Raw genomic sequence first — 72,089 nt, 5'->3', positions numbered from 1 at the left:
GTTTGCGAGATACTGTTTTCCGGAAAAAAAAAAAAAAAAAGCTCTGTTTTTATGAGTTTACGAGATACTGTTTTCCGGAAAAAAAAAAAAAAAAAGCTCTGTTTTATGAGTTTACGAGATACTGTTTTCTGAAAAAAAATAAAATGTGTCTGTGTTTCTCTGTCAGTGGGACAGTGGTCCCTGGTCCAGGCAGGAGCTCCTTCTATCTGTGCTGCTGAAAGCCTCTCAGGGGAGCGTGAGGTTGTTTCCGTTCTCGTAACCGGTTCCGATTACGGATCATGGAACTAGTTTCGTTCACAGAAATCAGAACCAAGCCCCGCTTTGTGCACGGATCAAGCCCTTCAAGCACACCGGCGCTCCGAGCCTGTGTAGCCCTGCTTCCTGACAGGAGAGGACCGCGGTGATAGGAGTTGGCATTAATGAAGTCAAATAAAATGACATTCACCAGCATTAAAGAAAATATACACAGCAGAAGAGTGCAAATGTGGATTCATTTATTTGTCAGACCTGATGGAAAGCATTAGTCAAAACTAGATCCATGGAGGAGCGGCTTGGTGAACTGGTTCGTCCCCCCCCCTCCCCGATAACTTTCCATCAGGTCCAGGCGGACAGCTATCCGCTGCCCGGTGTGTAAGCCGGACTGGAGCGGGTGGACGGAGCAGCTGGACCTGATGGAAAGCTGTCCGGGGGTGGGGGGTGAACCGGGACACCAAGACGCATATTTTCTTTAATGCTGGTGAATGTCATTTTATTTGACTTCATTAATGCCAACTCCCATCACCGCGTCGTGGTGCCGGGCTACAGGCTCCAAGCGCTGCTGTTCTGTCGAGTTGAGCTGCTCCGTCCACCCGCTCCAGTCCGGCTTACACACCGGGGAACGGATAGCTGTCCGCCTGGACCTGATGGAAAGTTATCGGGGGGGACGAACCAGTTCACCAAGCCACTCCTCCATGGATCTAGTTCTGACTAATGCTTTCCATCAGGTCCGACAAATAAATGAATCCACATTTGCACTCTTCTGCTGTGTATATTTTCTTTAATGCTGGTGAATGTCATTTTATTTGACTTCATTAATGCCAGCTCCCATCACCGCGGTCCTCTCCTGTCAGGAAGCCGGGTTACAGGCTCCGAGCGCCGGTGTGCTTGAAGGGCTTGATCCGTGCACAAAGCGGGGCTTGGTTCTGATTTCTGTGAACGAAACTAGTTCCATGATCCGTAATCGGAACCGGTTACGAGAACGGAAACAACTTCACGCTCCCCCGAGAGGCTTTCAGCAGCACAGATAGAAGGAACTCCTGCCTGGACCAGGGACCACTGTCCCACTGACAGAGAAACACAGACACATTTTATTTTTTTTCAGAAAACAGAATCTCGTAAACTCAGAAAAACAGAGCTTTTTTTTTTTTTTTTTTTTTTTTTTGGAAAACAGTATCTTGTAAACTCAGAAAAACAGAGCTTTTTTTTTTTTTTTTTTTTCAGGAAACAGTATCTCATAAACTCAGAAAAACAGTGCCGATTTTTTTTTTTTTAACTTATTTTTTCTTGTAATTATGAGATAATTATCTCATTAATTCAGAAAAACAGAGCTGAAATTATTTTTTTTGTGAATGCAATACGCTTCCGTATGTATTGGATGTATGTGAAGATAAAAGATATGAAAAAACTAAAACTAAACTAAAACTAAGCATTTAGAAAAAAAAAAAAGAAAACTAATAAAAACTAGCAAACCTGCTCTAAAAACTAATTAAAACTAACAGAATTAGAGAAAAAAAGTCAAAACTATATAAAACTAAACTATAATGCAAATTTCAAAACTATTATAACCTTGATGTGTGTGTGTGTGTGTGTGTGTGTGTGTGTGTGTGTGTGTGGGGGGGGGGGGGTAGGGCTCTGCTATCACTTGTTATTAGTTTCCATTTTGTCTCAAATTGTTCTACTTTTGCTGTGATTTTTTTTCCATAATATACACCATCTTTACTATGTCCCACCATTGAATTATACTGGGGGGCTGTGACTTTAGAGGAAGTTTTTTAGGTGGTAGATGTTCCACTTTGTTCACCTCATGGGCTTTTTCTGAAAATAGCTACAAGCTGCGACCCAAAAAAGAAAAAACAAAAAAACCCACAAACCTGTGAGCCTTATGAGGAAACTACAAGAAAACAAGTCATGAAGTGATAAGTAGAAACCCTGTTTGACTTGGCATGTATGTGACAGGGTAATTCACAAAATTAAAATGAAGTAATACAATGATATGAACTTTATGAACAGGCAGATGTTGCCGTTGAACATTTTGCAATAGAAATATTCAGATGTAACTCATGATTCTAGTGCAAGGTGTTGCTTCAGTGATAAACCTGTATCATTTCAGGCTTCAGGAAAATTCTTAAAATAAACACATACATAAATGCATAAATAGATAATTATTTTATGCTGTGCAGAACGTGTAAAAGAAGTGATTGTCTTCATACTTGAAAGTCTAATGTCTAATTTTGAGTTTTCTGTCTGACAGTGTTTTGAGTTCATTTTCATTTGTTTATCACTGTTTATCATTTGTGTGGAACCTGATCATGCACAGACATTACTCCCTTCCAGCCTTTTCCAGATGACTCAAACACAAAAGCATTGTTGGGTTTCAGTGCATCCTCCTTCCATCCAATGGCAGCTTTTGTGCTCAAATATTTTCTTATCTGTTGATTGGACTGAACCCTTCAGCAAAAAGGTCACACCGATGACCTTCTCCACTTCCATGAATCCGACGTGGAGGAGGAGAGTCCAGCGTCACTCATGACATTTCTGTTTATCGTCACACTCTGACAAAAGAAACCAGTCTACTGCAGTGAAAGTTTACCTTCACCTGAGGAAAGCATGCATTTAACACTTAACTGATTCTGCTGAAAATGCAGCTGTTTAACTCCTCTTCCATATGTCAGACACTGTTTCCTCTGCCATAAAAGAAATATGCACCTGAATGTCACAAAAACCTTCAGTTCCCTTTCTATTATTAGAAAACTATATCATACTAGTATATAGATTCAGTGTTATTATTCCCACTAATCTGAGATGCTCTCTGCTCAACAGCTCCTGTAGTGTCTGTCAATACAAAGTTAAGCACGTATGCATAACACCACATGTGGACTTGCTTAGGAGACTCTCCAGTAAGCAAAGCAGAAAAACCCCTGTACTGCCTTTGTATGTTAGCAGCTCCATCAGTTGAGTTACCAACACAGTTTCTGATGTCAATGCTTACTTTGTTGAGGGTTCTTTTCAGTAGCTCCACAAAGTATGCACCAGACAATGCCTCACAATCAATGACAGCTAGCCTCTCATGGATAACATCCGTGACGTATCTCATGACTATAGCACACTGGTCCTTGGATGTAAGGTCTTGGGTTGTGTCCAGTTGGACAGAAAACATCTTTGCCTCCCTTACCTCATCTGCAATAGTGTGCTGGATTAGATGGCTCACCGTATCAATCACCTTATTAACTGTTTGCTTTGATAGCAGAGTTACAAGGGACCCCCTTCCTTTACCCCCTCCAGTCTCATGTGCTGCCTTGCTCCGCTTAATGCAGTCTTTGACATGCTCTTGTAGGCAAACATCATATCTGCTCAGCAGCAATATCATCTCTAAAAAATTTCCATGGTCCAAGGCCATGTTTTCCAAGCTGTAAGCGGCTTTGTGTTTGTCTCCTCTGTAGCTGAGGCCACGCTTACCAAGCACTTTGACTATAATGACCACACGCTCCATGACATGCCTTTTCTTCCTCACTTGCTCTCGGTGTACTGACATCTGCTTCTCACTCACTAGGCTACGGATGTCAGCCTTGTTAGCCCACAGGAAATACACCTCTGCACTCTCTCTGTGCAGCTTGCTCTTTTCATGTTCTTCAATTCTTTGGTGGACATGCTTCCATGCCTGCATGCCACCTTTCACAAAAGGGTTATCAGAGGCCTTCGCAAACATAAGACAAACTAGGGTTGCTCGATTATAGAAAAAAAAATAATCACGATTATTTTAGCAATAATTGAAATCACGATTATTAAAAACGATTATTTGTTAACCTTAAAGTTGTTTATTTTTTTCTTGCAAAACAATGTAAGATATACTCTTTAAATATAAATAAAGCTTTTAACCATTAAAACAAAGTATGTTCACTTTTGTACGAAACAAAAAAATCTTTGAATGCAAATAAGTATACTGTAAATTCAAGTATGTTTCCTTTTGTAAACAAATAGTGCACTGGAATTAAACTGCTCTAGACTTGCCATAGAACTGGAGCAATGAAAAAAAAAACTCACGTAAAGTGCAAATTATAAATTCAAGTATGTTCAATGTAGTATGAAACATAGTAAATTCAGTGGCGTGCCGTGAGGTTTCAGTTAGGTTAATACGGGAGTTGCAGCGTAAAGAGATTCGGAGACTGAAGATTGCATTGCGGACAAAGTTGTAGACGGAGTTTTTTTTATGTGTTTTAGTTTTTCATAAAATTATGATAAAGGTCACGGTGGTTAAACTTTAGATGGTTAAAAAGGTTTGCTGTGTTACCGGTCGGTGTGGACACAACTACGAAACACTTTTTGCACGTGATGTGTTTTTGCTCTTCATCAAACCCAAAGTGATTCCATACAATTGAATTTGACTTGCCTTTTTTGTTTACCAAGCACTTCTGCTGCGATTCTCCTGCTATTTTTCCCGACCGCTAGGTACAACTTTCCTCTTGGGGTGGACCTGCCGGTTAGCTGGCAGCTGTAGTTTAGAGGGGGGCGGGGCAGAGCAGCTCATGGTAGCTTGCGTGCGCGTGAATTAAACAACTCAAAATTAATGATCGTTTTTTCTCGATTACATAATTTTTGTAATTGTTGCGTGTAATAATCGAAATCGTAATTGAATTTCAATTAATTGCACAGCCCTAAGACAAACTGAACAATACAGTGAATGAGATGCCTCACAGTAAGTTAGCCATTGTCTATGTATCCCATCCTTTGTGTGAAACACTTTGGGAATGACTTTCTTGGGATTTTGTTGTGGGTGGTACCAGAAAAATAAATCAAAATCTCCAGAGTGAGGACAAGCAAAATAATCAAATGGTCTCTCTGAGTCTGAGTGTCTGTCTGTGTCCTCAGTTGGTCTTTCCCTAGCACTGCTCCCTGGACATGTGATTGTCTTGTCAGTATACTCCACATATACTGGGACTGGAAGAACAACCAACATAATTATTATATTATTGACAATAACCAATTTAATCAATACCTTTTCATGAAAGAATAGTATTGTCAAATATGTTTCTTGTTCAAATGCTTCATAGTAATAGGCTATTCAAACTCAAACCACTGACACGTGCATTGGTAGACAACTGTCTATTCTTTACCTGTCAGTTGCTCTGAGCTAGTACTGGGCTCAATGTTTGAAGCACCAGAACTGACAATTTCTCCATCTTTGCATAGGAGACATAGAAATATACTTTAATACTGATTTTGCAATGGCCAACTGCAAAGTTTACAAGAATGTGCATGGAAGAAAGCATAACAAATAACTCTTCAACGAGCAAAGCTAGGACCAAACTTAACAATTAATCCACAGAGGGACAGCCTTATTAAACATACAGTAGCATGTATGCACACAACACATGCAAACTGGTACGCATGTGTGGGCGCACACATGCATGAAAGCAAGTGAACTTATGCACATACACACCCACACCCACACAGTGCATTATAAATAGAAGTCCAAATATGGAACCTACTGTACAATTTAGAGTTGGAATATAGCCTACATTAAATTTTTTGTTTGGGCAGGTAAATACAGCGACACAACAATCCTCAGCAAAACCCATTATCACACAAAAAGTAGCATTATCACAAATTCTAATTCTTCGTTGGGCCAATAGGTCATGGGGCCGGTGGTGCAGCGTATCTGATGTCAACATCCTACAGAGCATGCTCATACCTGTTCAGGAGGTGGGGCTGAGCGCTGGGCTGGTTTGTCTCATAACAAAAAGAAATTCTGCGTTTGCTCAACACACACTACAGCTACATTTTGATTGTTTCTCACATAAACGTTTAGTTATGGCTCCCCTCAACCAATTTATTGCAAATTTCAGTTATTGCTGTATTTGCAATAGTACTACTTTAATAGAAGAGAATCAAGGTTCTACATAATAAGTAGTGTCAATAGAACAGCTACACAGAATAAGTCATGTCATGTAGAATATCAACTGCCTCATTGGCGTATAGCTTTTATTTGTAACTGACAATATAACCTAATAAACAAAGACAACTCAGTCCAAATCTAGCAATTAATCAGCTATGAGGGGACAGCCTTATTATATCTTCAATAAATTCAAATGTAGTAAACAACAATAAAAACGTGACTTGTAAATCAGTGATTTTAAAATCCCAATCTTTATTTTAATTTCCAGGCAAGGCCTAGTTGGCTACATATTTACACTTTATAAAAGTGGCTCAATGGTATTTTGAACCCTATATATCTCAATTTAAGGCAACACCGAACTAAATCCTGGTCATAGCCTTAACCTAAGTCACTGACAGGTGCCTGGCAGACAATGTAAGACTCAAAATACCAAAGATCATAAATGTGTGCAGCACCATTTCCCCTGACCCTCATGCTGACAACCAGTGTATTTTTTTAAGATAGCTAACTTACTTGCAGACGCATTAATGGCACCTTGACTGGGGGGAGGGCTGAATAAACTGGTGAGTTTTATGCATTTGGCCGTGTCATCCTCCAGCGCCTTTCTTTTTTTCTCCCTCTCCCTTTCGGCACCACCTTTTCTCTTTTTTTGTACAGTTTGGGGTCCATCTTCGACTAAGTTAACTTGTCTCCTCTCCCATATGCACACACTCCCATATGCACACACACAAACACTGCAGCAGGTCACAAACACACGTTGCACACCCCTTTCTCCACACACATTGCCTGTGGTTGATAGGTCCGCCTACGGGGCGGGTGTTAATCGAAACAAACCAATTGTCTTTTCCTCCTCACACACTACTGGCCTGAGTGGCCTCTCATTGGCCTGGCCTGCCTCTAAGATTTAGAGTGAAAGCTCAAGATAGCTGTGACGGTGGCAGCCTTGAAAAAAATAAAATAAAAAACAAAGGGGAGAGCGAGAGATGCAGGCCAGCAGGCCATTCCCAGACTGGTGCTTCAGGAAAACTCCCGGTCCTCCCTATGGCCAGTCCAGGCCTGCTGCAGAAGGTAGTGTGTTACTATAAAAATGGTGGGGAAAAGGCAATTAATGATAGAAGAGAGACAGACCATCATAACACTGAAAAATGTAGGTCTGTCCTACAGAGAAATTGCCAAGAAAGTCCAGGTGTCAGTAAGTCTAGTTTCCTTCACCATCCAAAGGCACTCAGAAACTGGGGGAAATGGTGACAGGAAGAGACAACAGAATCAGAAGACAAGTTTCTGAGAGTCAACAGCTTGCATGATGGGTGACTCACAGGACAACAGCTTCAAGCATAGCTCAATAGTGGTTGTAGTAAACAAGTCTCAGTTTCAACTGTGAAGAGAAGACTTCCAGTTGCAGGTTTGATAGGTGGAGTTGCAGCAAGAAAGCCATTGCTGAGACTTCAGAATAAGAAAAAGAGGCTTGCCTGGGCCATGAAACACCGCCAGTGGACTACTGAAGACTGGAAGAATATATATATACAGTGAACCCTCACAGTTCGCGGTCTCAGCAATCGCGGAGGTTTCAAAAATATTCCCACTCGTACTCCTGCTCGCTCATCTCCTCCTCCTGCAGCCTGTACGCCTCCGCCAGCCTCTCCTACTCTCTCGGAAGGGGAGTTGGTCGACGATCCGTCTCCTCTGCCCATGATGCCTCCTCTGACGAGGAGGCGTCCTCAGGAGAGCAATAAAGCTCTCCCTCAGCACCTGTGCAGGTATCACATTCCATACTTCACACCTGCACAGGCAATCCATCATCTTCATTACCATCGATCATCAAGAATCATCGTCATCATCGTCATCAAGATCTTCGTCAGCCACGCACAGAGGAGAGATCGTCAGAGTGAGTGTACATTCCGTAGATTTTGCGTACGCGCGTACATGTACATGTACATATACTGTGTGATACTCCACATCGCGGTTTTTCACCATTCGCGGGGGGTCACAGGCCCCATTAACTGCGAAGTGTGAGGGTTCATTGTATATATATATATATATATATATATATATATATATATACACACATATATATATATATATATATATATATATATACACACACACATATATATATATATATATATATATATATATATATATATATATATATATATATATGTATATCTTGTATATACTGAGTACAGCTAGACACTGTAGTCTTTAGGTGTCATGGATGTCACATTACAGACATGAAAGTAACTTTTTTTTTTTATCAAAATCAACTGAGTTAAATAAAAAAATTTTAAAAATTACAGAAATATACTTTAATAAATGTAAATCTTTTGAATAAATATGTATTTTCTTCTATACCTTGGTATATTCCCATCCCTTTGGATTACAGTACTTTACAACCCAAATTAAATCCAGAAGCTTTGTTAACACATATACACAAGGTTTAAGTCTTCACCATTGGTAAGTCCAGTCTGTTTTAAATACACAAGAATCAGATTCACACTTGTTTCATCTTTTTTTGACAAATGTGTCAGATTCAAACAAATCCAAATGAATGCAGATGACATACCACTAAAAATTCACAAATCCTCGTGTACATTCAGCGACAACGTGTTATCTGATCACTTGACTGGGCTGCAACCAATATTGAACAAATACTAGGATGCAATTCGATGATAACCCATGCTGTGATGATGGAAAGTAGCATTTACTGTGTATTAACAGTACAACAACAGAGCAAAACTGGGAGCACACAGCAAATTAGTAGTGTTTAATATTCAGGTCAGAGCCTATGTGGAGCTTCTCCTGCTAATGGCGGCAGCCTCACAACTCATTATCATGTGTTTAGACAAAGGGTGTGATGTGGACAGAGCAGGACACAACAGTGTCACAGTGGAAAACATCCAATGGCAAAGCAGGGACACTGGAAACTGGAACATGAAATGAAAATACTTGACTCCTATCATGATTATTTGATTGTTTCTGATATTCAGGACGTCAAACAAAAGCCTCTCCCCTCAGGAGGACGGGCTGGGTTTGTTGGATGTGATTGAAGACATTCATCTGAGGTTCAGTTTTTCTACTACTGTCCTGTCCAAGAGGATATTTTTGATAAGATATTTTCCATTCCTATTGATTTCTTTCAGCTGAGTCTGTTTACATGACCATAAAAGTCCGATAACTGGGAGTAATCAGATAATTGTAATAATCAGATGTAACACATTTACATGCACTTAAGAAATGCTTTAATCAATAAACCCTGGTTTAGATGCTGCAGTCCATTATCGGATTTCTTTCAGAGTACGTACGTACAGTCACAGAAAAAATTATTAGACCATCAAAAGTCATCAAAAACAATGGTTATGCAATCCAGTACTGACTCCTGTGTGTATCATGTGACTAAAACAGACAGAAAAGAAAACATGGAATGTCTAAAAGCACTGTTTTTGTCAGTAATTGATGTAAGAACTGAAGTGATTTTGGTTATTATCAAGAAAACATGAAAAATGTCTAGATATCAGCTCTGAAATTAAACTACTATGAGCTATTTTTATTGTTATCATTATATTTGTCCAAACAAATGTACCTTTCGTTGTACCAGGCATTAAAATGAACAAGAAACTGAAGAAAACAAGGGGTGGTCTAATAATTTTTTCTGCGACTATGCGTAGTGATGGTAGACTTAAACTTCCTGTTGTCACGTTTGACTACATAATTTTTGTTTGCTATGAGTTTAATTGTTTTTACAAATGCGCAGATGTAAAAGAACAAAATAAATCAGATTAACCTGTATATATGCAGGAAGACATCAGAGAATTGGGGAGAAATCCAGGTGTGTTAATCGGATTTCTCATCATTAGATTACTGTTATCTGATAAAACATATCAGATTATTCCGTTTACAGGGTCACTTCAATAATCTGATAATTACATAAATCAGATAGTGACTTGTACTTTTTCTGTCATATGTGGTCTGATGTTTACCTCGATCAGGATAGTTTCTGATAAATGTTTTGGGGAGTCATTCTGATCAGACTGTTTTCTTCTTTGTCCTTCTGAGAATAAACTCGAGAGACAGACAATTCTGTCTGGAAATCAGTCTGTTTCTTCTCATCACCGGAGCAACACGAAATTCCCAGCACACGGTCAATGGAGAATAAGGGTAAGTGGTACAAATATCTATTGTCCTTGCACAGATTGCAGAGATAAAAGAATATAAATAACCCTAGGCACTGGCATTTATACAGATCTGTTAGGAAAACTAAAAAAAGGACAAAAAAAAAAGTCAAAGTCAGCTTTATTGTCAGTTTTGCTGTATGTATATCGCATACAGAAAACTGAAATTACAAAACTCTAAGACCCCACGGTGCACAATGAACATAATAGAAAAAAAGTACCAAAAAAAAAAAAAAAAAAAATAGAAAAGAATATACTATAATACGACGGTGTATTAGGGCCATATAAGAAAATAAAAACACTTGTCACTTCGAGAATAAAGTCACTAAATTTTGAGAATAAAGTCAAAATATGAGAATAAAGTCGTAGTTTAAAAAAAAAAAAAAAATCATTTAACGAGAATGAAGTTGTTGTAGTTCAAGAATAAAGTCATAATATAATGAGAATAAAGTTGTAGTTTTTAAAAAAATCATTTAATGAGAATAAAGTCCTACTTTTATGAGATTAAAGTTGTAATATTTTGATAATTTGACAGTTTCCGGTTTTACAGTGAACACAACAAGCAAAGCGGCAACTTTCACTCCTCACAGTTTCTACAGAAACAACAAACCCTGTATCTCTCTGGTGTATACACTGATAGCCCTGCAGATGACCACTTCATCAGTTTCGCCTCCACAAAAGAGGCTCCAAATCAGTTTGGTTCTTACAACGAAACAAAACCTAACGTGTGCAAACTCACTTCAAAGTCCTTAGACTAATGATAATGTGTTGATGGGGAATAGACTCAGTATTTGGCCGTGCGTAAAAACCCAAATGAAAGTAGAACTTCACAAAATGTTCTAAGTTCTCCATTATTCGATGAGTGGGTATGACATTATTTTCATTATACAGTCTACTCTCGTTTAACCGCCCGCCGTTATACCGCCATTTCCCCCTATCGCCATCCGCCAGCCCAGTTCCATGCACAAACAACACTTATACCATTGATTTCCCGACCGTTATATCGCCAGCGTGATTGCCATCGAGTACACATAAATTTTAACAATGCACTGAAACAAACGCACCAGACGCTGATCGCGACAAGCTACGAGTAGGTCTACGGAACGGCCACCGTTCATTTATCGCAGAACACTCAGTAGGTCAGGATGTCGGGAAGAGGATGTGGGATTAAGCCAAAGCCTCAAGATGATGGGGTGTCATTTCCCAACACGGTATAATAATGCTTAAAATGTTTCCCCACTTTAAATGATCCCTTACAACATAACAGAATCAAGATTTATTTAGAAACGCAATTAGAACGGGTTAACGGAGGCAGCATAGACATCATATAGTAAAGACATGCACATTATGGACGCAACCCGTTGTAACGCCATTTTCGCTATACTGCCAATTTGGCCGTGAACGGAAGTTGGCGGTATAACGAGAGTAGACTGTATTACGACTTTATTCTCCAAAATATTACGACTTTATTCTCGTTAAATAATGAGTTTTTTTAAAACTACGACTTTATTCTCATTATATAATGATTTTATTCTCATAAAATAATGATTGTTTTTTAAACTACGACTTTATTCTCATTATATAATGATTTTATTCTTGAAATATTACAACTTTATTCTTGTAGTGACAAGCGTTTTTATTTTCTTATGTGGCCCTAATACGCCATCGTACTATCAAGAGGATATAACTATAAACAGAATATAAGTATAAACATAGAATGTAACTATAAACAGCAGGGGGTTGAGGAGACGATAAAATAGACGATAAAGGTGCAACAGTGAAGTTAAACAGATGATAAAATAGACGATAAAGGTGCAACAGTGAAGTTAAACAGATGAGCTATTGATAATAGATGAGCTATTGAGTTAAAATGACATATGCAATATGCGCAATATGCAATAAAGTGATAAAATCATAATATAATTATTATCCTACTATGATTAATGAATCTGAAAATCAGTTCCAGGCTCTGGTGGTTCGTCAAAGCCTCCTCAGATAATATTACACCAAGTTTGTCAAGTGAATCAAACTGTAATGAAAACAGAGTAAATACTGTTCCAGTCAGTGATGCTAAAAGAAGCTCTGACCCTGTGTCATGTCGTCCTGCTCAGCTGTTCACTGTGATATCAGCCTCTCAAATTCATAAAACTGTGTCTATACTGGACTGTAAAAAATGTCCAGGTCCAGATAAGAAAGAGTCTGTTTGTCTGAGAACTGTTTGTTTTTGCTTTCAATCTAAGTTTGCTTTCTAATATTGGACCCAGGACCTGGAAACCAGCCCTGACCCTGCTGACTCAAATATCTACCATCCAAGTTCCAGACGGTCGATTACTGCCAAGGAATAAAACAAAGCTGGAAAAAAACAAAAAACAAAAACATCTTCAGCAGATTTCAGTCAGGTTTCAGATCAGGTCAAACAGCACTTATGAGCACTGTTGATATTCCTAAACCATGTGACTGAGTAGATCGTAAAGCGTTACAGATATTCATAAATATAAAGGTGTATCGCAACAGAACATCATCACACTTTTTTTTTAAACTCTTTATTGAAATTAGAACAATGACAATATAAAAAAGTCATATACAGTATCCAATATATGTGATGTCAGAACAAGAACACTGCACCTGCACTCACACACACACACACACACACACACACACATTAAAAAAAAGGAGGGGAGGGAGGTCTGCCTACTTACTTAATATTAAAGTAATCTATGAAGGGGTGCCAAATTGAATAAAATAACTTTACATTATCTTTTAGTGAAAATGTGATTTTCTCCTAATGTAAGTGTTGCATAACGTTTTTCAGCAGAGCCTGATGAGTTGGAGGACTTTTGTTCTTCCAGTTTAACAGAATCATCACACATTTTTGACAAATATAATTTTTTTTGCTTAAATCATCTATTTACGATGCTGCCCCCTCTGGTAAAATGGCTTACTTCCTCTGTTGTACAGATCATGTGATTCTACCTTATAATATAACTGCACATGTCAGGAGTGTGACTTAGGCCTGGTTATGTTTTTTTGTGTTTCCCGAAAAATCTGAAAAAAATGACTAAATTATTCTTCAGCCTCATAAACAAAGGTGTACATCAAGGATCCCCTTTGACTCCAATTTTGCTTTTCGTTATCATAAATTATTTAAGTAACAGAACAAATGCTGCTAAATTACATTTATATGCAGATGACAATCATATGTATCACTTCAGCATCTTTGAATCAAAATGTGGAAAACCTGCAGGATGTTTTTAACACATTACAACACTTAAATGATTATTGCCATTTTTTTTTACTTTCTGAGGTAAGAAACAGAAATATGCAATATTATTTTTATCTGTATTTACGGAGTTAGATTATTCCAATGTGATTTAGATTAATACAGCTTCATCAGGAATGTGCACTTTGTAAGAAGTGTTGGTTCACACACTTATATGAATCTGCATAAGGGTTGTCTCTAACACTATGTTCAGACAGCAGGTCTGAATGCACAATTCAGATTTTTGGGTGAAAGCTAATTTTTTTGTGTGTGCTCATTCATATTACACATTAAATGTGACTTCTAGTTTTGAGTATGAACTGAATGCGACTCTGAAGTGACCCACATGTGCAAAAAAGGTCCTGACGTAATACATGACACACAAACTGTGTTTACAGAAGTAAACAGAGTACCATGGCTGTTGTTGTTTTTCCCACTGCTCCTTTTCCTGGGACACAGCATTATGATGTTTGTCGCATGTCAATAGTCGCCTTTCCACTGACGCTCAAATTATGCAAATATAACTTGTGCATAAAAATTTATCTAATAGAGAAACAACAATTTTGCCAAAACTGTCATTTGTCGATTAAAAGTGTTTGGGCTGGCAAGAGGTGGTTTTTCGGGTGTAGTGCAACTGGTATATCATGCAAAACTGCAATGAAAAGACCTTTTTCTGCAGCTAGAATCAGGTGAATTAAAAAAAAAAACGGATGTTGGTGTACATTATATAAAGCGAAGAAGAAGAGTTTTAAAAGAAACATGGTGCGGTATGTGTGGACACACCAGGAAACCCAATAATTTTTTAATTTAGTGCGGGATAGAGGGTTAATATATAATAATAAGGAATATATCTGTAAATCAACACCATACTTATGTTTTTCGCCACATTTATGGAATGACTTCTCATGCCATCTTGCGATAATAAATAAACAAAAAATTGCATTTGTGATTTAATGGAAAAAGGCCATTACGCACTTCTGTTTTTTCGACATTTAGTAAATATTGGTAAAGTTTTGCGCAGATGTCCAATGGAAAAGCGACTACTGATCTCAAGGTTGGATAAATGCGACCTGGCTGTTCAGACTGAAGTCACATTGCAAAATATCAGATACATATCGGATTTAGGACCACACATGAAAGTGGCCTGGGTCAGATTTGAAAAAATCGGATTTATGCTGTTCAAACTGTCTTTAACAGATAGGATACAGGTCACATGGGCAAAAAAAATCGGATCTGATCCATATTTGCTTGCAGTCTGAACATAGCCTTGATCAGAGGAGAAAATCTTTTTTTTTTTTTTTTCCTGCTAATGCATTCGTAAGTAAACTATGTGGTTAAATCTCCAACCTGTTATTTACTGCTCCAATTCTTCTCAGTGTTCCCAGAGTGCATTTGGAGCTTAAACTGCTTTCTCTAATTATGCACCACGAACATACAGTATAATGAAATGCAAAACCATCCCACTGTAAACATGTCCTTTTAAAAGCACCTTTGAAGGTATTTTACAAACTGATATAAAATTAACACGTTGCTGCTTTACATAAACCTCAGTGGAGGAGTATGGGTTATACATATTACTAGCATGGCTTATGTGACATTTTCATACTTTCATTATTTCCCTTTAAGTCTTTTACGATTTTCTTTATATTGCTTTTTATGTATTTAGTGTGTTTTATATGTCGTTTTTATGTAAAACTAACACAGCCGTTTATAGGAAGAGGAAAACATCTTGTTCCTCAGTGGGATGTTCCTGGATAAATAAATAATGAATAAAGCGTAAACCTTGAATGATGCTTTCTGCTGCAGATTTTATTTGCCAAGAGTTGAAAAGAAGATAAATTATTCTACTCTAATAAGATTTGATTTGGTGATGAAATGTAAACACTGCATCAGTGTTTTTGTAATGTTGTAATGCGAACTTATGACCATTGAGCAACGTTTTATTCATCGTTCTGCAAAAAACTGTGCTGAACCTTGAGTGGAATGTATTAGATACAAACTCCAAACCCAACACAGGTTATTCGAAAGCCTCTGAAGCAAGATATTCTTCTCTTTTCACTGCCTGTGAAAGTTTCATCCATATTTGAAACCTCTGACATATTCCCTGAATTACTATTCTTCAGAATAATAGATTATGCTGAGAAGACAATGCAAGACCACATTCTGTTTTTACCTATGTCTCCTTTTGTCTCACTGTCTGGTTCCGTTATTTGCATATCTCTCTTTTATGTGAGCACAAAAGACATCATGTCGAGGTAAAAGTCGATTTTCATTCTGGATCTAAAGCTTCAGACCTAAAGATGAAACTCTGTCAGGTTCAAAACACCTAGATATAAAGAAAGACACAAGAACACACAGGAGTCAAGTATCTCTTGCTCGCGAGGAGAGTAGTTGACAGAACATTGCTCAGTTACAATGCCCCAACTCACTCTGAGGGTCCTGCCCTTGCTCTCCTCATTTATTTCATTTGGGTGTTCCCTAGTTACATGGGTGTGATTAGTCTGAGGGTTTACGTATTGATCACATTGTTAGTACATGGGTGCATGATTATTTTCCTCTTATTAAATGTCAAAACTGAATCGTCCAGACACATCTGTGTAGCCTTTGTGTGAACTTCTGCTTTCGATCAGACGACATGGGTCAACTGGTCTCCAAGGCATGGTCCCCATCTTCCGAGGTGCTTTCACTTCTGCAAAACCTGTAAAAGAACTCTAAGAGCACTTTGCCCTCATTCAGCATAGCATATAATAACATCATTGCTGTTTATTTGACTGTTGTTTACTCCAACTGACTCTGTAAAGCCCTTTGAGATAACCTTGTTGTGATATTGGGCTATACAAATAAAGTTGAATTGAATTGAATCATAAGTATGGCATGAATGTGATAACTTATGTACAATTATTCTAACAGACTCAGGGCTTGAATCAAAGCTTTGTTCTATCTAAGTCCATAAAGAGCCTCAGGGCGTTTGTACACTTTCTGTTTGACCCCAAAGTCCACTCAATTTTATCAAGCTCAAGTACCGTACACTGTAAAAAATGACTGTAGAATTAACACCAAAAAGTTGTAAAATTGCAACATAAAAAAACTGTAAGTGACAATACAATGCAAAGTTCCATCCATCCATCCATCATCCACCACTTATCCGGGGCCGGGTCGCAGGGGTAACAGTCTAAGCAGGGATGCCCAGACTTCCCTCTCCCCAGACACCTCCTCCAGCTCTTCCAGGGGACCCTGAGGCGTTCCCAGGCCAGCCGAGAGACATAGTCTCTCCAACATGTCCTAGGTCTTCCCCGAGGCCTCCTCCTGGTGGGACATGCCCGGAACACCTCCCCAGGGAGGCGTCCAGGAGGCATGCAAAACAGATGCCCGAGCCACCTCAGCTGGCCCCTCTCCGAGCTCCTCCCTGGTGGCTGAGCTCCTCACCCTATCCCTAAGGGTGCGCCCAGCCACCGTGCGGAGGAAACTCATTTCGACCGCTTGTATCCGGGATCTTGTCCTTTCGGTCATGACCCAAAGCTCATGACCATAGGTGAGGGTAGGAACGTAGATTGACCAGTAAATCGAGAGCTTCGCCTCTCGGCTCAGCTCCTTCTTCACCACAGCCGACCGATACAGCGACCGCATCACTCCAGACGCTGCACCGATCCGTCTGTCAATCTCACGCTCCATCCTTCCCTCACTCATGAACAAGACCCCAAGATACTTGAACTCCTCCACTTGGGGCAAAGACTCCCCACCGACCCGAAGAGGGCAGACCACCTTTTTCCGGTCGAGAACCATGGCCTCGGATTTGGAGGTGCTGATCCTCATCCCGCTCGCTTCACACTCGGCTGCAAACCGCCCCAGGGCACGCTGAAGGTCCAGGTTCAATGCAAAGTTGTTTATCTGAAAAGATTTTTGTGTCAATGATTATATCAAATATAGCTGTAGTTTTTACAGGAAGAGTATGTGAACAAAACCAGATTTGTATGTAGAAATGATGTATTTCTATTGTTTTTAGAAAATAAAACTGTAAATTGAAAAACATTGTGGTGCTGTTTAAATTGCAAGACCATAATGTTGAAATAATGGCGCATTTATTTGTTTGTTTTTTTAATAAAAAAATTTATTTAAAAAAAAGTTAACATTTACAATGTAACATTTTAAATTTATAAATTAATGGGTTGGTAGAGTTGGTAGAGCGGCTCGTCCAATAACCAAAAGGCTGGTGGTTCAAATCCTGGCTCCGACTGTCCATATGTCCAAGTGTCCGTGGAAGACACTGAACCCTGAATTGCTCCCAGTTGGACCTGGTGGCTTTGGGAAGCGCTTTGGGCACCATGAGGGTGGATGAAATGTGCTAAATAAGTGCAGTCCATTTACCAGTTAAATCTACATGTTTAAAATGTTAACTCTACATGTTACTCTGTAAATATGTTTACAGTTGGATGTGTTTTTTACAGTATTGTTCTGGAAATCACAGCTGCCAGTTTTTTTTTTCATAAAAACAACAGGATGTTTTTTACAGTGTACTCGAGTACTGCTGAGAGGGTAGTCCTGGGTACAGACTGGGTGGACTCCAGTATGGTACGTTGCTGTGTGAAACAAGGTTATTATCGTTAATGAAAATGAACGAAATGACAAAAACTCGAATTGAAAAAAACATTTTCATTAACATAAATAAATAAAAACTATAATTGAAAGAAAAAACAATAACTAACTGAAACTGTATTGTGAACTTACAAAACTAACTAAAATGTATGAAATTTATAGATAAAATTCCCTTCATTTTCATTTTTGTCAATTTTGGATTGATATGAACTTGATTTATTTTGCTCGAGCAATTTTATCTGGCAGCAGCATACGGCACTTCACGGTCCGTCACTTCTTGTCACTTGTGGTTTAGAGTCGTCTTCTGGTCCTCACTCTACCTGGAAAGACGGAAACTAAAGTTGGGAGAAAGCAGCAGAGTCCTGTACGGGATTTATGTGAATACGACGGCAAGGAAGAGAAAAGATATGAAAAAACTAAAACTAAGCATTTAGAAAAGAACGAAAATTAATAAAAAATAGCAAACCTGCTCTAAAAACTAATTAAAACTAACTGAATTAGAGAAAAAAGTCAAAACTAAATAAAACTAAACTATAATGAAAAATCCAAAACTATTATAACCTTGACATGAAGGCGAGACTTTATTATGAGACATTATTCCAGGTAAACATGCTGCTGTGAATTGTCATCTGTTTCAGTGTCATAAAAGCTGCTTTTTCTTCAGTGGTTTTGTTTTACTGTGTGTTTTAGGGTCAAATTAGGGTGGAATAACAGAAAAGGAGAGAGAGGAACTGAAGTTTGTCAGGTTTTTACTAAATAAGACACTCAGAATGTACATCAGTAAGAGATTTAGAATGTTGAACATGAACTGTGAACTGGAACACACTGAACAAAAACAACGATTTGAATTTGGGCCCAGTAGTCTTTGCTTTGGGGCTCTTTTTTTTTTTTTCTAAATCAGTCCAACTGCTTTTTGGCATCTGGTTGAATTCCAAAAAACAGTTACAACTCTGTAAAAACACGGTAAAAAATAAATAAATAAATAAAGGACAATCACAACAAAAGTAAAAACAAAAAAACAACAAGGAAAACCGTGTAAAAAAAAATAAATCTATTTTTTATAGTAAATCTGTCTCACTCACTGCTCTGTGTTTTTGCCCCCATTCCACAGGTGGTGGGGGGTGCACTGAGCATGCTCAGACATCTGTGGCAAGAACAAGATCTATTCTATCAGCACATTTTGGAATTTTTCTTATTGAGTAAACGGATGAATTTTTATGAATATTCTAAACAAATCATACATTCAGAACGCTCACCACAGACACGTCAGGGGTTAAAGGGTTAAACGGTTCATAATATTATGATGGTCAGTGGATTTTTCATTCAGCTTCTTTCATTTCATTAAGCCCTTCTTTAGTATGCATTTCACAATCTTGACTTGATGTTGATGAACGTGTACTGAATACATACAGTCTGACTAAAAGCCACATTATATCTACACCCTGTAAGACTGTGATTCTCTAAGGACATGAACCCACTGTCGACTGTTCTTCTGTACAGTCCCAAGCACTGATAAAAAAAAAAAGTGTACTTGTGAAACTATTAGTTGGATATAATATCATTTGCAGGTGAAAAGGTTGCTTGAAATTATTCATAAATCCCCACAGATGGGTAATAAGTCGAATAAGCAGCTAAGTACAAGCAATTTAAGCTTGAACTTTGAGTGAAACCGTTTGAACAGGGTAAAAACAAAACCTATGGCCCTGCGATATCCAAATGCAGATGTCCACTTGTATGTGTCTTGAATGATCCCTTCTGATTGGATCTCAGTTCCCCAATCAATATGCAAATGAAGAAGCTCACCTGTAGTAGAAACAGACAAGAGAATACCTAAGTTTCATTTATTATGTAATTTAATTTGTTGTTTCTGTTCAATACATTTTGAGGTTTATTTTAATTATTTTCATTTCATGTATTTATTTATTTGTTTTGCCTTTTTTTTTTTTTAATATATATTTTATCTATTTTTATCTGCCGTGTTCAAGATGTTCATGGTGTTGATGGTTTTGTATGAATGAAAAACAATAAATATATGTTTTAACCCATAAGGACCCAGTGTGACTTTTGTTGCAGTTCCCAAATACCATACCATACCAACTTAATTTATAAAGCATTTTAAGAACTTTACAGCTGGCCAAAGTGCCGTACACCAAACAGTACAAGGGATTAAATAAGTAAATAAAACTAGGGATAACACAGGGTGTTAAGCGGGCTAAGAACAACAAAATACAACCATCATAAAAACAAAGACAAATTAAAGTCAGTTAAAAACAGCATAAAAAAACAGACATGTCACTCACTGATTAAAAGCTAATGAGAAAAAGTGTGTTTTTAGATGTGATTTAAAGACAGGTAGAGACGGAGCCTGTCTAACAGCTAAGAACAACTGGTTCCACAACTTTGGGGCGACAACAGAAAAGGCACGATCCCCATGAAGCTTCTTTTTAGTTTTTGGAACCACAAGCTGCAGCTGCTCTGCTGACCTGAGAGCACAAGGGGGGGCATAGGGGTGGATCAGGCCAGACAGATAGGAGGGGGCAAGGCTATTCAAACATTTAAGAGCAAATAGAAGAATTTTAAAATCAACTCTAAAACGCACGGGTAACCAGTGGAGTGAAGCTAAAACCGGTGAAAGATGTTGATGTTTCTGTGTCCCTGTTAAAAGCCGAGCTGCAGCATTTTGGACCAGCTGCAGTCGGGAAAGTGCATTTTCACTCAGCCCGGCATAAAGTGCATTACAATAGTCAAGTCTAGTAGTTACAAAAGCATGAATCACAGTTTCTAACAGATCGCTGAGCAGAACAGATTTTACTTTTGCAAGCTGTCTTTAAGTGAAAAACTGGACTTGACCACACCACTAATTTGTTGGTCAAGTTTAAGATTGGGGTCCATTTTAACAGCCAAATTTGACATGACTGAAATGAATTTTTCTCTCTATTTAACCTTTCCTAAGTGATTTCTCACCATTTATTATATTATCCACTGAATTTAGCATTTTTTCCAATGAAAATAATCTGTTTCCTATATTTCATTGACTGATCATGGAGATATTCATAAATGCTCAAAGTAAAGTCAAAGTTTATTACAGTTGTCCCTCACTATAACACGGTTCCCCTTTCACGGCCTCGCTGTTTTGCAGATTTTTTTTGTGTGCAATTTTGCACGCTTTTTTTTACAGCGTATGAATGCGCGTTGTGTTCTGCGTCCTGATTGGCTAAGGGACTGTAGACCATTGTCAGTCTCCTCCGTGCCGTGTCTCCTGTACAGTACAGAATGCGTTCGGTTTGCCAAATTTACATAAATGTTCGATCGTTAGCAGTGTGACTCTGAAGTGCTGTATGTTTGCAAGTTTTCTCCCCGACAAAACCCACAATGTCGACGAAACATTCTGCACCGACAAAGGCACCCGCGGTTGCACCCGAAAGCCAGAGAAAGATGCTAACCATCGCACAAAAAGTTGGACTTCTGGACATGCTGAAGGAAGGTAGAAGTTACGCGGTATTCTATAATACTGTACTTATTTTTTAAAATCTACGAAGGTTTGAACTTTGAGAGTGTTTAAACAAGAGAGAAATGTGAGAAAATGTTAATGCCTGTCTGAGAAAAGTGTATAAAGTGTGTGGTGAGGGGTTTTACAGCCTTAAAACATATATAATAATTGTAAAAAATAAAGCTGACTACTTCATGGATTTCGCCTATTGCAAGTTATTTTGAGAAGATAACCCCCACGATAAACGAGGGACCACTGTATGTCAAAATAGAAAAAAACAGAAAAATAAGTGACTTTTTCCGTAAAATCTATCATTAACTGAACATAAACCAAGTGTGTCCACCCACTGTCGTTGATCCAACTCCATGGGTTTTACTGGTGAATCAATGTTGTAGAAGATGACTGTGTTTCCACGTTCACTATGGAGCATCTGAACGTCCAAATGGGTCATATCTGATGACCATGAAAAGATGACTAACTGCATTTTACACCAATTATTTACATGTATAGGATTAGTGGATCAACAGTTTAGATCAGTAGGTGCTTTTGGTCAACGCTGGATGTTTGGGTCTTTATGAGTTAAAAAAAACGAACAGACTGGTTTGTAAATTCAGTTCAACTGGGCTGATGGAAGGTAACTAGTGGAAGAATGTTTGAAGGTAGAATGTTTTCTTCCCCTTCCTCACTGCATACAGGGATTGTTGAGCCACATTATGTAATAAATTCCCATTATGTAATAGAAGTTCAAAATGTAATAAGAATGTCACGTCATCTTGTAATAAAGCCGCATTATGTAATAAACTGACATTTTTTGTAATAAACTACATCAACACAGTATATAGTAAATTTTTTACATTGTTAACGACACTTTCCCAAGTATTTTTTTTTTTCAGCTGCCATAGACACTTTATATTGATCGAAATATATTCCGCAAAATACATTTTAGTTGCAAGTTAGCCACCGAAGGTGTGACGGTTTAGCTCTTTTTTATATCTAGAAATGTTGTTTACATTGTTAAAGACACTTTCCTGAGTTTTTTTTTTTTTTTTTTAAACTGGCATAGACACCTTATATTGATCAAAATATTTTAATTTGCCTTAAAAAGGTTCTGTTTAGAAATAAATCCATTTATTGTTCAACATCAGCATTTTCTACTTTGTGTGTACATGTTGGAGTGTGTGGACTAATTGCGAATGTAATGCTAATAGGTAGGCGATCATTACCACTACTACAGCTACTAATCTGCAGGGCTACTTCAATTAAAGAGGGGAAAAAAAATCTACTTGAGTATCATTATTACATAATGAACCACTTTATTACATTTTTCTGAAAATAAAAATGTGTCAAGTGCATTTTGTAATAAATTTCTCAAATTATAATAACTTACTACATAATGCAAAAAAAATGTACTACATAATGCACTGAGGTAGTTTATTACAAAATGTGTCAGTTTATTACATAATGTGGCTTTATTACAAGATGATGTGACATTCTTATCACATTTGGAACTTTTATTACATAATGGGAATTTATTACATAATGCGGCTCAGCAGGGATCAATACATTATAAGTACTGATATGACAAATTTGGCCATTCTGTTTGCTATGATTGGCTCTTGCGTGACATATGATTTAGTGATGACAAAATCTGCTGTATGTCTGTTTGATGGATGGTATTTCACCATTAACAAAAAAAAAAGGTGAAGGTTAAATACAAGTTAATAGATCTACTGTATGTGGGCTTTTTGCTTATTTTGGATGTTTTTAATATGATATTGGTGGCCTGCCAGAAAACCTGAGTGGAGTGGGCAGTTCTTCTGTGTCTACTAGTGTGTATTCCTGTTCAGTCTGTTAGAGAATGTGGTCAAATAAGTCCCAGACCCAGACCACCTCCAAATGCAGTCTGACTGTTCAATATTAGAGCTGGCTGCCTGTGACTGGATTTGTCAGAACAGATGTCATCCAAGGTCAGAACAAGGCTTTAAAGATTTAGTGTGCAAGACTTAAGGGGATCGAACTGTGGAAATGAAATAGAACCACAGTTGTGTTTTCACAGTTTATAATTATGTGGTCATATGAACTATCTACATATGGAGTGTTACTATGTCACAACAGAATCTGCTCCAAATAAACTGTGCAATAAACAGTGTCCCTATCCAACCTGTGATAGGATCAGCATGTACACAGCTGTAAACTGTATAGAGCTTTATTAGATTTTTGATTTGGCTTTATTTTTGATTTTGCACTTCTCTTGCTATTTTGCTGCTGTAAACCTGGAATTTCCCCTTGAGGGACTTATCTTATCTTATCTTATCTTATCTTATCTTATCTTATCTTATCTTATCTTACCATCCCTAACTTTATCTTATCTTACCTTATCTTACCATCCCTAACCTTATCTTATTTTACCTTATCTTACCATACCTAACCTTATCTTATCTTACCTAGCCTTATCTTATCTTATCTTATCTTATCTTATCTTATCTTATCTTATCTTATCTTATCTTATCTTATCTTATCTTATCTTACCTAACCTAACCTTATCTTATATTACCATACCTAACCTTATCTTATTTTATCTTATCTTTTCTTATCTTACCTTACCTTACCTTATCTTATCATACCTAACCCTATCTTATCTTACCTTATCTTATCTTACCATACCTAACTATATCTTAACTTACCATGCCTAACCTTACCTTATCTTACCTTACCATATTTAACCTTACTGTACCTTATCTTATCTTACCATACCTAACCTTACTATATCTTATCTTATCTTATCTTATCTTGTCTTATCTTATCTTATCATCCCTAACTTTATCTTATCTTACCTTATCTTACCATCTCCAACCTTATCTTATCTTACCTAGCCTTATCTTATCTTACCTAACCTTATCTTATATTACCATACCTAACCTTATCTTATTTTATTTTATCTTTTCTTATCTTACCTTACCCTATCTTACCTTATCTTACCATACCTAACTATATCTTATCTTACCATGCCTAACCTTACCTTACCTTACCATATTTAACCTTACTGTACCTTATCTTATCTTACCATACCTAACCTTACTATATCTTATCTTATCTTATCTTATCTTATCTTATCTTATCTTATCTTATCTTATCTTATCATCCCTAACTTTATCTTATCTTACCTTATCTTACCATCTCCAACCTTATCTTATCTTACCTAGCCTTATCTTACCTAACCTTATCTTATATTACCATACCTAACCTTATCTTATTTTATTTTATCTTTTCTTATCTTACCTTACCTTATCTTACCATACCTAACTATATCTTATCTTACCATGCCTAACCTTACCTTACCTTACCATATTTAACCTTACTGTACCTTATCTTATCTTACCTTACCATATTTAACCTTACTGTACCTTAACTTATCTTACCATACCTAACCTTACTATATCTTATCTTATCTTATCTTGTCTTATCTTATCTTATCTTACCATCCCTAACTTTATCTTATCTTACCTTATCTTACCATCCCTAACCTTATCTTATTTTACCTTATCTTACCATACCTAACCTTATCTTATCTTACCTAGCCTTATCTTATCTTACCTAACCTTATCTTATATTACCATACCTAACCTTATCTTATTTTATTTTATCTTTTCTTATCTTACCTTACCGTATCTTACCTTATCTTACCATACCTAACTATATCTTATCTTACCATGCCTAACCTTACCTTACCTTACCTTACCTTACCTTACCATATTTAACCTTACTGTACCTTATCTTATCTTACCATACCTAACCTTACTATATCTTATGTTAATTTATGTTATGTTCTCTTCTCTTCTCTTCTCTTCTCTTCTCTTCTCTTCTCTTCTCTTCTCTTCTCTTCTCTTCTCTTATCTTATCTTATCTTATCTTATCTTTCCATAGTGGTTTAGGTCAGTTAAGATTTCTGTCTCGTACCAGATTTGAATGGTATTATTTGTCTTATAAAATGCTTATAAATGTTCTTTAACGTTCTTCAAACATATGGAAACCTGTTTTGTTTTTAGCAGCCACTGTAGGGGAGGGTGAGGGGATCAACATTCCTTTAGTTGTGTATGACTACAGCAGCAAAACGTCCTAATATTCATATACGGAGTTCTTTTTCAGTACATTTGGCCAGACTTCTTAAACTTTCTCTTTCTTCAACAGATACTCCCCCCCAACAAATCGCACCGTGCCTATACATATACTGTACCTATAGCACATACACTGATTTACAGAAGGTTTGTTTCACAAAGAAAGACTGAATTGAACTGAATCAAATTGAATGCGAGTACTTTTTTTTTTTTTTTCCCATTTTCTTCTCTGTGAACTGCTGTTATGCTATATCTACAGAAAAAGTAATACTCAGTCCAAGTGTAAATGTATTACACTCTTATTCTTGGTCATACATTAACTTCCAACAAAACCCACTATTCACCAGGTTTGTATGTTTCTTTGTGATGAATTTCCCTCTTTTTGCCTTCGTCTGTTGAAATTCTGTTCACAGTCTGCAGTGAGACCGACACCACATAATGAAATCTCCTCAGTATAGGGACCAAGGCTGTTCAGAAACATAACTGTACAGAGATAAGCCTGGGTTTGTGTGTGGATGGTCATGTACAACAGGGCCTTCTACATCTGTGCAGAAGACAGGTAAAGTCTTCTCTTTGCTGGACTGAACAATCTCACATACAGTAGTTTTATACAGAGTAAACATGTCTGTGTTTGATCCTTTAAGCATTTAGTTTGATCAAAACATAAGTGAGATGTTCTGAATTTGGACTTTTTCTCGAGTGGAGTATTTTCTTATGAATACATGTAGGATATGTCAATATTATTCTGGTTTTAAAGGGATTTTGTGTGCATGTACACAGTGCATACACCATATGCTTCTGATTTGTTTGTAGTTGGGGTTTTTTTTGTTTTTTTTTTTCTTACTATAGATTGCAGTATATGGCCACTGTTCGTGCTTAGCTGGGGTAAAGATGCAAAGTAAAGATAATGCGCCCGAGAAAAAGTTCCCAACACACCCACTTTTAGCTGTGGCAGAAGATGACGACAAACTTTTGGACATGAGCATATGCTGAAATTGTTTATATACATGTACCTATTGTTGGTTTAGACAAAGGGGTGAGAGCTAATAAGCTATGCTTCTTCTCACTCCTTTTCAAATATGACTTTTTTCTTTTTTGTGTGTATTATTATTTTATGCTTCCTTGAATTTTCATTTCTATACAGGGTGGGGAAGCAAAATTTACAATATTTTGAGGCAGGGATTGAAAGACAGTGTATGGCCAATTAGTTTATTGAAAGTCACGAGAATTTATTTGCCACAAGAAAATTGACATAATAGAAAATGTTTTTATTCTATGTGTCCTCCTTCTGTCTCAATAACTGCCTTCACACACTTCCTGAAACTTGCGCAAGTGTTCCTCAAATATTCAGGGTGACAACTTCTCCCATTCTTCTTTAATAGTATCTTCCAGACTTTCTCGTAATAGTTTTGCTCATAGTCATTCTCTTCTTTCCATTATAAACAGTCTTTATGGACACTCCAACTATTTTTGAAATCTCCTTTGGTGTGACGAGTGCATTCAGCAAATCACACACTCTTTGACGTTTGCTTTCCTGATTACTCATATGGGCAAAAGTTTCTGAAAAGGTATGGATAATAGTGTTAGGTATGATTATGACATCAATATATGTTTGGTTTAAAACAACTGACATAGTGCCTGCTGAGAAAAAACAACTAAATGTTCATTGTAAATTTTGCTTCCCCACCCTGTATTATGTTGTGCAAAGAAGTCAATTATTAGCAATCAGGAAAGCTTGTATCATTTCCACATTCGAAATAAATCAATAAAAAAATAGGAAATGAATAAATGAATAAGTTACTTTTTTACATAAGTTTGAAGGAATAAAAGAGTCTGCCACCAGCAAATGGAACCGTAGCAGCATGTAGCTACAAACATTAGTGGAGTATTTGTTTTCATTAACAATGTACAGCATACTTGAAATTTCATCTTTTTCAATACAAGAGCAAAAACCACAGTGTTTTATGTATGTAAAGTGTAATTTATGATTGTTCAAAATACACAGAAAGTAAAGCTAAAGGCACTCGAAGGAGCTGCTGCAAGTATTAATTTTGTTTTGAAGAAAATCCATGAGTTAAGATATTAAATCTGCCTGTCTGAAATGGATTATTTTGAAGGCGAAAACTCTGAACGCCTTTGAAAGGTGATTACCATCTGTAGATAACACTTTAATTCTCGGATTCTTCTGGTCAGATATAAATGAAAAAACATTTTAAGAGTTTTATGTTTGTCAGGACTGCACAGCACAACCTTTATGTATGCATCACACTGATTTACGCAGACGTGAAAGCAGAAATCTGCAGTGATGAAACATCTGTGTAAGAGACTGAGGAGGTAGCAGAGGTACAAAATGTGCTGGTTCTGTCTGTCAGTGTCATACGTTATGGAGACATTATTTCTAAACTTACTGGGCTTGGCTCCCTTATGGACACAACTGACCCTTTATTAACCCAGTGGACTCCATGACAACAGAACCAGATGCTGTAAGGCTGGAAAATGCTGCAGTTTGTCCATGATTTGCAGAGTTGCCATTATACTCTTTTAAAGCTGCATTTTAAGAGAGAAGAATGTGTGACCACTGAGTGTTAGATTATCTGAAGTAAAAAAAAAAAAAAAAAAGTCGCTGATGCTGTAACCGAGTCAATACTAGTGTCATATACAGTCTGGCATGAATTACATCCACTGTCAACACCTTTTGCTTTAATCAGTAGTCGCTTTTCCATTGGACATTTGCGCAAAAACTTTACAGATGTTTACTAAATGTCGAAAAAAGAGAAGGGCCAAATGTCGGTTTTTCCATTAAATCACAAATGCAATGATTTGTTTATTTACTATCGGAAGATGACACGAGAAGTCGTTCCATAAACATGGCGACGAACATAAATATGGTGTTGATTTACAGATATATTCATTATTATTATATATTACTCCTCTATCTCGTACTAAATTAAAAAATGATTGGGTTTCCTGGTGTGTCCACACATGCCGCGACATGTTCTTTGTCTTCTTCACTTGTAACGTCCGTCAGCATCTGTTTTTTTAATTCACCTGACTCTAGTTGTGAAAAAAAGGTCTTTCCATTGCAGTTTTGCATGATTTGCACTATGCCTGAAAAACCACCTCTTGCCAGTGCAAAAACTTTTAATAGAAAAATGAAACTTCTGACGAAATTGTCATTTTTTCCATTAGGCACAAGTTATATTTGCACAATTTGAGGGTCAATGGAAAAGCGACTAATGAAGAAAACACATAGGCTTACAAATATAAATAGGTAAAATAAATAAATAAAAAGTAATGACAGGGAAGATCATTTTATCTGACTGATCACTATAGATATTAAAGTTGCTCTGTATTTCATTACTTTTGTGATAATTTCTGAAGTTCTACCATGGACCCTGTAACATTTTTGTGGATAAAATGCTTTGGTTACCAAGTTTCAATCCATTCTAACGTGGTATAGAAAGCCTGCTGGAAGACTCAGCTCGATTTGCTCCAGTTCTTGTGAATATTCAACATGCTAATCTGCTTGACTCTGGTAGGCTAACAGCTAGCCAATGAGAGCCTAGCTTTTCAGTAGACTGCCACAATGGTACTGCTCCAGGCTTCAACGGTAACCTTATTGTGAAGCCTCTGCTGAACTCGCCAAAGCTGATGGAGTCACTCTCTTCAAAATGTGAGGAACAGAGTTAATTTTGAATCGTAGTGTTCGGTTGAAATTTGTTTAGAGGTCTTATTTATGTCTTTGTGCATAAGAAATCAATATAAGTGAATCCCCAAAGGAACTTTGTGTTGGTAAATGCAACTTATGCAAATTTACAGGATTTCAGTTCTGTTGCAACATGTTGATGGTCATATGAACTATGTTTTCAGGTCAAAAATGTCCTATTTCATCACAATTAATGCTATATCTTCATGTCACAAATGATCAAGTTATATTTGAACTGAATTTACCTGAAAAATAAATATTCTATTCTTTTAGATTCCCCAGTTTTTCTTACAAGATTCTATCCTACATATCACGTTTTATTTTTACAGGTTCAATATGGAGTATGGTGCTGATCCATCCTGCTTATGTTACACCAATACATACATTAAGAATGTCACACGTCACTTTTTAAATCAACAGTTTTCTAATAATAAGCATTTTTATCAAGAAATAACAATTCTATATTGTTATTTATTTATTAGTATGATGATAAACTATACAATAAATAATTCTGATCCTAGTTTTTGCACAGGGATCATTAGTGGAAACGGTGACATGGCTGCCGAGCATCAGTATGATGGGATCTGTAACAACCATGTCACATCCGTCCACTGACACATTTTGTGTTTTTGTGTCAGCTGTTATTGTTTTAGATCCACAATACTAACATTTATGAATAAGAGGAGAATTAGCAATAGTAAGTCTATAAGTTTATTACTAATAAAGTACTGGTACTGACCAGAGCATCATGGGTAATGTCACGTCCGTCCACCAGCAAAAGTTTTCACGTACACGTGCTATTCAAAATCCAATATTTCTGAAAATATAGCTTCCACTGTCAAATAATATCAGTAGTCTGTGCACAAATGTATTAGCATTATTTCAACACAGTTCTATGCATTTCTTACAACTTTTTTTTTTTTTTTTTGACAATAATGGCCACTCATTTGACCCCCTAAGTAAATTGTAGTTAGTTAAAATTAATTTTTAAAATGAACTGAAGCCATTTGATCCTCAGTTCTGGGTTCTTGGGTAACATGTACATTGTTGAAGTTCCGTTCAAACATAGCACACACGAGTGCTGACGTTCAGCCATCTTTGCTGTGAACGAAAACTGTCACTGAGCTAGACAAATTCTGTGGGCGTGGTCTCACCTGGGCGAGCTCATGAATACTAATGAGCTCAGGCATTAACACGTCACACTGATCAGCTTTACTAATTAACCTGATTTCTGCGCTTATTTTTTTTCAGTGTCAATAGCAGACAGAGGAGGTTGCGGTTCATTTTCACATTCATTACATAACACAAACACCTATGGACCGAACATATTTAAAAAAAAAACAAAAAAACCCAAAACAAGTAAAAACAGTGTTGTGTGGCAGGGCATCTATAATAAAAGTATAACTCTTGTCCTTGAAGCAGACTAGAACATGAATGAACGTTAATGTTTGAAGTTATTCCCTGAACACAACTTTAATTAATGTAAGGTAGTAGCTGACATATATTACCAAATGTTATTTTCTCCAAAGTGAGTAGCAACACTCCACTCCTACAGTAACATGCAACAGATAAATATTCATAAATGACATTACCTTTGGCTTTTTCCCATTTTTGTCCCTTTTCCTCTGCCATCTGTCACAGTCTGCTTCACTGCTGGCTCCTCCCCCACACTGCCACACCTCATCAGCCACAATCAGTTTCACCTGGGACTCTCAGGTGTTCCTAATCAGCTGACCAGTATAGAAACTGCACTGGTTCAGTCAACTAGTGCCAGACAATGAGAGCGCAGATGAGGCAGCTGAAAGAGCCTTAGAGCTAAATGAGGATAATGTATTGAAAATATCACTTGGCAAAGGTGAGGCCAAATTATTAAAAAAGCAGCAGAGGACGCATGGCAGAAGCAATGGGACACAGATGAAAGAGGCAGACACTTGTGGTGGAAAAATTTACTTTTTATGTTTTATACTCTTTATATTTTATACTGTTAGTACATCTTCTTTTAATGCTGAGTCATTATTCATTATGTGTGATGTTTACCACTCTGTAACACCCCCAACCCAGGAACGGAGTTCTTGCCTTGAGTTAAAACCCAAACACCTAAATGTCTGAATGTGTAGATAGAGGATGGCGCCTGCACTCCAGATTGGATCCAAGCAAGGTTAGAGTGGAGAGGTCATCATGACCTCTTCACGGAGCAGAGAAGGAGTAGTATGGGGTGGTACGATGTACGTAAGGAATGACATCATAGTTTGAGGGGGTTGGATTTGGTTCTATATAATCTTTAGTTTTCTCTTGTTTAATCAGACTTCACTTACAGAGTTTCTCTGTGATTGACTTCTCAATAAATGTATTTATTTATTTTAACTCTAACTTTCTCTCCTCCTCTTTGTGTGTGTGGGTTATCAGTTGAACATTTCCATAACAAATTGGCGTTGTCGGCAGGATTCCATGTGTGCTGTCGGGCGGGGAACGGAGGTTGGTGGACTGATCATCCTACGGGCCAAAAAGCGGCTGTAGCCCCGTGGTAAAACGACACCGCAGACGGGGGACCGGCCCCGAGCCCCGCCCGTCTCACCACTGGAATCGGAACTGAGTTCAACGCCACACACGGTGAGAAAGTTACAGTTTGGGGTGTTGGGCCTGTTACTCTCTGTGTTCCAGACTCACGTCACTGGGCACGTCACTGAAACAATGGTGGCGTGCGATTCGGGTTTATATATATATAAAAGAATAAGTATATACATATATATATATATATATATATATATATATATATATATATATATATATATATATATATATATATATATATATATATAGACCTGAGTCGGGTTGCTATTGTATGCAAATACAATAGAGTACAGGCGTTTTTGGGAGATTTTTTCGCCTTCAACCAAAAAGAAAATCGTATAGGGTTGCTAGTGTATGCAAATGCAATAGAGTACAGGTGTTTTTGGGAGATTTTCTCACCTGCCTTCAACCAAAAAGAAAAATCGTATAAGGTTGCTACTGTATGTAAATACAGTAGAGTAAAGTTTATAACAAACTTGAAAGCGTTTTAGGTGATTTTTTCGCTGACAACTGAAAAGAAAAATCAGGGTTTTTTAGTATTTTGTTCGCCAAGGAACAAAAACCACTTAGAAGACGTTCTAAGTGTAAAAATGGGAAACCGGCCGGGGCACAGTGACGGGGGTGTGGACAGAGAGGCCCCTATTCCAAAACCCATGGGTAAAAAGAAAATATGGGGAAATTGTGCTTGAATGTGCTGATTATTGGGTAAACATGGGTATTTTTTCTAAAACGCCAACTTTGGGTGTGCAAAAACTGAATGAGTTAAAGGGAGGCAAAGAGAGAAAAAACAAGGTCAGGGAATTTAAACAATAGGAAACTTGTAACAAATGTTTTGAGATGTGGTGAATGAAGCAAAAACAAACTGAGGCATTTGTAACCGTAGATGACACCATCTAGCTGTGTTTTTTTCCCTTTATGCCTAATTTGTTAGAATATTTAAACCACTTCTTTTCATTCATAACTTTATACTTCCCTTGTATTTTTGTGCGACGTCTGTGCTACTTCTGTAAGATCTGGTAAATTATGCTGCTGGTTATAAAAACAGATATAAAACAGATTATACAGATTAAACAGTTATATTTTCGATTGTCAAGGAGCTTGAGCTCCGCCACTTTACCATATACCATATGCCCCCCCCTTGTGTTTCTGTGCAGGCAGCGAAGTTGGTGTCCGGGTCTGGACGCCTGCCCACAAAGACGCCGCGAGAACCCGCCCCCCCTCCCGGAACACTCAGCCGTAATTCCAGAACCGGCCAAACGTCAACGGGCCCCAGCAGGCCCCCCAGGTCTGCTGACCCCCGGCCTTCTCCACCACCGGAGCCGGACTCCACACAACCCGACTCCACCCCCGCTGCTGATGCTGCAGGCAGGGGGGAGGACTGACTTCTGGCACAGCTGCACAAATGCCCATGGTGGAAGTCAGCGGACCAGACGGTCCTGTTGTGGTGTTCAGGGCATGGACATTCACTGAAACATCTACCTGATCCACCCGAGGGACTTTCTGCACTGAACACAGACCCACTGAGTCCGAACTCAGGCGGCTTCTGGCTGCACAGATGACCCCTAGCCTCTGCCGGACGTTTTTTTCCCACCTGAGGCTGTCTGTCTGCATGGACAAACCTGAAACAGGCCTGATGAGACAGTGGAAGATTCCAGACGCAGGGCAGGGGTCACTTTCATCAGACACTCCGGACTGGTCCGCCCGACCCCCCCTGGGGAACAGCGTGGGCGGGGACCGGAGAACACTCGAGGCCCACCTACACCCGGAAAGGGGTGGTCCGACATGTGGAGGGGTGGGCCACCTCTGTGGCCAACCAGGACATGGGAAAAGGGACTGCCCACAGAGAAGGCGGGGCGGAGACAGCCACGTGGAGGGAACGGGGCAGGGGATTGGCTCGCGGCCCTGGAGGGCGGGTCTCCAGACACGGATTCCACACCCACTACAGCTTCTGCTGCACTGCCCAAGGGAGGAGGAGGTGACACACACACACACACACACACACACACACACACGCTCAGCTGTGTACTGACTCCTATCAGAAGCTCCCTGTGGTTGATCTTACTTTAAGTAGGTTTAAGTTATTGTTTTTAGTAGATAGTGGAGCTACATACTCTGTGATCAGACATGTAGACTTAACACCTACACTAAAGTTGAGTGGAAAAACTATTATTTCTGTGTCGGCTGGTGGTAAACAGGACAGAGAGAGCTTTACTGTTCCGTTGACATGTGTTTCACAAGAATGTACTTTCTAACATTCTTTTTTTACTCGCACCCGTCTGTCCCATTAATTTGTGTGGGCGGGATTTGATGTGCAAATTGGGGGTAAAACTTGAATCGGGTCCAGAGGGGTTAACGATAACTCATCAAAACACAGTCGCAGGCACAGATCTCCACTCACATTGTGTGTACGCACACACAATGGTTAGGTATGCTGCTGGGTTACCAGATTATGTATACCAGTGGAAAGTCTGTTCCCCCCAAATTACAGAAAAATGGGTCGAGCTAAGTGACAGCAGACTTCAGCCTGGCGCTTATGTCTCACCCCCAAATGATTTATAGTGTGCTTCTCATTTCAGTCCTGGAGGCCCTGACCCCACATATGAGGAAAAGTTTTTTCACACAGAGTCTGATAAGCTCACAACTGGTTACATGTTTTGGGATTCATATTTTTTTGTGCATTGTCTGTGTCACTGACTGATAATCAACATTCTTTTTACAGGCTTGGTGCTGCACCACGCATGTTGCTCTTTCCAAACCATGCCATGCAGATTGGAAAGACGTGGGCCCGTTTGTGGAAAAGGCCTTGCAGGTGTCAGATTTGTGTCCCACCTCTGACCCTGCCATCATGTTCGCTCCCCGACTGGGGGTATACAGACAGAGCATGATATCAGTGTTTCACTGTCAGAAAACTATACAGTTGTTAAATGATGAAGCGCTGACCTGTATGTCTACATCTCCCACAGGCCTCTCACCCGAATCCGTGCCACCCGAACTGGCTGATATCCCACCTGGTGTCTGGGCTACTGGTCCACATGATGTGGGTCTCGTCCGGAACTGCCCACCGGTCATCATTACCCCACGATCTGATTACAGGCCATGTCAAAAACAGTCCGAGTTCGAAGCTTATTTGAATGTGGGAATTATAGTTCCATGTCCTGATTCACCGGTCAGGACCCCAATTTTTCCTGTGGAAAAAAGTGCGAACCCCTCCTGACCCAGACACATGGAGGTTTATTCAAGACCTACAGGCGGTGAACAAAGCCGTGGTTCCACACATACCCACGGTCCCAAATCCACACACGATTTTATCACAAATTCCGCCGTCTGCATCTCACTTTTCTGTCATTGACCTTTCGAACGCGTTCACATCTGTTCCCGTGCATGCAGGTAGCCAATATTGGTTCGCGTTTCAGTTCAAAAACAAAATGTACACATGGACGCGCATGTCTCAGGGGTATTGCGAGGCCCCAACCATTTACAATTCGATTTTGGCCGACTCGCTGTCCCACCTTGACCTCCCACCAGGTGTTGCTCCTTTACAGTATGTTGACCTTCTCCTTTGTTGTCCTTCTTCACAGGCTTGTGTCTTTTGTTTCACTTGAGGCAGCTGATGGACGACCTTGTCGGCCCAAACATTTCTTCCCCTGGTTTGCTAAGCTGACACATGGCGTAGATCATGTGTCTAAGGGAGGAATGTTAGATAAATGTTTTCCTGCAAAGCATGCAGACAGCTCTGCAGTGGCTAAAGCTTTGGTAACTGAAATTTTGTTTTGTTTTGTTGGGGGATCCCAAAGAGGATCTCATCAGACGATGGGTCCCACTTTGTGAACACAGCACTAACTGAGTTAGGGGAAATGCTAGGTTTTGACCTCAAAACACACTGTGCATACCATCCACAATCAGGGGGGGGCTATTGAAAGGGAAAATAGCACCCTAAAATCAAAACTGGCTAAATGTTGTGAGGAAACAGGCCTTAACTGGGTCAAGGCCCTACCTCTGGTTCTCATGTAAATGAGAATGAGACGTAGGAGTCGAAGTGGGCTGAGTCCTTTTGAGACTATGTTTGGGAGACCCCATATACAGGTCTCCAGGCCCCCCAACCAACCAACCAACCGGGTTGACATCATTGTTGGAGCATGACATGGTGTCTTAGTGTAGAAAACTCTCCTCTGAACTATCTCAAGTACAGGTACTGGTGAAATCAGCACTACCGGTTCCTGCAGAGGGGCTGCTTCATCCGCTGCAGCCGGGGGATTGGATCCTGGTTCGGGACTTCAGACGAAAGCACTGGAAACAGCGCAGGTGGCGAGGCCCTTTCCAGGTGCTCCTGATGACGCACACAGCGGTCAAGGTTGCTGAACGTGCCATGTGGATCCACGCGATCCACTGTAAGCAGTTTCTGGGAGAACCGCCGACTGCTGCAGCCGAGGACGGGCCGGAGCATCGATCGACAGCGTAGACTGGACGACTGGACACCCTAGCTGGACACAGCTGTATCACGCACCTACACTCACAAGACTCACTGGTTGAAACCTAGCGGTGGTAACGACCCCAGTGACGTCTCATATACACTTATCCTTTGCCTGGTCACTGGCGAGTGACTGAAGACCCCCTGCCCCACACATACACTGATTCGACGACGATGGAGGTGATCAAAGGGTCAGCTGTCATCTGCATCACCCTCCTGTGCCTGTACATGTGGTACATGGACACATTCTATCAGGTATCTGATCCTTCACCACCGCATCACATTCCTGTTTGCGCCCTGGTCTGTCGGAGGACAGCTAGGGTCAGAGGAGCTTCGGGGACGTCACGGACGTGACCTCCACCTCATTGATCACCACGACTAGCGATAACACATGGTGGCGAGTGACACGTGATCTGACACGACGTGTCACTAATCAGTCATGCTATGTGTGTAGTTTGATGCCACACAGCTCACATGAAGATACTCTGTTCGCTCCTTATCCTCTCTCGATCAATCACATACTATTGACAATGATAAAATGGACAGTGGCCGTCTGTCACGGCGTACCCCTGGCTGGGGTTGAGACCCAACGTGACCTTCCTTCAGAAATCCAAGAAATTTCTCTAGAGACACTAATATTACTATGGTACAGAAAAATGTTGTTTTTCGGCTCAGAGATCTGTCTAATCTTTTTTTCACTCCACAGTTTTGCTTCCATTCCCCAGTCACAGAACACACACGGTATAATTTGGGACACACATCTGGGTGTAACATTACTCTCAAGGTAGCATGCGAAAAAAGGGCTGATAAATTTACTTTTCTCCAGTTATAGTCCTTTACAATCTCACGGCATTACTAGGTACACCATCCCCACTGACACATTATTTTATTTTATTTTATTTTTAATGTTACTACCACATATAATGCCACCGTAGCTCTAACTCCTTCTGATTATGGGTATGGCTGTCCTACAGATATGGTGTGGACGTGTGGTCAACACTCTTATTTGTATTTCCCAGCATGATGGGCAGGTACATGTCACCTCTCTTATTTGGTTCCAGCTACCTCCAAATTGACCATCAGCCCAGTTATGTCACCGCCTCACACCCGTGTAAAACGGGATCGGATTTCAGGTGGCCATAAGTTTGAAATCAGTATTATTCCCATGTACAGCCCTGATTGTTTAGCTTGGTACATAGAAGAACTTTCTGTGGAGCTAGAGAATCTCACTGCGTCTGTTGAACAGGGGTTTAATGACCAGTGAGATGAAAGCTCTCCGCACTGTCGCATTACAGAATAGGGCAGCTTTAGATCTCCTATTGGCTGAAAAGGGAGGTGTCTGTCATCTTATTGGCGACCAGTGTTGTACCTATGTACCTGATGTTTCCACAATCAGTTTGATCACCCTAGACGAGTCCTACATGAGGAAAACACTGCATACACAACAACAGGCTGGGATTTTTGGGGCTGGCTGCTGTCTGGGGGATGGAAGGCAATGTTGATGAAAATTATTGCTGTGATTTTTGGTGTGTTTGTATTACTCCTCGGATTATCCTGTTGCATCATTCCAATAATACGTTCAATGATTAGCAGTGTGATTGGTACTTTTAGTATGGTATAGCATGAAGTGATTGATGATGATGATGATAATTATGATTTTGGTGACTTAGATGATCTTGATGATGATTTGATGGTGTATGAAGAAAGCAACGTGTAATCCTGTCAAATGAACAAAAATTGTGAAGCTGGAAATTACTGTTCTGACTGATGTCCAAAAGCAGATAGATCATGGGTGGATGTTTATAGTATTTTTTTCATAGTATTTTGCTATTTGTCCTCCAATGTCAAACCTGATCTAAAAAGAAAAAAGACACAAAGTCTGGAAATTTGGCTACATATAATTTATCTGGAGAATATCTGGAGAAATATGGCTTAATTAGGTTGTCTTTGGGTTGATAATCATTTATAATCATTTATTGATACTCGTACGTAAATTTTATGTTTTTGCATGATTGATTCGGTTGAATAATCAAAAGGGAGGAAATGTGGTGGAAAAATTTACTTTTTATGTTTTATACTCTTTATATTTTATACTGTTAGTACATCTTCTTTTAATGCTGAGTCATTATTCATTATGTGTGATGTTTACCACTCTGTAACACCCCCAACCCAGGAACGGAGTTCTTGCCTTGAGTTAAAACCCAAACACCTAAATGTCTGAATGTGTAGATAGAGGATGGCGCCTGCACTCCAGATTGGATCCAAGCAAGGTTAGAGTGGAGAGGTCATCATGACCTCTTCACGGAGCAGAGAAGGAGTAGTATGGGGTGGTACGATGTACGTAAGGAATGACATCATAGTTTGAGGGGGTTGGATTTGGTTCTATATAATCTTTAGTTTTCTCTTGTTTAATCAGACTTCACTTACAGAGTTTCTCTGTGATTGACTTCTCAATAAATGCATTTATTTATTTTAACTCTAACTTTCTCTCCTCCTCTTTGTGTGTGTGGGTTATCAGTTGAACATTTCCATAAGACACTATTACAACGTCCAAAAATCAGTTGGTGTGAAAGTTTTTCAAACCAAGAACAGAAGAGAGGAAGTGGCAGTAAGTAGAATTAGACTGGGACATACAAGATTAAAATCAGCAATGGTTTTAACGGCCAAGTGTGTTTCTGATAAATATGATGTATGTAATGATGATGAAAATGTTCAGCATGTTATCATGAGGTGTAGCAAGTATAGTGCAATGACAGAGGACTGACATGACAGGATATATAAACTAGAGCAGAGATGGAGTTTAGAAGGAATACTGGGAAGAAGTGGCAAAATGAGTGTTACAAGGCTAACAGGGAAGGGAAACACGACTAACAGATCTAAATTCTGATATATTTAGAATTATGTTGATACTGATGTTATTTTGTACTGCTTAATATCTATCTATCTATCTATCTATCTATCTATCTATCTATCTATCTACCTATCTATCTATCTACCTATCTACCTATCTACCTATCTACCTATCTACCTATCTACCTATCTACCTACCTACCTACCTACCTACCTACCTACCTACCAGGGAAGCCTGGCTTCCCCTAAAATTACGAAAATTCAGTAGATAAATATGTACGGTTGTGTGAACATTTCACTGACTACAAATGTGTTAGAACAGGTTCATCTCATACACGAGTTTGTTCAGATTCAGCTTTATCACAAATCAACGGACTCTGTTGTTCACTTCTCATACATTCCCATTGCGCTGTTTTCTCATTTGATCTCTGCTCAGTGCATTTGCCTGTAGGCACCCGGCATCAATGCACTTCAATGGGACTGAGTGGAACAGTTTTTTTCATTGCCTCAAAACCGGACGGTAATTGGATAAATGCCACGATGTTGTCCCGCCCCCGGACGCTTGGCGTCTCTGGGGGTGAATGGAACTGTGGGTGGAGCTCGGCCACGCTGGACGCCAGGCTTTCAAAAAGGCAAAGTCGAAAGGCTGAATCCTGTTTTATTGACAGCTATTTTGAGATCTACTCCTTCACTTGACAGAGTTCAGTTTAGTACCGTCGTGCATTGTGCTGTGAAATCAAGAGAGAAACCACTATGAAATTACTTGTTCATTTCTTGCACTGTAAATAAAACACACTCATTGTACTTCCTTGTTTCAATTTAACATAATTTCAGTGTTTTCTTGTTTACTCGGTACGATAAGGTCACTGACCATTTTCTTAAAAAGGAATGGAGGGCCGAATTTATGTTTAAATAACTTGACAAAATAACTAAATAACTTAATTTTTTTTGATGTAAGCCAACAATGAGCTTCCCCTCTCTGAAAGACGAGCAGCCGCCACTGATACATACGTATATATATATATATATTTATATATATATTATTAGTTTGAAAGGGCTTTAAATCATTATTGTACGACTTAATCACATTCACATTACTTGACTTAGTTTACTGATGTAACACACAGATTAGGAAGAAATAGAATGGTCCCCTTTTTTGTACTGACATGGACGTGGAACAGAGACTTTTGGACACAGGACTAAAGATGAGGGGTTATTGTGGCTCACTCCATTTTGTGATCCAAACTCTGGTCCAGTTGGAGTCTGCACAGTCTGCCTGGGACGTTAACGGGTTGGGGACCGGCAGAGTGGAAGTGGGCCACAGTAAAAAAGAGACCTACCTTGTTAGTGTGTGATCACAGACGGACCTGGTTCTCCCGTTGTGTCCCGGTGTTTCCATTGATCCGGAGCCAGCCATCACCACCCCTTTAGTAGCTGTGAATGGACTTGTCTGCAGGCCGCCTGTAAACCTATTGTAATTTTAAAAACTAGTAACTCCAAAAGTATTGGTCGCATCAATATGCAGTTTTCGCCTGTCTGAACCTTGACCCAAAATACTTAAGTACTGCAAACGGCACAGGCTAGATCTGTCCAGTTTATCATTAATAAAGCTGATATACACACACACACACACACACACACACACACACACACACACACACACAGAGGTCTCTTGGCTTTTATAATATAGATAATACGTAGCTAATAACCTGATAATAAATCCTGATGTTACCCTCCGGTACAGTAGGTGGCAGTATGCACCTTTTAATGCTGGTTGCAATCTGCCAATAAAAGGAGAGAAGAAGACGAACCGGTGCCACATTGTTCTTGCTTTACTCCTGACTCTCCAACATTGTTTCCTGTCCTGACTCCTCAATTCTGACCTGACCACTTATTGACCACATGTCCTTGTCTTTGCCCTGGAGACCTGACCAGCCTTCTACCTTGGATTAAGGAATCTGCTTTCTGCTTCCTCAAATTCTGTTTGACGTTAGTGTTCCCTTCTGTGTCAGAGTCCGGTCCCCATTCGTTTCCAGTCCACGTATCAAACCAACCTGCGTCTCTTGCCCTGACATTTCCTTCCTGTCTGCCACATCAGAGACCCTGGTTTGTATCTGGCTCACACACCCACTCATCTGAACTCCTCTCATCAAAGCCAACAAGTAACAAAGAAATAACTGTCATTATCACTCTGTTAGTCCTGCCTTCCTGTTACTACCACTGTGCTCAGATCTAACAAAGACTGTTTCTGACTTCTGTCTGCCTGTGTGCACTTGGATCCTCCAAATACACTACCCAGTGGCGGTTCTAGCTTGAATGACGCCCTGGGCAAGACCCCCCTCAAGCCCCACATCAAAGTGCCCCTGGAAGTGCAGTGTTGTGCCCAGTGCCTTGCATGACTCTGCCAGCTTCTCATTTGAAACGGTTGAGAAATTGGTCAACACCCAAAATTTCTCTTCCATATTTTCCAATGGGGAAAATCTTTCTTTGATGGATGAAGTAGCTGCATCAATGACCACATTAAAAAATGTCATCTCCAACTTCCTTAGCGCATCAGTGAAAGACTCATGACATGATTCATAGGAGAAGTGCCGCTTTGTGGACCTCAACTTTTTTTGTTTTAGGACTGTCTCCACATTCATGTCTTCACAAATGTCTTTGGCTGCCATCTGTGCAGTCACAAAGCCACTTGCCCTGTAGTCATTGAGACCTTGCTGTGTCTTTTTCAAAAGACTCACAGCTAAGTCCACATGCATGGTGGGAGACTGCATGAGTTTGCTGACTTGCTGTATTGCAGATAACACGTCATACCAGACAACAATGCAAATGTTAAAGCGGTAAGACCCCACCTCTTCAGACAAAGACTGGGCATCAGCCTTTGTAGCAGGGTCCTTACTGTGGTCTCTCCCCTCGATTAAAGCCTCTCTCACTGCAGCTCCCTGGTACCTCATAGGCTTGACACTCTTGATCTTGCTCTCCCACCTTGTTTCTGAACACATCTTCAAGGTGATGCTGACATGCTTTTTCAGTACGGTCCATCTTTGGGTGGAGGCTGAGAACAATATATACAACTTCTGAAGGATACCAAAATAGCGTGTAGCATCAACAGATCCCTTAGCACAGGGGTGTCAAACTCATTTTGGTTCAGGGGCCATATTTTGTTCAGTAAAATAACGACTTAATAACCTATAAATAATGACAAATCCAAGTTTTTCTTTTTGTTTTAGTACAAGAAAACCCCAATTAAATTATGAAAATATTTACATTTCACAAAAAAGATGTGAATAACCTGAGAAAATAGAAATTTCATTTGAAAAATTAGTGCAATTTTGACAATATTATGCCTCGACTTAGTATTTATACATGTACATTACACACAATGTTCCATAAACATTTAGTAACAGGCAGAATATTGTTAGAATTTTGGAGTTTGGAACTAAAATTTGAACAATTTCTACAATATTCCATCTCTTATTATTAACACAACTACAGATCACAGTGGATCCATAAATGCACAAAACATTTAGTAACAGACAGAATATTGTTAAAGTTGCACATTTTGCGTTGTTCATCTTTGTTTTTATTTATGTAATTATTTGCATTTTATTGTGAAAGAATAGTTTTGTAAATCTTAATATTTTCACGATGTAATCTTATTTTTTTCACTTAATTTTTTTCCACATTATTTTTCACAAAGAAAATCTGTAGTTGTCATTATTTATGGGTTATTGTGTTGTTATTTTTACTGTAGATCACATTGGTCTGTATGTGGAACCTGAACCAAAATGATTTGGACAACCTGGACTGTTCAGGTAAATTTTTGCACTTTCATCCCATGGGCCAGATTGGATCGTGTGGCAGGCCAGATTTGGCCCCCGGGCCGCATGTTTGACACCTGTGCCTTAGCAGGATCACTGTGAGGGAGCTGTAGTGACCCCCCCCCCCCCAGACACACACACACACACACTAACCAGGTGTATCCCATCCACCTCACACCCATTTAGTTTAATCATTTAGTATTTGTATTTATCTTTGCACCTATTTAGTTTAATTATTCAGTATTGGTATTTAGTCCTTTAATTTACTGATGACCACTTTTTGTGTTAACATCTAAGATGGTACCTGTTTAGTTTGTCTTCACTTAAAGTTTGCTCATTTTGTTTTCTCTCTCTCCTTTTGAGGTCAGCGGGTGGGGCACTCGCATGGAAGCGTGCCCATGTGAGTGCAAGCAGGTGTAAAAGATCTGCCTGATCAGTCCAGATCGTCCAGCCACCAGAGTCTTGCCTGGTGCAGACGATCGGCCTGATCAGGCCAGACCATGGAGCCCAAAGGGAGGGGAGGTGTAGCAGGGAAGGAAAGGATTAAAGTTATGGGTGCATTTTTTTTTTTAGAGATAATACATTCATTTAAATACTAAGGTTGATATTTAGGTTTGTGTTTGTAGATGGGGTTAAGTGGAATGGATGTTTGTTTCAGGCTTGAAAACTAGTCTGTACTGGATTCACCTATGGATGAGAGGGTGGTGGAGTGGACCAGGCCTATTTAAAGGGGGTCTACAGACTTGTAATTTTTTTTTCTTCCTGATGGCTGTGAAGGGGGAAGATGCTGCTGGTTTGCTGTATTTTTGTTGGTGCATAAAAAAATAAATGTTAAGTATTTTTCCAACTCCTAATGGCTTTTGTTTGACTTGGGCGCTGTGGCTTCCCTGGCTAAAGTAAGAAGACCAACAAATCTTACAATCACACACCACCCAATTCAATGTGTGTGCCCCACAAGGCACAAACAGTGCTCTGGGATTCTTCTCTAAGAGCCTTGCTTGAACTGCCTTTTCCCTTTCATGTTGGCCCCATTATCATATGACTGTCCTCTGTAGTCTTCAAAAGGAATGCCTAACTCCTCCAGTCTTTCCAGTATCGTGGATGCCAAGTGCTGGCCTGTGGACTCCTCTGCTTCCAAAAATCCAATAAAGTGTTCCCTGATTATGGGGCTTCTCCACCACTGACAGCTGTTCTATGTGGCTTAGATCAGGAGTACAGTCCAGAATTATGGAGAAAAATTTTGCCTGCTTTATGTCATTAACTATAACAGAAATTATTTTGCTACTCAACACATCAATCAGTTCATTTTGCACATGATGGCCTAGGTAGCTGGTGTGACTGGCTGTTCCTCTTTGGACATGGCTAAGGTGATCTTTTATAATGGGATCAAACCTGGCCATGAGTTCCACCGGTTTGAGAAAGTTCCCTTTAGATGGCGAGAACAGTGTTTCAGTGTGTCCCCTCAAAGACAAATTTCGTCAACATCGTTTTTTTTCAATTCACCTGACTATTTTTGAAAAAAGGTCTTTCCATTGCAGTTTTGTGTGGTATACCATTTGCGCTACGCCCGAAAAACCACCTCTTGTCAGTGCAAACATTTTTAATCGAAAAATGAGACTTTTGGGGAAATTGTCGTTTTTCAATTAGGTAAACTTTTATGCGCGAGTTATATTTGCGCAATTTGAGGGTCAATGGAAAAGCGACAAATGTTCATTATTGATTATCCTGTTGTAACTCACAATACATCACTTACTCTGAAACAAGCCTGAACATACAGGATGGGGAAGCAAAATTTACAATGAACATTTAGTTGTTTTTTCTCAGCAGGCACTACGTCAATTGTTTTGAAACCAAACATATATTGATGTCATAATCATACCTAACACTATTATCCATACCTTTTCAGAAACTTTTGCCCATATGAGTAATCAGGAAAGCAAACGTCAAAGAGTGTGTGATTTGCTGAATGCACTCGTCACACCAAAGGAGATTTCAAAAATAGTTGGAGTGTCCATAAAGACTGTTTATAATGGAAAGAAGAGAATGACTATGAGCAAAACCATTACGAGAAAGTCTGGAAGATACTATTAAAGAAGAATGGGAGAAGTTGTCACCCGAATATTTGAGGAACACTTGCGCAAGTTTCAGGAAGTGTGTGAAGGCAGTTATTGAGACAGAAGGAGGACACATAGAATAAAATCATTTTCTATTATGTAAATTTTCTTGTGGCAAATAAATTCTTATGACTTTCAATAAACTAATTGGTCATACACTGTCTTTCAATCCCTACCTCAAAATATTGTAAATTTTGCTTCCCTACCCTGTAGTTGGTAGTTGATATATGTTGTATTGTGTAATGTTCAGTTTACGTTTATCACTGTGCTTATGTATTGTATTAGTAAAGCCGTAATACTGTGAATGCACTGAATTTGGGTTAGTGATGATAGTGTTATAAAGGGAACACCTTAGACAGTCAGTAAAGAGTTTGGCACCCCTAGTAGACTGTTAAAGCCCAGGGCAGACTTTGGGGTAAGGCAGTGCAATTTGCAACCACAACACAAGATATCACCAAATGTTACACACTGAGCCTTGACGCAGTATAACCTGGGAAGTAAATGGTCTGCAGGGGCCACAATGGTATTTCAGATGGAATACTTACATCAGATTTACCATTTAATGATGATGTAATGTTGTGGGTTTGTGACTTTATTTTTCTGTTTACTGCTTGGCTTCTTTTAGAGTCAATGTCTTTAATGAATAGACTGTGATTTTAATGTCTAAAAGCAGACTTTTGCCGTCAATTTCTATTTGAAATCCTCTTTTTAAACAAATTTTTCTCTTTGGCTTGTAAGTCAACATGAGAGTTTGGCTCTTATTGTTTTATTGTGTAAATACTTTTATTGTTTTTATTCATTCTTTTATGTATTGAATTTGTTTTTATGTCTGTGTGCAGCACTTTGGCTAACTGTGTTGTTTTTAACCCTTTCATGCATGAATTATGAGAACCTCAATCATAATTTTTTACCCCGTTTTTATTCCTCTTTAGGCATGGAAAAAAAAAAAAAACAATGTGATTAACAGCTTTTTCTGAACCTATTTTTCACGGAGTTACAAAAATGTCCACTCAAATGGATATGATGCGTTTAATTTTTGAAGCCAAGAAACATGTATTTACTGATATACTGTGAAAACTATGAAATATAAACTCTGAATGCTGCTAACCTGATGTTTTCTCATATTTAAACATATTCTAATACTAGTTATTACTCACTTCATGGCGATAATATACAAAAAAAAAACATTATGTTAATGAAAAATCAAAATTACAGTCTAATAACAATTGATTTACACTCAAACATGTTACTGCAGATCAGGTTTATTAAGAACGGCAAAGTTACATGATGTATAAATGTCCTCTGTGTTGGTTGATATGGAACTAAAACAACTCAATCCATGAATATACAAGAAAACAGCAGTAGAATAACTGTCCAAAGGAGTGACCACTATGCATGAAAGGGTTAAAGTGCTTTAGAAATGAAGTTGACATGTCTATTAACACATTCATTGTATATAATAATCTGTAGAGTATATTCATAGCAACCCAATCTCTCCTGTTTATTTAGATACATATATTATCTTGAACTTCTTGCTGCACTTCTGGTTAGATGCCAAACTAAATTCCATTACCTTGTACATGTGTAATGACAATAAAGTTAAACTGGAAGACTTTAATAACATTGCATATCTGTATTCAGCTCCTCTGCTTGTAAAGCCTTTATCTGTACTAAACTTAATGAAATGTCCCCCGAACACTGACTCAGATCATGGATCATTCTGAATCACTCACTGATAGGATCTGGGTTGTGCAGGTTGAGTTATTTGCATTTTTTGAGCAATAATTGCTCAATCACATCCGAAAAGACGGGTCTGAATCAGAGGATTCACATTACAGTGTTGGGCTCACAGATAGATTTGGCTCAATCAGTCCATTTCATCTTTACAAATCAGCTCCTTATTATAACTTATGGGATGTTTGGCAGCCTCCATAAGAGTATGTGTTGTTATGAGGTTGTAAAAGTTGCAACAGGTTTGTGGATGATGACATTTGGTCTTTTAATGTGGTAGGACTCAGCTGATCAGAGTAAATGGACACAGATCTGTGGGTTAAGAGTCATTTGAGGGATTCACTCGACCTTCCCAACTAAACCAAGGTTATTATCACTAACGAAAACGAACAAAATGACAAAAACTAGAATTGAAAAAACATTTTCGTTAAGTGAAATAAATAAAAACTATAATTGAAAGAACAAACGATAACTAACTGAAATGGTATTGTGTGCTGACAAAACTAACTAAAATGAAAGAAATTTATGGATAAAATTCCCTTCATTTTTGTTTTTGTCAATGTTGGATTCATACGAACTTGATTTATTTTGCTTGAGCAATTTTATCTGGCGGCAGCATACGGCACTTCATGGTCCGTCACTTCTCGTCACGTGGTTTAGAGTCGTCTTCTGGTCCTCACTCTACCTGGAAAGACAGAAACTAAAGTTGGGAGAAAGCAGCAGAGTCCTGTATGGGATTTATGTGAATACGATGGTGAGGAAGAGAAAAGATATAAAAAAAACTAAAACGAAACTAAAACTAAGCATTTAGAAAAGAAGGAAAATTAATAAAAACTAGCAAACCTGCTCAAAAAATGAATTAAAACTAACTGAATTAGAGAAAAAAAAAAGTCAAAACTAAATAAAACTAAACTAAAATGAAAAATCCAAAACTATTATAACCTTGCACTAAACACATGAAAGCCCAACACCCCCAAACCCAACGTGGTTTTAGGGGTTTTTAGGGAATCCAGGGTTAAACTCCCTATTTGGTATTGGGTAAGAGGTAGGTATGTTGTCATGTTATTGGTGAATTTAAAGCAATGTTCCTTAAATGTGTAGAAACTTAATGAGTGTGATTGTATGTACAGTATGTTTGTGTGTTTGTGATTATATGTATCTCCTAAACTTTGGAACAATCTGCCTCTCCATATCAGACCGCCTCCCCTCTGTCTGTTTTTAAACCCCTTCTTAAAACCCGTCATTTCTCCTTGGCTTTTGAAACCACGTCAGATGTTTGAATGTATTATTCAGTTGTCTTATTTTGGTATTGGTTTATTGTTCTTGTTTGTTGTTGTTGTTTTTAACCCTTTCATACATGAATAATGAGAACCTTAATCAACGTTTATTTCCTGATTGCTTTTATTCCTCTTTAGGCATGAAAAAAACAATATGACTGAAAATTTTCTTATGAACCTATTTTTCATGGAGTTAAAAAAAATGTCAGCTTGACACCATGCGTTTAATTTTTGAAACAAAGAAACATGGATTTACTGATATATCATGGGAAAACTATGAAATAAAAGCCTTTTTAATGCAGCTAATCTGCTGTTTTCTCACATTTTAACATACTCTAATACTAGTCATTACTCAGGTGGTAGAGTCCAATAACCGAAGGGTTGGCGGTTTGAATCCCGCTCTGTCCTAGTCAGTCCGTTGTGTCCTTGGGCAAGACACTTCACCCTCCCTGCCTCCAGTGCCACCCACACTGGTGTATGAATGTTTGGTGGTGATCAGAGGGGCCATAGGCACAAATTGGCAGCCATGCTTCTGTCAGCCTGTCCCAGGGCAGCTGTGGATACAAATGTAGTTTTCCACCACCAGAGTGTGAATATGAGAGCGAATGAATAATGGGTCAATAATGTAAAGCGCTTTGGGTGTCTAGAAAAGCACTATATAAATCCAATCCATTACTGTTGTTGTTGTTGTTGTTATTATTATTATTATTATTATTATTATTATTATTATTATTATTATTATTATTATTATTATTCATGGAAATAATATGCAAAAAAAAAAAAAACACCAACATTTTTGTTTAAAAAAAGCAGTTAATTGCAGTTTAGTAGCAATAACAAGCAATTGATTTTTTTTTTTTTTTTTTTTTAGTTTATTTTGAATATGCAACAAGACAAAGTAATCTTACTTAGTCCTTAGAAATAAAATAGGTAGTAAGAGGTCATGGAAGAAAACAAAAAAACAAAAACAAAACTTATACATATACATGACTTCATTCGTACATTCTAAAAGGAGTGGGAGGAAGAATAACTTATGTAATCCCACCGTTTCCCTTCAACACACAAACATGTTAGTGCAGATCAGGTTTATCAAGAACGGCAAAATTACAGTAATGGTATGAATTGCAGTGTATGGGATGATGCATAAGCATCCACTCTGTTGGCTGATATGGAACTAAAACAACAAAACCCATGAAAATACAACAGAACAGCTTTGAATAACTGTCCACTGTAGTTACCAGTATGCATGAAAGGGTTAAATTGTACAGCTTTTAATATTTTTAATCTATTCTTGTATTTTATTCTTTTATTCAGGTTTCTTCCTATTCTTCTGTATTATTTATTTATTTATTTATTTATTTATTTATTATGTATGTATTTATTTATTTATTTATTTAATTAATCAATCTATTTATGTATTTTACTTTGTTATTTTGGTTTTTATTTATTTTTCTGTACAGCACTTTGGTCGTGTAGGTTGTTTTAAAGTGCTTTACAAATAAAGTTTGATTGGATTAGATGTTTTTCTTTTTGCATTTAGTAAATATCTGTTAAACTATACTCTTTGTGCAGAAGGAACCATAAACTACCTTTATACTTTGAAACAGCAACTTTCACAGAGTCATAGAAATAATCGAGCATGACGAACATGAACAAACTTGGTTTTACTATTGAGTGTTTTCAAGTGAATGCTCCTGTCTTTACAATAACACCAAGAAAATAATCTTCTTCCAAAAATAATCCCTCAAAACATGCCACCTTCTAACTTCTTGAAGGGGATTTTGCTGTGAAGTTAATTTCAGGCTAGCTTTGGCAGTTTGTGTATTGTGGGTTTTGACAGTTGAGCAGAACCGCATGATGCAAAGCGATGAGTCGGTTTCATTTCCTCGTCTCATTACTGTATGTTCCTTCAGGAGGAAAATCAAGAGGTGTGAACATTAATTACAGAGACAGGTTACATTTCCTATATCTTTTATTGATATGGCCAGAGGGCTTAAAGACTTCAACATAAAAATACACTCTTTGACGTATTTTCCGTGATGCTGACAGTTGTTACATGTTGCTTAACGTTAATATGGAACGACAGGTAACAGACTGGTTCCAAAGTGTGGGCTCTGTCTTTAAAAGGAAGACAACATTACACTAAACTGGCTGAACACATTCAAGATGACAATGCTGGTGGATTATTACCACCGCCAAGTGAAACAGCGGAGGTTATGTTTTCACCAGGGTTTGTCTGTTAGCAAGATAACTCAAAAAGTTGGATTAAAAGGATGGATTTGGTTGAAATTATCAGGAAATGTTGATACTGGCACAAGGAACAAATGATTACATTTTGGTGGTGATGGGGGGGTGACTGATCTGCCTTGGCGGAGGTCTGTGCTCTCCGAATGCTTTTCTAGTATAGTAATGTGAACAGTGTTGGGAGTAATGAGTTACAAAAGTAATGCATTACAGTAACAGATACTGGTTGCTGTGACGCAGTAGCATTACAAATACATTTTCAGTAATATTTTAGTCAATACGTGTCCAGTAGTGCTTACATTATAAGACAGATTTCGCCCATTATGAAATGGCTCAAATGACACAGCCCCCCCCCCCCCCCCCCCCCCCCACAAACAAAAAAACAAAAAAAAAAAAACAGCAAGGCCGTTAGACCTTAAGGAATTAAAAATGCATCTATAAAGATTTATTTCCTGTGTAAAACCAAAACAAGCCTTGAATGTGAAAATTTGAATATATTGATACCTCTGACTTTATTTTTGTCATTTATTTCATTTTCTTATATATTACGTTATTTACAAATACTGTTAAGCATACATTTGATGTTGATGCTCAGTCTGGGAAAAAAAGTGTTTCTCTATGGAATTCTTTAGAAAGTGTGTCCATAATTTGAATAAATAAACTTAAAAAAAAAAAAAAAGAAAAATCTATTTCCTGTTGGTGTTCAGCCAATGGGTGAAGACGGCAGAAGACAGTCCATTGTCCACATGGATGTATGCTCATTACTAACCCTAACCCTGCTTCACAGAAGCTAGTTAACATGATCCCTGTGATCAGCAATGAAGAGGTAAGCTAATGTTTCTATGACTACAGTAGTTAGAATTCTTTATGGATTGCAGATTTATCTCCTGGCATCCTCAGCACCGCGCCCCCTGTTTGAACGTGTAAAATGCTGAAAAAAATGTAAGCATTCTTGGTGGGATTCGAACATCATAGACTGTAGCATTACTTAGTGATCTATCCATCAACATGAAAACAAAGACAATCAGACTAAGGAATATTTTTTATCCACAGGCCATCAGGCTTATGACCCACTGAATGACTGCTGTTCATATCCGTACATATCCTTACATATTTGCATGACAGTGATAATATTTGCACTCAGTATCTTACCACTGTGATCGTATTTTGTATCTTACACAATCAATCTTTTTTTTTTTTTTTTTTGCACCTTGATACACTTACTCTTTGTACAGAGAACTCGCTTCATTTTATTTTACCTATTTATTTTTCCTTAGTGTACAGTTCATTTATTTCACTTTAGTTTAGCAATTGTTTACGTTAGTCATGTGAAGGGAACTCGCAAAGTAAGAATTTCATTGCTCAGCACTGCTGTGTATGTGACAGTAAAGTTCTTGAATCTTGAATGTACTTCGGATCGCAAATTTATGTGTCCAAAGGCTCTCCTATGTCTTGTAATGGGGCGTGGGGTATTATTTGACTTTGGGGAGGGGGGACTGGGTTCTACTGCACATGTGCCATTTCTAATGAGTCTTTAAGTAACTCAAAAGTAATGCAGGTGTCATGTAACACATTACAATTCTGAGACAGTAATATTGAAAGGTAAAGATTTACTTTTAAGTAACAGTAACATGTAATCTGTAATGTATTACAGTTTGGAAGTAACTTGCACTCTGGATGTGAATACCAAGTAAGAAGACCAAGTAAAGCTTTGCTAACGGATTATCTTTAATGTCCCATAGGTAAACTCTCATCAACCTATTCCCAGATTCAGAAACATCTGCTGAAATAACCTTTGATGCACCTAAACTGAGCAGTCACAAGACAGCGGCAAACACTTAGGATACAGTAAACATAAAACTAAAACAACTAACATAGCTTATGTAGGAAGAGATACGTTGTATGAGCACATTGCATATTATTCTTTATATACTTTATGTACTGATTCGCTTAATAGACGTGTTGATTTTTTGTTTTCAGTTTCTTCGTTTTACATACAAAGGTCATGAGCTCTAACGTTAAACTAAAATCTCATTAGTCGCTTTTCCATTGGACATCTGCGCAGAACTTTACCGATACTTACTAAATGTAAAAAAAAAAAGTGCGTAATGTCGGTTTTTCCATTAAATCACAAATGCGATGATTTGCTTATTTATCGCGAGATGACACGAGAAGTCATTCCATAAACATGGCGACGAATGTAAATATGGTGTTGATTTACAGATATATTCATTATTATTATATATTACTTTTAATGCCTGAGGAGATAAGGCTTGCGGAATCAGTGACATCTTTTAAATCACTTCTTAAAACACATTTTTATAGACTTGCTTTTATGTGATGTCTGTCCCTTTTTTAATTTTTAATTTTAATTTTTTAAATTTGATTTTTATCCTGTTTGATTATTAATTTATATTCTCATACATGATGTTGTTTTATCTCATGTCTTCATTTTTTGCTTTGATTCAACAGCATCACGTTACGTTATCCCTACCCTCTTTACTCTGATTCACTTAATTTATTTGAAGTGCCATTTTTTTTGCATTTGTCGTACACATCTCTCTTATTGTGTTGCTTCTGTTTTAATATTTTTACTTGCTTCTCATATCCAAGGTTATAATAGTTTTGGATTTTTCATTATAGTTTAGTTTTATTTAGTTTTGACTTTTTTTTTTCTCAAATTCAGTTCGTTTTAATTCATTTTTAGAGCAGGTTTGCTAGTTTTTATTAGTTTTCGTTATTTTCTAAATGCTTAGTTTTAGCTTAGTTTCAGTTTTGCCATATCTTTTCTCTTCTTCTCCGTCATATTCAAATAAATCCCAGACAGGACTCTGCTGCTTTCTCCCAACTTTAGTCTCCATGTTTCCAGGTAGAGTGGGAACCAGAAGACGACTGGAAACCACAAGTGACGGACCGTGAAGTGTCGTACGGTGCCGCTAGCTAAGATTGCTAGAGCGAAATAAATCGCTTTCGTATCAATCCGATGTTGACAAAGACGAAACGAAGGGAATTTTATCCATAATTTTTATCCGTTTTAGTTATGTAAGCACACAATACTGTTTCAGTTAGTTATTGTTTTTTTTCTTTTAATTATAGTTTTTATTTATTTCAGTTAATGAAAATGTTTTTACAGTTCTAGTTTTCATCATTTCGTTAGTTTTCGTTAACGATAATAACCTTGCTTGTATCCTGCTGTTGTGCCCTCTGTCAAAGCACTTTGTAAACTTTGTTTTTAAAGGTGCTATACAAATAAAGCTATTATTATTATTATTATTATTATTATTATTATTATTATTATTATCATTTTACCCCTCAATCTCATACTAAATTAAAAAATGATTGGGTTACCAGGTGTGTCCACACATACTGCGACACGTTTCTTCTTCTTCTTCGCTTGTTGTAATGCATGTCAACATATGTTTTTTTTTAATTTCACCTGACTCTAGTTGCGAAAAAAGGTCTTTCCATTGCAGTTTTGGATGATATACCATTTGCGCTACATTATATTTACGGAATTTGCGGGTCAGTGGAAAAGCAACTACTGTCTCTCCTCCAAGTACTTCTTTATTATTTGTTTTTTAAACTGAGAAAGGTTTGCACAATCTTTTAATTCATCTGCTAAACCAGTGGTTCCCAACCTTTTTTGGCTCGTGACCCCATTTTAACAAAACAAATTTGTAGCAAACCCAGAACTGAGACATATTTTTCCTAAAATGAATTTGTTTTTGATCATGTAATAGTTTGCTATACTATATTGAAAACCACCTCTTGCCAGCGTAAAAACTTTTTGTCGAAAAATGAGACTTTTGGTGAAATTGTCATTTTTCCACTTGGCAAATTTATATGCGCAAGTTATATTTGTGCAATTTGAGGGTCAATGGAAAAGTGACTATTTTTACAGTCCACTTCATTTAATCCAGTGCAAGGGAATATATTTTTCACATTGAACAGAAAAAGCAGATAAATATCTTATACCTTATCAAATTCTATCATCACCCGTTGGTATGTGGATGGATGTTGTGAAGGTTTGATCATTTTTTTGATGAAGCATCCTTATTTTATTAAGATGGAGATGGAGAAGAGTGAAGGATGAAGCTCAGTGAAAACACTGACAGAATCAGTTATCAGTGTGATAGCAAATACCATCAAGGAAATTAACATAAATTACTGTCAAAACATACAGTGGTGGATAATAGCAGTAATGTCAAAGCTGTCAAATTCGTACATCAACACACTAATTTGCTCAACACTTAATTAATGCTACCGCTAACTAATGCAAATAAAATTGCATTATTATGTTTATGACAGTGACAGACTCCTGATGTTATTTTTCATGTAACTATAAACACAAACAGAGCTGTGGTTTCCTCCACAGCTGTTTTTTTTTGTTTTGTTTTGGGTTTTTTTCAGTTCCTCACAAATGAGAAAGACAAAATAGACATCTGACATCTGTATTCTGCCCTGTGGGACCTATCGTTGGAAATATTATGAATGACAGTAAGCAGCAAGAGACTAATGGTTTTATAAATCTGTTCAAACCGTGCCGTTATTTACATCCATTTACATATGGTGTCTATTTTATAGGAGGTTTTCTGGTCCAAGATAATCACAGTTAATGGCAAAGATGGTAAAGAAACATCGAGTCTTGTGTTAAACAGCTAAATGGATGCAGATCTTGTTGCACATGAAACATGTTCTGAACCAGAACATTTAATCACTTTATAATGTAATTGCACCCTGCTGCTAAAACAGGACAGTTCACCACCCACTTTACTGAAAAGACTTAAACTTTAGTCATTACTGTGTATTCTGTATATTTGACACTGAACTCACTTTGTGTGTGTGTGCTTATATGTACATTTTATGTTTTTACTTGACTTTTTTTTTTTAAGAATTGCATTGTTTTTTTTTACTTTACTGTTTTATACTTGTATTTTATTCTTGAATGCATAAATGATGTGTGTATCTTACTCGAGCACCTTACAGAGTGTAAAACCAAATTTTGTTGCACTGTACAAAAGCTGGGGCACTGATAAGGGGGGGTAAACATGACAAATTCATGGGGCCCAGCATTTGTTGAGGGCAGTGGAGGGGGTCCAGTGGATACAGGCTACAAGTTGTGAACATTTTGTGTGAGATTCAGTGAATAATAGATGTATAGAAGCTGGGAGTCGGATGTTGAAAGAATGTTAAGATTAAGTTTTGTTTTCACACTAGGGTAAGTGACGTTATGTATGGACCACACCCCCACATACATACATACATACATACATACATACATACATACATACATACATACATACATACCCCACCACCACCGCTCTGACAAATCGACAAGAGATTGGATTTTATGAAACGGTTCACAACGTTTACCTTTCATGGGGCCCACAGTTGGTAGCGGTGCCCCTGTACAAAGGAATTTTGCAATGACAGTAAAGCCTATTCTATTCTATTCTATTCTATTCTATTCTATTCTATTCTATTCTATTTTGTGTAATCAACACCAAAACAGCCTTGGGTCATTTATATATTACAACAGTATTTAAAAAGTTTTACCACAAACTGCAACTTTTTTTTTTTTTTAACCTTCTGTTTATTGTTTTTTATTTTTTAACATATTAAAAAAAGAACATAGTTCCGATGTATGATACAAAAGTCCAACACACAGACAGTAAGTGGAACAAATCCCCCCTCCCCTGGCACACATCCCCTCCAAATCACAGGAAAGATAAAAATAAACAAATAAATAAACAGTAAATAAATACAAAATAGAAGTACAAAATTCCCACTTTAAATGTTACGAAAAAAACAAAAACAAAAACAAAATACTCACTCAAAAGAAACATGACAGATTGCACTATTAACATAGATCAGAAAAGGAGTCCATGTCTTTTCAAGAGTGTTCGAGGCTCCAGCAAATATCAAACGATTTTTTTCCAGTTTGAGAAAATAAAGTACTTTGATCCATTTTGAGAAGGTTGGTGGAGATGAGGATTTCTACTTTAACAATATAAGCCTCTTGGCCAATAACTATGTAAATGCAATCATGTCCTTGTTAGCAGAGGTAAATTTAAATGGAGCAGGTACAACACCAAACAAAACAGTAAAAACATTAGGAACCATTTTCTTTCCTGTTACCGTTGATAAAACATCAAAGATTTCCGACCAGAATTTATTTAAAGATGGGCAACCCCAAAACTGCAACTTTCTTAACTTGAAAAAGGAAAAAGTACCTTTTAAAATGTTAACACCATATGAGTAAACGATGCATAATTCAAAGAGGATCAATAAATGATTGGTCTCTCTCCACTGACTGCCATTCACATGTTTTCCACAGACAGGTCCCACGAGGCGCTGCGTGACTGGGCAGAACATGAGCTCTCTGTTTGGGAATCTGAGGGCGTTTTCAGATTGGGTATCCAGACCTTTGCTGTGCTTGGATACGATCACGCCGTTCCTGCAGATGTTGCGTTCACAAGCTTGTACCGCGGCCCATGCCTGAGAACGAGTGGGTGTTACAGGGCCGAAACAGTAGGCGGTGGTGTGGAAGGAATTCTGTAGCTATGCAACAATGCCAAAGCGACAAACCCCTACATCACAGGTGTCAAACATGCAGCCTGAAGGCCAAATCCAGCCCACCAAAGGGTCCAATTCGGCCCCTGGGATGAATTTGTGAAATGCAAAAGTTACACTGAAATTACACTGAAGACATTAAAAATTAAGGATATTAAAATAATTTTAGGTCAATTTAATCTAAAGTGGGTCAGACCAGTAAAATACTATCATAATAACCTATAAATAATGAAAACAGCCAATTTTTCCTCTTTGTTTCAGTTTTAAAAAAGTTAAAATCACACAAAAATGTTTACATTTACAGACTAGCCTTTTACAAAAAATGTGAATAACCTAAAATGTCTTAACAGTACTCTAATTTTACTAATATTCTGCCTGTTACTAAATGTTTTGTGTATTTGTAGAACCACTGTGATCTGTACACTATAATGCACATGTATAAATTATAAATTAAGGCATAATATTGTCAAAATTGCACTTTTTTTTTTTTTTTTTTTAAGAATTTTCAGGTTCGTATTTCTTCATGTTATGTTCAAGTACTGTTCGTAGAGGTCAATATTTTCATTACGGAATTTGACTTTCTTTCACTCAAAAACATAGAGCAAACTTTGGAGTTGACATTATTTATAAGTTGTTATCCTATTATTATATTATTTTACTGGTCCAGCCCACTTTATAAAATATTAGGCTCTATGTGGCCCCTGAAATGAAATGAGTTTGACACCCCTGCCTTATGTCGTCAAACAAGCGACTGTTCTGTTCACAGGAAATAGGTTTTTATCTGTTAGCCTGTTTGAGGCAAAGAGAAGAAGAGCGACCTTCGTTGTCCCTGATATATTGTCATGTAAAATTTACGGCTGCAAGTGGGAGACATCTGTGGTCTCTTTGAAGTTCTTCCCCAACCATACTCTGGAATGTTGAATTCATGTGTCTGTACTCCCTAATCTATGTAGTGGAGCTTCGTCAAGTAAATGCACACAGAGTCAAGTGAAAGCCGGAGATCAAGCAGAATTTGAGCTGCACAAAGTGTTTATTCATACACAAAATAAACACTGAGTTGATATCTGCAGAAACAACTGACTTTTCACTTTTATTTGACCAAAAGTAGGTTGGGTTTTAGGTATAGACCATACCCCTATGTTCCCTTTTCATCATATTTTGAACATTAATCTGGTCACGTCAGAAGTCCTCCTTCTTGGCCTCATCTCTGATAGGGTACGTTTTTACTGGTGTCTGTCTGGGTTGGGCAGCATGCAACTATTTTCCAGTATTAGTTTATCATACATAAATATGTAACTTTTTCCTAGAATATGTAAATAATTTCCCAGATTGTCCAAAATTTCCACTCACGTGTACTTTTGTTGACCATGGTATGGAAACTTTCCATGGGCGCACGTGTTTTTTATAATGGTTCTCCATAGGAAAAAAAGTCAGCAACTTTAGCACAATTTTCACATCACACTAACAATAACTTCTGGCATGCAAATGAATACTGGTTCAATACTTTAGAATATAAATTGAATATTTTTGATTAAAATACTGGTTTCTGACACCACAATATCACTGAGTGGTTTGGTCGATAAGGCGAACCGGTGCCACGCAGATCTGAGGCTTTTTCAGCAGACAACAGGAGCGCTGTCGATGGTCTCATGGTGATTAGGTCACTTTTGGTCTCGGTACATTGCCATGTGAAAGCAATCTGTACCCATGCTGGAGTCCACGCAGGACTACCTTCTCAGCTGGACTCAGGTATGGTACTCACGCATGGAACGTTTGCATTCACAGAGATAAAATGAAGTGGCCTTTGGGGTCCAACATACTCAGACACAGACTCAGATACCCAGTGTGAAAACGGCCTGAGACTGTTGCTGCATCTGAGCCATGGAATCACACATGATGATGTACAATATCAATGATTAGGGATGAGAATCGATAAGAATTTAATGATTCCGATTCCATTATCGATCTTGCTTATTGATCCAATTCCTTATCGATTTTCATTGGGTGAAGGAATAAAGGAGTACAAACGGGTGTATTTGCATTAACTGTCTGTTATATTTCCACCTCTGCACAAAAAATACACAATAAATAACATATACAGTATGCACAAATAATAATAACAGATAACACTGGGCCTGGTTCGGGGCGGGGCGCGGACAGTGAAAGTGAAACTAGAGACGCTTTACTAATTCCTCTATTGCCACATTCGACTCAGCTCATCTCCCATTGTTGTGCGCCTCAGTTCCTTTCCCCTACCTTTGGAAACTTATATTTGAGGGGCCACGACATTTGTTGCCCGCACTGACTGGAGCCCCATGACGGCCTGGTGTTCACTCTGCCGCTAGATTCACAAGCGCCGCTAAGTAGCGTATCCAATATGTGACATTCCTGTAAATGAATCACATGCTGTGGACAAATGTTTGAGCATATTTTTGGTGTTGTCTTTTTGGGCCATTTCTGCCTCAACGCCATGTTAATATTAACAATGGTTAGATTTATTTATTGCTTTTCCATGAACACATACTCAAAGCGCATACAGTGGATCATCATACAGTGGATTCACTCACACATTCACACTCTAGTGGTGGTAAAGTACATTTGTTGCCACAGCTGCCCTGGGGCAGACGGAAGTGTGGCTGCCAATCTGTGCCTACGACCTCCACCACTCCAACCGGCCTCTGACCACCAGAGCGGGATTCAAACCGCCAACCCTTCGATTATTGGATGATGCACTCTACCATCTGAGCCATGGCTGCCTCAATGTCATGTTGGCTACGTTCTGACTAAAACAATGCAGCGTACGCGTGATGTCATCACGCATGCGCAACGAAGCCAGAATCGATGAGCAGAATCGTTAAGCAGGCAGGCAAACAATTCCAAGGAATCGAGCCACTGGGAGACGGTTCTCAGAAAGAACCGGTTCTCGATTCCCATCCCTATCAATGATGGTATAAATACCAGAGAAATTAAAATCTATCAGCTTATTTACTCCCGTGTGGGAAAACTGGTCACTGTGAACCAGTGGCGGCTGCTTGTTCTTCAGAGAGGGGAAGCTCACTGTCGGCTTACATAAAGAAAACATTGTCAAGTTATTCAAACATAAATTCGGCCCTCCGTTCCTTTTTAAGAAAATGCTCAGTGACCTTATCGTACCAAGTAGGCGTCTTTTCCAGGAACTTGACCAGTGTCCTCTCAATGTCCAGCAGAGCTGGTCTGCTTAGATTGCCTTGGCCCATTGTGTTGTGGGTGGAAGACTTCAGCCTTTTTAAACAAGAGATGCTCCTTTCACTGCGACCTAGCCGACAGTTTGATTTATTTAACTATCTACAAAATGATATTAAACTCGAACAAGAAATGATTAAATTATGTAACTGAAACAAGAAAACACTGAAATTATGTTACATTGAAACAAGGAAGTCCAATGAGTGTGTTTTATTTACACTGCAAGAAATGAACAAGTAATTTCGTAGTGGTTTCTCTCTCGATTTCACAGCAGAATGCACGATGGTATTAAACTGAACTGTGTCAAGTGAAGGAGTAGATCTCAAAATAGCTGTCAGTCAAGTGGGATTCAGCCTTTCGACTGATCCTCCAATCAGCATGTGGGATTCTGGCGTCCAGCCCCGCCGAGCTCCGCCCACAGCTCCATTCACCCCCAGACACGCCCGGCTTCCAGGGGCGGGACAACATCACGGCATTCATCCAATTACCGTCCAGTTTTTAGGCAATGAAAAAAACTGTTCCACTCAGTCCCATTGAAGTGCATGGACGCTGAGCATCTATGGACAAATGCACTGAGCAGAGATTGTATGAGAAAACGGCGCAACAGGAATGTATGAGAAGTGAACAACATCGAGTCCATTGATTTGTGATAAAGCTGATTCTGAACGAACTCGTCTGTGAGATGAACATGTTCTAACACATTTGTAGTCAATGAAATGTCAACACAACCGTACATATTTAACCATTTAATTTTCGTAATTTTAGGGGAAGCTGAGCTTCCCTTGCAGTCTATGAGAAATCGCCTCTGCTGTGAAGTGTCCCAAAGTGTAAAAATGACATGTGATGAACTGGTGACAGGTCTATGATTGGATGATATCCCAAAGCTGACAGGAACAAATAGGCTGTATTAAACTGAAATATCAGTCATGTTCTTTGAGATGTGTTTGGAACCAGGTGTCGAAGTCAGGTGCTCTGAGCACAAAGCGCATTAACACACTGTGACACTCTGTCCTCCTCATTCAGCGCTCCCAGCCTTTGGATTTTATTGCTGTGGGCTCATCTGAAACCCTTGACACAATAAAGGCTCTTGCTTCCAAAAAATTACTTTGAAGTGTCGGTCAACAATACAGTACAGTATTCCATGAGGACTTAGTTTGATAAAAGCCCATCACATCAATTTATACTGAATCATTCAGCCAAGATCTTTATTTTGGTAAGTGCCTTTTAAAGAACTCTAGGAGAACAGAACATGCATAATACAGTGGATGTATTAATGGAAAAGAAACATAACAGGCTTTATAACCAAAAAATAGAAGCATGTTAGTGGGATATTGAGTCTTTTTTTTAATGTATTAATGTATTTATGTTTTATGTATAACATCACATGACAATTTTTACATTTTTGCCACATTGGCATGTCTTTTATTTTAGTAATATAACAATATTAATTCATCAGTTAATCTATCAGTGGAAAAAATACATGTAATTAAATATGAGAAAGATCTCAAACAGAAACAAAATGAATATTGCTCATAAACAATGAATATTACAATAACAGTCCCTTATTCTCTCTCTCTCATGAGAAATTAACATGAATTTAGAAACACTGACTAGGAAACAGAGCCTTGGTCTTTGGTGTTTGGGTTCCATACTACCTTTTGTGACTCAGATTTCCTTGACGATTCCCAGAACACACACAGGTCATTTCACTGTTTAGTTTTTATTGCTGTGCATTTTCACTGTGCACTGCCTTCACTTTTCCTGAGGCTTCTCGGCTTCTGTTGAAAAGGAGCACAGTCTCACACAACTGCAGAAGGAAGTCATGCCACGTCATGTCCACTGTAGTGCATGTTCTGTAAATAATGCACACACTGATGCCAGGCAGGTCCAATATGTTCTGGATCTGACCAGCTGTGGGTAGCAGCTCTTGTACAGCACTGGATTCTAAACATATAAAAATAAATAAAATAATAATATAAAAATGAAATAAATGAATATATATTACTCTTATCTAATAGATTAATACAAATTACTAGGAAAATCTAATTTCTCTATTGTAATTATTCTTATATATTTCTTAATTATACTGAACATAACAGTTTACTTTGTATCTTACACTTTTATTTTTGCACATTACAGTTAATTATCTAGGGTTTTTATCTAGATCTTTTTCATATTGCCAATTGATTATTGTATATTGTTTGCTCTTGTATTCGATCCATCTATCTATTTATGTATGTAAATGTCTTATTTCAAGTAAAATTATCTGCCAGTGTAATGCGAAAATTGCACTTATCAAATTTTCTTAAAATAAGAAAATATCTAAAAATTATAGAATGCTAAAATTTGTATTTTACACAGAATATACTTGTTTCAAGGCTTCATAATAAGTTTTCTTACACACACACACACACACACGCACATATATATATATATATATATATATATATATATATATATATATATATGGTCTTATGACGATGTAATGACTCAGTACATAACACAAGTAAAAATTTATTGAGGGCAAACAGTCACTGTGTCCTCCATACTCATCCCCCAACCATGTAACTTGTTTAGTTATAAATATTGCTTAAAATTACTTGTAATATCTCAGTGGGGTAGCTCAAGATGAAGATTCTTGGAACAAGTCAAATAAACTTAACAAGATTAAGTCTCAAGCAAATAAATCTTTAAAAAAAAAAAAAAAAAAGATCTTTCAAGATAAATATTCCAAATTCAAGTCAGTTTATCTAAGTCAAATATTCCTTTTTTTTTTTTTTTTTTTTTTGCAGTGTTCAAATATGTGTTGTATTTTAGAAAACAGCCTGAACAGGTGATGTGGAGGTCATGTAAGGACAACAGACACAACTGACTGAATTGAAGGTTTTAAGGAGGAAAACAGTGAGATGATCAGCACTAACCATCAACAGTGTCCATAAAACATTCACATACATATATTAGACCACACTAATTATACTCATCTATTCACTTCCCCAACACTGAAGTGGGATGGATTGGTTTTAAAAACACACCTGTTTGAGCATCTGAGCGCTGGCACATTAGTATCAAAGACTGATGCCCTTTACCTCCTGTTTTCACTTTCATTACCCCCTAGACAAACATCTGCCTTGTCTTCTTTATTATGCTGGTTCTTCTCATCAGATCAGTCAGTAAAATTATGTGTTTACATTTGAATGAAACTCAACAAAAACCATGGGCCGGGCTAACTCAGCTGGACTTGAGAGGATGTGATGTGAGCAGACGGTGGTTTTTGTTGTGGATCTGTAGCTCAACAGCTGATAGGTCATGTGCTGCTGGGAAAGGGCGTGGTCCCAGGTCACCTTTGCCATTTTCATCTACGTTGTCTTTGTTAGATATGTCTTCAGATATCTTCTGTCAAAACTACTGGTCGGATTTTTTTTCTTGGGACAATGTCTACAAAGTATGTTCACAGTTTTCTGAAATTTAGATTTTTGACGAATTTTTGGAAATATTACCAATTTGTTCTTACTTATAATGGTCCATATTTTGATGGGTTATAACCAGTGTTGGGAATAACGGTGTTAAAAATAACAGTGTTACTAACGCCATTATTGTTTTCCAGTAATGGGTAATCTAATGAGTAACTATTTGAAACGTTACAACGCTGTTACCGTTACCGGCGGTGAAATGTGGCGCATTACTATGCACTGATATCTAACAGCTGTGGCTTGCTCAGCCAGGTGTGATGTTCGTGGACGAGTCGAGTCATTTGAACAGCTCTTTTCAGTGAACGATAAGAACCGATTCGTTGCGAGCCGTTCGTTTATGAGCCGTTCTTCTATTCCAATTGCCCACACTACCTTCATGCTTCACCTGTGTGCCACATGAGTCTGAGTTGTCCACGCTGCCTTCACCTGAACGACAAATGACATCTCCGAGTTTGAGTTGTCCCAGCACACCCCATTCACTTGAACGCAGCTACATGTGCAGCTAATTTAGGGGAGGAGTTATCAGTGACAGTCCGACTGATTGGACTGAAGACAGTTACCACTGGCCTGAAAAAAGTGGAGATGTGGGATTAACTGGAGGAGCATCTTCTTCCTATAAATGCAGATATGCACTTCTGTGGTGGAAAAGCCAGGCCCTGGTGGACCCCAGCCTCACCACAGTTATGGTACGATACCTGTCTGCTGTTCTACTCTATGCAACTGGCTTGTGAAACACACTCAAAAATCAGTTTCCTTTACATATTTGAAGGTTTTTCAAAAAAGTAATGCAATAATTACTTTCCCTGGTAACTAATTACATTTATGAAGGAGAAATTCCATTAAGGTGGCCATACACTGTTTGATTATTTCGATCGTTGCACACAGCTCCATCTCAAACTGTGCGAATCAATCGTAAAGTCAGGCTCACGATTCATGTTCTCACTCTCTATGGACCGATGCTCGTATGCGACCTGACTGCTCACACTGTAGGACCATACACCAGAGGATGTACGACATGTTCGAGTGTTGTACCCGGAAATACAACGTTAAAATACCAAGGAATCCGAAAGTGCATAGACAATTGTGTATGAGTCACGAAATGGTAGTACTAAACAAAAACGAAAGGTGCTGCTTTGGCAATATGTGCCATTATCTGTGAGGAGTCAAAAAAGAAGAAAAGACGACGATGTGTTTGATGCAGGAATTGGTTGTCCAGACGTGGACAGTATGGGCTGTCAGTCCTACAGCAAAGGGAACTAGAGGTAAGCTGCAAAAGCTAAACTGCACTAGGCCAACAGCCAGCTACTGTAAGCTTAGAATGAGCTACAGTAGCTGGCTGTTATTGTATTCGCACATGCACAGTGTGAGAATTTAAGGCGCATCGGCTTGTGGCACTGCTTTGACAGTGCGATACCCTCACGAGGAGCGAGCAGGATTTCAAACAGCTCCGTTTTCCTTGCGAACACACGATTGCTGGTCATGAGGTGTTAATCGCTTCTCCTTACCCCATCTACACTGCACGAAGCACGACACACGATTAGAGGCACATCTGGCCCGATCCCAGAAAGAGTCGCACGAGTGAGAAATCGTCTCTAAAATCGCACAGTGTATGGCCGCCTTTACTAATTCAATTACTTTTTTGGAAAAGTAACTAGTAACCATAATTAATTACTTTATAAAAGTAATTTGCCCAACACTAGTTATAACATGAAAATGGATACAGATATCAATTTATTTACTATTAAGCACTGATAGAAGTCCTATATGGACTTAGATTGAATGAGTTGAGTTCTCCTCCAGTGAAAGTACCACCCACTTCTATTGATCTCCACAGGACTCTAACATAGAGACAGAGACAAATTCAACTTGTTATTGATTCTCGATAGAACATGACGCTGAGAAACAGGGCCACCGGCCCTATTTTTTCTTCATTGCAGTTTATTTTTTGGTTTCTTTTTTTTTTCCATCTATTTTTGTAAAAAAGGAACTAAATCGTAAACTACATTTTTGTTATGAAAGAAACCTGGAACTGGAAATGGAATCTCACGATGACATTGGACTGTGTTGTTTTGTGAAATTGATTTTTTGAAGGGGAAGTGGGGACTTGTTTTGAAAGAAATCAAAAAATGTGTTTTTCCTTTGGGTATATAGTTTGTGTGGGTGGAAACCTCATTTGTGTGATTATTTTAACTATTACGTACATTGGTTCACTGTCATTTAATTGAAAGAATAAATGTGTTGTTTGATAATGTTGTGGAAAAAAAAAAAATACTATTTACAGTTGTGTGTATGTTGATCATGCTACAGGTTGAACAGGGATACAGTTTATTGCATGGTATACATATACACACACACACACATACACACATATATATATATATATATATATATATATATATATATATATATATATATATATATATATATACATACATACTAGTGAACTAGCAGTGGTGACATTAGAATATGATTCTAGTCTCAATTATGTGTCTCAGAGGTTTTCTGTCAAATCAGTAGAAATGTATGAGTCTATGGAAGCCAGAAAAGAACAGGAATCACACAGCCAAAATAAATAAGGAGCAAAAAATGAGCAGAAAACCTCTCCAAGCAAGACTCAGACTCAGTTTTATTGTCATTCGATCAATGGTACACGATAGAACGAAATATAGTTACCCAGGTCTCGGTTTGTAGCATAAGAAAGATAAAGAATAAAATAGAAAATAGTGTATATACACGGTAAGTACGGTAGAATAAAACTACCATAAAATACGTAAAAAAAAATAAAATAAATTGAATTAATAAGCTATAAAACTTAGCAGAAACTTCTGATTTTCTGTTTTTATTGTTGTAGCTTCATTTGTAGAATAGAACAGAATAGAAACACAAGAAAATTTAAACGTGCCATCCAATCTGTACATCATATATAAAATCTACTGTAAACAAATCTGTCTAAATTTGTGTTAGTGAACACTTCTCCTTTGCTGAGATAATCCATCCACCTCACAGGTGTGGCATATCAAGATGCTGATTAGACAGCATGATTATTGCACAGGTGTGCCTTAGGCTGGCCACAATAAAAGGCCACTCTAAAATGTGCAGTTTTATCACACAGCACAATACCACAGATGTCACAAGTTTTGAGGGAATATGCAATCAGCATACTGACTTCAGGAATGTCCACCAGAGCTTTTGCCTGTGAATTGAATGTTCACTTCTCTACCATAAGCCATCTCCAAAGGTGTTTCAGAGAATTCATGGAGACTGCATGAGGAAAATGGTGGTCACACCAAATACTGACTGGTTTTCTGACCCCCCTGGACCACCCAATACAGTAAAAGTGCACATTTTAGAGTGGCCTTTTATTGTGGCCAGCCTAAGTCACACCTGTGCAATAGTCCTGCTGTCTAATCAGCATCTTGATATGCCACACCTGTGAGGTGGATGGATTATCTCAGCAAAGGACAAAGGAGATGTGCTCACTAACACAGATTTAGACAAATTTATGAGCAATATTTGAGAGAAATAGGCCTTTTGTGTACATACAAAAAGTTTTAGATCTTTGAGTTCAGCTCATGAAAACTGGGAGCAAAAACAAAAGTGGGGCATTTATATTTTTGTTCAGTGTAAAATAAATAAATAATAATAATAAAAAAAATTCTTATGAGCGTATTTTTCATGAAGTTGCAAAAATGTCCACCCAGCTGGACACCACATGTTTAATTTTTGATGCACAGAAACATGTATTTACTGATAAACTGTGTGAAAACTATGGGGAGGGCTTGTGATTCTGGGGGTTTATGCTCAGGAGAGGTCTACATAATGTTACCAATTCATGCCAGAAAAGATATGTAGTGTCTTAAAACTTTAATAAGGATATGTGTAAAAAAAAAAAAAAAAAAAAAAAAGATCAACAAAATCCATGAATATACAAGAGAACAGCTGTAGAATAGCTGTCCACTGTAGTGACCAGTATGCATGAAAAGGTTAATATAAAGATAGCTTTGCAGCACCTGGAGGGTTCCAATTCAAACTTCATGAACTATTCGGGTCCAAATACACAAATAAATGAACCAAAGACTAATAACACTGGGTTTAGCAAAATATGACCCCTTTAAGATCGAGATCTCTTTCACAAGGGCGACCTGGCCAAGGGATCAGCAGTACACACCATGACAGAAAGCAGGTTTTACAGACATGTAATAACAATAAATTAAAACAAATAGTAACAACAGAAGAAGTTAAGGTGCCATTTTTGAAGGTCACAGCGATTTAAAACCACAGGCACTGTCCAATGGACTTTGGCTGTCTTGTCTGTCAGAACGAAAAGCTTGGAATAAGTTCTTCTATTTTCAACTCCATTTGAAGTGTGTTCCAGGCAGTGGGGGCGGAACACACTTAATGCTCTGTAGCACCACGGAAAACAGTTAAAAACATAGTCTTCTGGGTTTGTCTCATGTTTTTTGGGGAATAAAAAAAAAAAAAAAGACAAAACATTATGTACCTGGTCATTTAAAGCTCGTCTGTTATAAACTAGTGCTCCCTGTAGATCTAACTGATGGAAGCCTGGATTTAATCTGACTTTAACACCATCATAGTTTAATTATTTCACCTGAGACACAGAGGAATCTAAAGATAAATGAACCTGGAAATCTATGACTTTCCATTTATCGTTACTTTTTTGTAGTTTTTCCAATTTCAACTTTTCATTACATCCTTACTGAAGTCATTAAACTGTTTTGTGTCACCACTGTTTACATGACACTTCCTTTGTTGTGTTTAATAGGGATCAAATGCACATCATCCATTTGATTTATCCATTTATCGGTCTTATTATTACTTCTCTGTTGTTTTCATCACAGACTTTTTTCTTCCTGCTGACATTGTGACTCAGCAGTTGACAGATTAACTCCTTTCCTGTCTGAGAATAAAAGATGTTTTGTGGAAGAAATAGATGTTGAAAGGAAATGATGGCAGCCTTTCTGAAACTGTTGGTGAGTTTAAAAAGAAAAAAATCCAAGTTAATCAATAACTATATCTGCTGCTTTTGATGTAGTAAAAGGCTAACTGTTAATTCTTTACACCTATCCAACATTTTCACACATTTTTCACTCACATTCTGAAGAACTTTGATATTTACTAACTGGTGTATAGGTCACCAATAAAGTGGATTTGTATTTTTCAAGTTTCTTCTAATGCAGGGGTGTCAAACATGCAGCCTGGGGGCCAAAGGGTCCAGTCTGGCCCCTGGGATGAATTTGTGAAATGCAAAAATTACACTGAAGATATTAATCATTTTAGTTCAGGTTCCACAGACAGACCAATAATCTCCAGTGGGTCGGATCAGTAAAATACGATCATAATAACCAGAAATACTCCCAACTCCAAATTTTTCCCATTGTAAATATCAACATTTTCATGCCATTTTACTGTATTTACACTAAAACAAAATAACATTTCACAAACAACATAAATAACCTCAAGAAATATGAACGTTTTGAAATGTCTGAAGTGTAATTTTAACAATATTCCGCCTGTTATTAAATGTTTTGTGTATTTGTAGATCCACTGTGATCTGTACGTTGTAATTTACATGTGTAAATGATAAACTGAGACATAATATCGTTAAAATTGCGCTTAGTTTTCTTAAGAAATTTCAGTTTGTTCATGTTATTCATATTGTTTTCAAGGATAGTTAGTAGATGTAAACTTTTTCATTGCATAATTTAACTTTTTTTGCTCGAAAACATAGAAGAAAGTTTGAAGTTGACATTTTTTTGTATATATTATTATGTTATTATTTCACTATTTTTTCACATTTCCACTTCAGATCAAATTTGGCTGAATGTGGCCCCTGAACTAAAATGAGTTTGACACCCCTGCTCTAATGCATTTCTAGACTGCCATTTATTTTAATAATTTTACTGAAGCCACCACTTTTATTCTCAAAGATGAAGAAAACAGAAAAAATGTCCACACATTTGAGCGCATGCATCATATATTCAAAAATCTAAAATGAAATACTGTTATGGTTTGTCCATATTTCTTGTTTCATTTCCCAGGTCACCTTCCTTGTTTGTTTTTACTTCCTGTCTGTGGTTCCTTTAGGTGACACAGTGTTGGGGTGGTTTGCACTTCAGCCTCTCATGTTGACTTTGGGGTTTTAGTTTGTTGACTTTCTCTGTTCTCTCCATAGGTTTCGTACCGGTTATAGGACAGGTGTTATAGGACAAATGTATTGCCATTGATTAGCCTTAAAAAAAAACTGTTTATAAAGCTCATTATAATGATCACCAACTCACTTTTTCTCAAATCAGTAGACTTAAAATTAATAGATTTGGTGGATTATAAAACAGCCCAATTCATGTTCAGGGCATCAATAAAATGTCTTGCAGGTAATATTCAGAAATTATTTACAGAGATGCTCAACATTAATTTATTCTTTGAGGTATTAATAAATCATACCAATCAAAGGTAAGAACTACTTTAAAATCAATGTACATCTCAGTAAGGGGAGTAGTACTTTGGAATGGTTTAGTGGATGAATTAAAAGATTATGCAAGCCTTTCTCAGTTTAAAAAACAAATAATGAAGAAGTACTTGGAGGAGAGACAGTAGTTGCATTTCCATTGACCCGCAAATTGCGCAAATATAATGTAGCGCAAATAGTGTATCACACAAAACTGCAATGGAAAGACCTTTTTTTTACAACTAAACTCAGGTGAATTAAAAAGCCAGATGTTGACATACATTACAACAAGTGAAGAAGAAGAAGAAGAAACATGCCGCAGTATGTGTGGACACACCAGTAAACCAAATCATTTTTTTTAATTTAGTACAAGATAGAGAGGTAATATAATAATAATAATAATAATAATAATAATAATAATAATAATAATGAATATATCTGTAAATAAACTCCATATTTACATTCGTTGCCATGTTTATGGAGTGACTTCTCGTGTCGTCTCGCGATAATAAATAATCAAATCATTGCATTTTTGATTCAATGGAAAAAACCGACATTACGCACTTCTGACAGTAATTTATGTTAATTTCTTTGATGGTATTTGCCATCACACTGATAACTGATTCTGTCAGTGTTTTCTCTGAGCTTCATCCTCCACTCTTCTCCATCTCCATCATCTTAATAAAATAAGGATGCTTCATCACAAAAATGATCAAACCTTCACAACATTTATCCACATACCAACGGGTGATGATAGAATTTGATATGGCATAAGATATTTATCTGCTTTTTCTGTTCAATGTGAAATATATGTTCCCTTGCACTGGATTAAATGAGGTGGACTGTAAAAATAGTCACTTTTCCATTGACCCTCAAATTGTGCAAATACAGTATAACTTGTGCATAAAAATTTACCTAATGGAAAAACAACAATTTCGCCAAAAGTCTCATTTTCAATTAAAAGTTTTTGTGCTGACAAGAGGTGGTTTTTTGGGCGTAGCGCAAATGGTATATCACGCAAAACTGCAATGGAAAGACCTTTTTTCGCAACTAGAGTCAGGTGAATTAAAAAACTGTATGTTGATGTGCATTACAACAAACAAAGAAGAAAAAGAAACATGTCACGGTATGTGTGGACACCCCAGGAAACCCAATTATTTTTTAATTTAGTACAAGATAGAGGGGTAATATGTAATAATAATGAATATATCTGTAAATAAACTCCATATTTATGTTTGTCACCATGTTTATGGAATGACTTCTTGTGTCATTTCGCAATAATAAATAATCAAATCATTGCATTTTTGATTTAATGGAAAAACCGACATTACGCACTTCTGACAGTGATTTATGTTAATTTCCTTGATGGTATTTGCCATCACACTGATAACTGATTCTGTCAGTGTTTTCTCTGAGTTTCATCCTTCACTCTTCTCCATCTCCATCTTAATAAAATAAGGATGCTTCATCACAAAAATGATCAAACCTTCACAACATCCATCCACATACCAACGGGTGATGATAGAAAGTGATAAGGTATAAGATATTTATCTGCTTTTTCTGTTCAATGTGAAATATATGTTCCCTTGCACTGGATTAAATGAGGTGGACTGTAAAAATAGTCGCTTTTCCATTGACCCTCAAATTGCGCAAATACAACTTGTGCATAAAAATTTACCTAATGGAAAAACAACAATTTCGCCAAAAGTCTCATTTTCAATTAAAAGTTTTTGTGCTGACAAGAGGTGGTTTTTTGGGCGTAGGGCAAATGGTATATCGCGCAAAACTGCAATGTAAAGACC

This window comes from Sphaeramia orbicularis, chromosome 6, assembly GCF_902148855.1.
Source record: "Sphaeramia orbicularis chromosome 6, fSphaOr1.1, whole genome shotgun sequence".
In the NCBI taxonomy this organism is placed as follows: Eukaryota; Metazoa; Chordata; class Actinopteri; order Kurtiformes; family Apogonidae; genus Sphaeramia; species Sphaeramia orbicularis.
Note: the sequence above shows the minus strand (reverse complement) of the source record.